Genomic DNA, 61207 nt, shown 5'->3' on the forward strand with positions numbered 1-61207 from the left:
TGATATCAAAACCAGTCGAATCCACCGCGGAATGTGTAATGAAATTGACATCTGTGATGATTATAAACACACAACGAAAATATGTACTATGTAGCTACTCAACTGGAACGTTATCGACACAACACAATAAATAAATGAATGAATCTATTTCCTTTTGTTATCGGTGTAAAATTAAACATTCACCAAATTAATACAATTCGTTGGTTTGCGCAAAATATGAATATTTTCTAAACATTCATTACCAATATGCCTTTACATGTTTTCAATCCAACTCCGGGAATTGTTTACAACTTTTTCACTATATACCTCAACAGCGCTGTATACTTTTGGATTATCGTGCCGCCGAGTAGATATCTAGATGAACTGTTATCCAAATAAATTCAAGTACGGACATATTCTCCGACAACTCTAAACTAATAAAAACCGTGGCACCAAAACTAGGTCATCTCTCTCTCTCTCTGAAGGCTCCATTTGTCACAGTGAACCGGACATACACCAAATTATCGTGATGGCTAATATCAGACAGTGACTTTGATTCCACGTTTATTAACTGCAAATATTGCTTTAGCATTTAAGCATCCACACAGAAAGGCAGTTATTCAGTTAATGAAATACTAAATATCTATATATATAAGGCGTACATTTATTTTCCCGCGTGCGTGCAACTATATTTTATTCTATTTAAATCGTTCAGGTGTGTAGTGACGTGTATATGAAATTGTGCAGTGACGTGTATTAGAAATGTCGTCAGTCTCAGTCAAACGTCATAATGAGTATGATGAAACAGAAAATGGAATGAATGAAATAAATGAACTGATGAATGACAAATCAACATTTAATTATACACATAAATACGACGGTGACATATGCAAAAAATTTAAACCTTCAATGAAAATTTTATGGCTAAATTGGGTCTCGAAGTTGAGAGCAAAATATGCTCTCAAAGTCCAACCAAAAATGGTGGCTTCAGGATTATGACGTCGCAGGAAGGCGTCAAAGCAAAAATTTAAAATAGCCTTCCAAGACGTCATAATTATTTTGACTAGGAATTTGATGTCCGACGACGGCAGCAGTGTCAGTGATAGCAATGATAATTTGAAGTCTTTGTTTCTACATATCCACATCATAATGGTTCCTTCAAAAACCTGTAATTTCTGTTTTTGATTTAGTACAACCTTCTACACTCATGCTAAAGATATGCTTTTGATTTATAAATGACGCAAATCATTGGGAATAAAATCTCCATTGACGCGTAGGTGAAGAGTGCTTTCTTTCACGTCCGCATTTCATCATGTATGGCATGCCAAGTTAACATTTAAGATAATTATTACGGATGGTGTAGATATATAACAGAACTGTGATCGATTGTAGTTCATACGGCATAAGAAGATACAGTGTGACAATTTTAAATATTCAATTGTGTAAGTGTAATGGCATAATGCACAGTCCGTCACAGTGGTTTAATTCAGTCAGAGAAGCTTTTCAATGATTTTTTAAAACTGAAATAACGACTTGTTCGTGACATTTATTGACAATACCCTGGCAGAACATTTTTTTTCAATAAAACAATAATAAAGATCAAGCGAAGCAGTCCGACAGTATGATATATCTTGGGTATCCGATATTCACGTGGGATGGGGTGCATAATAGTAAATATAAAGACAAGAAGATGTAGTATGTTTGCCAACGAGACAACCTCTTATCGGAGACCAAATGATGTTGTAGTTAACGAATATAGGTCACCGTTCTGCCTTCAACAACGAACAAAACCCATATCGAAGAATAAGCTTTAAAAGGTCTAGATATGACAAATCACGGTAAAACAATTCAAACGAGAAATCTAAAGGCCTTATTTATGTACAAAACTATGAACGTAAAACAATGATATATAGCAACAAACGACAACCACTGAATTACAGGCACATGCAAAAAGCCGATTGTATATATTAGTAGCAGATGCCGGTTTATTTTGTCCCTTTTGTGTGGTCTCTTTTACCATTGGATGAGATTGTACTACAACCGACCAACAAAGATGACAGCTTACTATGAATAAAATAACTATGGATTATGTTTATGTTTCTATTTTTTTCGACAAAAAAGTGCAGCTTCTTGTTTGAAATACATTCTATTCATTGCTCTCCGTTATATATATGCATAAAGTATTTGCCACTAGACGTTCAAAAAATTCATATCTCCTCTAAAATAACAATACTATAATGATTTTAAACATAATTAAAAAACTAATTATATATTCTTTTAAACCTTTCAGAAGTTATAAACAGCTCTCCTATTTATTCAATATGTTCAAATTTCAGAAGAAGAAAAAAATGAAAAAACAACGAAAAATGAATATCAAACACATACGATCACATAATGTTACTACATCAGTTGATTTGTCTCACGCTGATGATGATGGATGGCTGTTTAACTTCCCGCGCGGTAATTAGATGCATATTTAAAACAGAGAATGCTAGTGTGTTCTGAATAATAATCTTGCTTTGTACAAGACCGACTGGCTGAACTGGATTTTTAACATGTTACTTCACAAGATAACCGGAAAAAGGAATAAAGACCATTCACAGTTTGTCTAATGTTTTTTTTAATTCAATTAAAAAAAAACATAAACCTTTCAAATACAGAGTTCGTAAAATAAAAATATTCCCTGTGGAACCCCTCCTTTTGCTCCCTCCATTTTCTACCCTTGAATGAGGCTTTCCAGTCTACTTAAACTTAAAACCTTGCTTTCCAACCGATCTATTCATGTACATGACCGGCAACTCTCTTTATTTAAAAAGAAAATCTACAGTGTCGTTATACGCATGCATGTTGTCTGCTTGGAGTCGATCCCCAGCTGAAAAGAAAGAAATAGCCAAATTCCAAGATAATATATTCCTGCATCAAGTGATTTTTACCACGTTGGGCTTACATTAGAATAAATACCGAATATAGAAAGCGAAACTACAATTGAAAACATAAAATCCGAAGGCACATAGAAGAAAAAGTACCCTCTCTGTGTTCAAAATATTCATGAAATATTTTCCACTTAGTAAATTACATTTTTAATAAGATGTGCGATTTTTTAAACGCATACTCGTTTGCATGAAGTACACGAAAAATGCGAAAAATTAGTATTCATTTATAAGGGAGGCGTTGTTAATACTTCAATAATCTTGGGTTGATTTCACACGACATGGGTTGTTTTCATACGAAATGATTTATATGAATAATAGATCAGAATTAGTATGAATTGAACACCTACTCTTATATATAATTGCATTAAATGTATGTTTCAATAAAATCCGCAATTTTAATTGGCCTACAACAATCGCGAGCCACTCCAAATTCAAATTTTATTTCCGTATAGAATACAACATCTATGACTGCACATGCTATCCGTGGCAATGTTAAAATAATGCGATGTAAAATAAACGAAAAGCTTGGTATAACTCTCTTAATTTTATGGTTGTAGCATAAACATGTAATTATAAGAGAGCTTCTTCTTATGATTTTATAGGTTTGTAAAAGCGTTGATCGTGCGCACATTTTTGATATGAGCGCGTCATGCAAAATGTGCTTTAGTCAACGCTTTTACACTCCAAAAATATTATGAAAAGAAGCATTCAATTCTTAAATATAAAACAAAATGTCAATAAATATGCTCTGTTTCAATTGGTCACAGAGGTTATCGCAAATTTCAATCTAATTTTCAACTTTGCACATGATAAGGCAAAACGTATAAACAGTCCAAAATCAAAACATATATTAAGTTTCATAGAACAGAAAAGCAAGTGTACATAACAACAAGGTATATATAGAAAACGAGTGGCCATGGTAAAATCTCTTCATAGCTCTGGCTTTATTTGTATATGTTGTATGGTTATTCAAACTGTATTTGAACTACCCATGCATTAAAAGAGGGGCGAAAGATACCAAAGGGACATTCAAACTCATGAGTAGAAAATAAACTGACAACGCCATGGCTAAAAATGAAAAAGACCAACAGACAAACAATAGTACACAAAACACAACATAGAAAACTAAATGTTTCGACTCCGTAGTCCATGATGTCCAGTACGATTATGGCCAACTAACATACAGATAAACGATATTATTTCGGTATACTTATTTATTACTTGTATGAAATAGTAGGGATAGAAAACATTTAGTATTTTCGATAGTGAAGGGTTATATTCTCTACAAACATACAGATTAGTTGAGGAATAAGTAGATTTGCACGACAAAATTTTATATTGAGTGACCCTTAATCGAATTTATTTAATTTCTTATTAGATTGTGCATATTTAATAGAAAGGAACGTACGAAAGGAAATATATACACTTGGAGGTTGCAAGATTGGTCATTTATTGCACCCCATGTTTGAACAGATACAGATACTTTATTTTGCTAATCAAAGCGCCCACGAGGTGCAGAATAATTACAATGAATCATATATAAATAAATAAAATATATAATATATCAAATAAAGAGATTTTAATGATTTGTTCTAATTTTTTCTTGACTTTAATGATAATAATAATAGTTTTTTTGATATCCCCCTCCAAAAAAGAAATAAAGATAGAAATAATTAAAATAATGGAATACATAGTAGGTACCATTTTATTGGTCTTAGCTTGGACATACTATATTGACGGTTAGTATAATAGTCCCTGAACTGAGGATCTCCAGTTGTACATTTATATATATATATATATATGAGTATTTTATCTTCAAGTATTGTTGGTTTTTAACTTCTTTAAATGAGAACGGTTCTCAAACAATGAAGCTACCATTTTACATACTATAAAAGTAAAATTTTTATCCTCATGACTTATGAATCTATCCCATCGAACTAGAGATAAAGGATACTACAGATACAGTTAAGTCTGCCTCATATCTTGACTTACATCTAGAAATTGACAATGAGGGTCGGTTGAAAACAAAACTTTACGACAAAAGAGATGATTTCAGCTTCCCAATTGTGAACTTTCCATTTCTATGTAGCAACATTCCAGCAGCGCCTGCATACGGAGTATATATCTCCCAATTGATACGATATTCCCGGGTTTGTCTTTCCTGTCATGATTTCCTTGATAGAAGATTGCTGGTCACAAGGAAGATATTAAACCAATAGTTCCAAATGGTGAAGTTGAAATCATCCCTTCGTAAATTTTACGGACGCCATCACGAGTTGGTTGACCGTTAAGGAATAACCGTTTCACAGATGATATCGGATATGTTCCTTATGTCGTAACTACAATACCCTTCCGTTTTCACGAATGTGACCTACCGAATTAGACTATTTACCGGATTTGTAATAACATAAGCAACACGACGGGTGCCACATGTGGAGCAGGATCTGCTTACCCTTCCGGAGCACCTGAGATCACCCCCAGTTTTTGGTGGGGTTCGTGCTGCTTAGTCTTTAGTTTTTCTATGTTGTGTCATCTGTACTATTATTTGTCTGTTTGTCCTTTTATTTTTGTTCATGGCATTGTCAGTTTGTTTTCGATCTATGAGTTTGATTGTCCCTTTGGTATCTTTTGTGAGTGTCACTGATGAGTCTTATGAAGACGAAACGCGCGTCTGGCGTATTAAATTATAATCCTGGTACCTTTGATAACTATTTACACCACTGGGTCGATGCCACTGCTGGTGGAAGTTTCGTCCCCGAGGGTATCACCAACCCAGTAGTCAGCACTTCGGTGTTGACATGAATATCAATTGTATGGTCATTTTGGTAAATTTCCTGTTGACAAAACTTAAAATTTTTCGTAAAACTAAGGATTTTCTTATCCCAGGAATAGATTACCTTAGCCATATTTGACACAACTTTTTGGAATTTTGAGTCCTCAATGCTCTTCAACTTTGTACTTGTTTGGCTTTATAAGTATTTAGATCTGAGCGTCACTGATGAGTCTAAGGAGACGAAACGCGCGTCTGGCGTTTTAAATAATAATCCTGGTACCTTTGATAACTATTTACACCACTGGGTCGATGCCACTGGTGGTGGAAGTTTCGTCCCCGAGGGTATCACCAGCCCAGTAGTCAGCACTTCGGTGTTGACATGAATATCAATTGTATGGTCATTTTAGTAAATTTCCTGTTGACAAAACTTTAAATTTTTCGTAAAACTAAGGATGTTCTTATCCCAGGAATAGATTACCTTAGCCATATTTGGCACAACTTTTTGGAATTTTGAGTCCTCAATGCTCTTCAACTTTGTTCTTGTTTGGCTTTATAACTATTTAGATCTGAGCGTCACTGATGAGTCTTATGAAGACGAAACGCGCGTCTGGCGTATTAAATAATAATCCTGGTACCTTTTATAACTATTTACACCACTGGGTCGATGCCACTGCTGGTGGAAGTTTCATCCCCGAGGGTATCACCAGCCCAGTAGTCAGCACTTCGGTGTTGACATGAATATCAATTGTATGGTCATTTTAGTAAATTTCCTGTTGACAAAACTTTAAATTTTGCGTAAAACTAAGGATTTTCTTATCCCAGAATAGATTACCTTAGCCGTATTTGGCACAACTTTTTGGAACTTTGAGTCCTCAATGCTCTTCAACTTTGTACTTGTTTGGCTTTATAACTATTTAGATCTGAGCGTCACTGATGAGTCTTATGAAGACGAAACGCGCGTCTGGCGTATTAGATTATAATCCTGGTACCTTTGATAACTATCGTCCCTCTTTTATGATCCATATAAATTTATTTTCTGAACTGAGTGTTTTAAAATTATCACAGCTCTTACTAATTGATTTTATATATGGTTATCTGTACTGTTGAAGACAGGTGCAGTCCATAAGGAAATGTACCTCGTTTTCAACAGCATGATCACTAAGATTACATAATCGATCTTCAACATTTAGATTAATGTATCTACCTTTTTCAATGTTGAGATCATGAGAGCTTAACCTCAACGTTGATGGTATACTCCTCTGGTCCTGAGTGCAAATATTGAGATAAGGTTCAAGTTTGAAGCAATTTTTAAATATTCTATATGTTCTAAGCTTGATAGTCTATTTTTAACCTTATTTATTAGAGAAGTGTTTCTGTAATTATCAAAGTTTTTTAATAAATTTTCAAGATTTAAAATGTTTTAAAATGTGATGTACAAGTCCAACCCATGATTCTTTTTTATTTAGAAACATGGAGTATGATGTCCTGTAAGCTGATGATACAACACTGTTTTTGACATTATTTTTAAGATTTATTCCCTGGAGTCTCATCCTGTAATTAACTAACTGTAGAATGACAAAATAAAGCATTGGTTGACTCCCAAGTTTACCCCGTACTCCAATATTAGAAGTATTTGATTTTACACCCAAAGCAAATTTACAGAACTAAGTTGTATCTTCTCCATGACTAGTTTGTGTATTTCTTTTGACATCAATTTTATTGGTTCATTCTTAAACTTATTAACCGGAAAACTTTCCCAAATTTCTGAACCGTATAATAAGACTGGTTTTTACTGCATGATTGAATATATGCATAAGGGATGAGAATTTTGGTTAAGAGGGTGTAAAAGCTTTGCACAATTTAAATTATGCCTTTCAGCCCTTGTTATAGTGATTTTGTTTAACATAGGAATATGGACCTGAAGCTGAAAGGTTACACCTAGATAATTATACATTTGTACACATTCTAATTTCACATCGTTATTTTTAAAAGGTATTTTCTTTAATCTACCTGACTTGTTAAATATTAGACCCTTAGTTTTTTCAGTCTTTATATTTAAATCCCATTCCTCTGCAAACTTGTTTAGTTTATTAATGCAGTTTTGTAGACCAGATTTACTTGTTGATAACAAGACTAAATCGTCTGCATAGATAAGACAATCAACTTTAGCGCTATCAAGTGACACTGGATCTCATGATGAATCAATTTTTTCTAGTAGATCGCTTAAATATAAATTAAATAACAGAGAACTTAAATTTTCCCCTTATCTACCTCCAACATTAGATTTAAAAAACTCTGATTTCCTTTTTTCAATTTTTACACACACCTGTATATTTTGGTACGTTGATTTCATTATACTGTAAAATTTTGAGCCCACTCCTGTTTTGTTTTTAGTTTAGTTTATAGAATAAACCAAAGTGGGGTACAGAGTGAAAAGCACGTTTAAAATCTAAAAAACATGTATACAGTTCCTTTGATTCATTTTTTTACATATTTATTTCTAAGTGTATTTAAAACAAACATGTGGTCACCGGTAAAACATTTACTAATATTATCAATTTCAGTGATTCCCCTTTAATTAGAAGGATTAAGTATTGACCCTTTTTCGTGTATTGGTGCTATATATCCTAACTACCATAATTTAGAATATACAACCAGAAAAAAAAATCTCGTTGAAAATAATTTTAATAAACTAGTACAAAGAATGGTTTGACTAATTCTATCATTTCTCTCATTACCTTTTCTGAAACCACAAGCTTTATCATTTTTAAGAGTTTTAATAGCTGCAATAATTTCCTCTGTAGTAATTTTGTAATCAAGCTCACTAAAAAAATTGTTCTTTCTCTAGATCATGTAGTTTCTGTTTTAATAAATGATTTTTTGAAACCTTGCTTTTTCAACATTGTTTAAACTTTAAAAATGTTTTTCCAAATCTGAAATGTCAATATTTGTTTCTTTTGGTAATGAAACTATTTTATATTTAAGTTTACCAACCAACTTCCAATAATCCATAGGGTTATTTTTGTGTAAGGTATCTAATTTTTCTAATAGTTCTCTTTTATAGCTATTCATAGTTTTTTTTAAGAATTTTCCTATATATTTTCAACAATTTGAAAAATGACCCTTCTATAGATGGATCTGTACAAATTTTCTGCAGATATTTAATTTTGCTATCTAATTCCTTTTTCATTTTCTTTAAGTTATTGTCAAACAAAGGTTTAATTACCTGTTATAGTGTTATTTTATTTGTCTTTGTAATTATTAACCTTTACTGTTTAGTCTATTTTGGTAATATCCTTTTGGCGTGGCTCGGTACTTATGCATCAATGTGTTGTTGTGCTGTGGTCATTTTTTGTATTCTTGTCTTCATTTTTGTTTATGTGCCTTGTCTATATGCCATTTTGTTTTTCTTTGTTGGCATGCATTGTTTTTTGTATTCTAGTAATTAAAATCATCACAGAATGTTGACTGCTGTGCACCTATTTTTAACATTTTACCTATTATGTCTATTTGTTTTGTTAACACATTGTCGTCAATATAATGGAATTTTATGCGACTGTCATACAAGTGAGAGGTTTAGCTAGTTATAAAACCAGGTTTAATCCACCATTTTATACATAAGGACATGTCTGTACCAAGTCAGGAATATGACAGTTGTTTTCCATTCGTTTGGTGTGTTTGAGCTTTTGATTTTGCCATTTGATAAGGGACTTTCCGATTTGAATTTTCCTTGGAGTTTGGTATTTTTGTTATTTTACTTTTAATTGTTTTTCTTAATTGGTTTTTTAAACTTTAATATTTCTTTTTATCTCAATGAAATAACTGCAGTTTTCAAAAATATAGTATTTAAATCTCCCACAAGTTCTTCAATATTATGTGAATCACATGTATTAAGTTTTGATATCATTTTACTGATTTCTCGTGAGTTTATGTATCTAGAAATTTATTCTGAGAATTCTCTGACCAAATATATTTATCTTGGGCATTAAAACCGATGTGCCTTGTGCTTTTTCTGTTTTATAATTACATTGTAACATACATGAAATTTGACAATGATCAGTTAATTCAGGATTAAGCTCGTGTACTTTAAAATATGTTACACATGGTAATAAATCTTATGAAACTATAATATAATCTACTGTACTGCTGCCTAATGGTTGGTGGCATGTATAAAATCCATTCAAGTCACCAAGTGTTCTCCCGTTTAGCACTCCTAAATACACAGTGATATTAGTTGTCTCCCCCTCGAATATGTTGTTTTATCTTTATTAATTCTCTTTAGTAAAATTGATTCAAGACGATAACTTACAAATAAAGGAAGATGATCGTCCGAATCATGTTCTATGTGATCTATTTGATTGTGGTTTTTGTTTATTTAGTGCCTGATAAAAAAGCGTTACAATGTATAAACTCTTATACATTTATATAAAAGGGAAAGGGTGTACGTATATAATTAAACCGTGAAAATTTATGAAATTATCAGGTTAAACTAAAGAATTTTAAATGAATAGACAAACAATGAATACATTTGGTAAGTTCAGTAAGGAAGGTCGAAAGAAATGAAGGGCAGGACATTTAAACTTATTTTAAACAAACGAAAGCTTTGATAGATAGGGCATTATTGAACTCATCAGGCACTCACTGTATATGGGCTAGTAATAGTAGTGTTACATTTTAGGGGGTAGGCTGTAGGTTTGTACATACGACTTTTTCGGGTTACTCACTAAACATTCACTTCTATCTTCGCGATCGTCGTTTACTGTTAGCCAACGTGTATACAAAGACATTTGATGAATATTACATATGCTTTTATTGTTATTGTATGTAAATATTGTTAGCAAGGTCTCTGGGAGTAGTGATAGAGATTTGGTCTTCATTGTTGTCCCATGACGAACGACGGTTCCCAACTTCTGTTTATCCTTATTTCACACGCTCCCACTTTATTATCTTTCTATTTTATTTGCAAAAGACCTGAATATTGTAATCGGGGCCAATACATGCTCAGAGTAAGCTTAGTGAAGTCCCGTTTGTCCATTATCCAACTTGACAAAGTGCAAAACAATTCTAAGAAAGACGGCCGCCCGTTAGCAGGGCGTTCACTCCTGAAACCAAAGAAATTACCAGAGCAAACAAAATACGCCGAAGTAGTTGCAACCCGTTAAATACACGTACATCTGATATTGTATGCACTCATATAAATGGACCAAACCCTGATTGACTTATATGTTTTTCTACGTTTACTACGATGTTGACTACCGATTAAGGTACCAAAAAGGGGAGTCTCTGTGTATTTTATAACTAAAGTGCTTTGGTGTGTTTTTATTTGATTTATTCTTGGAAGAGTGTTGAATGTTTTGTATATGATAAATTGTAAAGCTAAAATCAATCTTGTTATCTGTTGTACATGTAATAAAAAGTAAAATAACAAAAATACCAAACTCCAAGGAAAACCGAAACGGAAAGTCAATTTCAATGAGTTTCTGGACTACCATATTTAAACCAGTGCCTTAGCTATTTTGCCTGTTACGCTACCATTGCCTTGACTATTTAGCCAGCTATGCTACCGGTATGCATAGTTTGTAACTCAATACAAGTGTTGACAGATCTATATTAGAATTTTCCGATAACATAGTCATCAGTGTGTTAACCTGCATAAAAACCTTTTACTCAACCTTTTACACACTCACCCGTCCTGTAACAGTATGTTTACGTCACTGTTGGCTCGAAAGAGATTACTGTGTTGTACTGAGAAGTCTTGTGTTCCTTTGTTAGAATATCTTTGTGCGATGCTAGTTGGAACCTACTCTTTGTTGATAACAAAGGTTATCAAATTGAACAGTTTTGCCTAACCTGTTACTCGGATAATCTTTCAGCCGATTAACCGGTTAACTGATTGTTAAGTTGATTGTTTAAAGGTCGTATCTGCAGTCCTCTACAAATGCTCGGTTTTATCATACGATAAATTTAAGTTTATTCAAGTCATTTTAAGGCTTGGCTTTGAGCATTTCTGGTGAGTTTTACTTTTGATAATCCCATATTACCATATCTACTATGGCGTTCCTAATAACTTTAGATTGAGCAGATGAACATTGATGAATTGACAATGTCTTAAACCGTTGATTATTTTACTTTTTCTGGTGTCTCTGAAAAAAATTCTGTGGATTGTTTAAAAATTTAAAGTATGACAAAGACTTGGACGATGGAGGTGGCATATTTACATGTAGGTCTACGCAATAATAAATCAAAGATAAAACAATGAAGTAAGTCGTACAATTTATTCGGCTAACAGCTGTTAAAATACATGTATGCTAATTATGTTTACTTAAGATCTAACCCCGAGCTGATAGAAAAAGAGTTAAAAGCGGGCTTTAAAATCATTAAGTTTTACTCAAACTATCCAATAATGTTAGATAATTATAGGAGCAAATCACCAATAGGAATCTTAACAAAATGAACCACTTGGATGGTCTCTTGCTAGGATGCGCGCTAGAAGTAAAGGAATTCAGGTCAAGTTCAAATGGGTTTGATGCCTCTTTGATAAGCATGTCTCATTTAGACGATATATAATAAAAGACACTCGAAGTCAGAAAGATGTGTCCAAATAGACTGACATGCGGACCGTTATTTGAATGCTTCCAATAGTAAACTTTATTCAAGTTCATGTACATTAAAGTCGGTCGCTCTGGCCAAAATGTGTTCAAGCAGGGTATATTCAAAGTTTCGAGGTATTTTTTTATATATGGATACATATTTCTTAAGCACACATAGTTTTTTGTCATTAATTTGAATAAAAAGATTGACTGATTGTTGGTTACTTAACGTTCAGTAGCAAATTGAATGAAAGAAGAAGTGGGGTATTCGTCAATGACACAGCAACCGAACGGCACTCAAAACACTAAAGTGCATTTGTAGGTACGCAAAAACGGGTAAGAAACATTCCATATTTAAAAAAAACTCGTCTTCCTGATACAGATTTAATCAAAGACTTGAAGTTCAGATGCATACACTATACAATATCTAAACGTTTTAGTATAGTGCGCTGAAAGTGAAATAAAATCTCCAGTTTAAGACTAACAACATGAGAGTGTCTACATTGGAAAACCGAATAAAGTACCAACTTTTTGAGAATACATAAAGAAAACATCTACACTTTATATCATGCAACCAGGAACTCCTCAACTAGTGGAGATTTTATTGGGCAGTAAATATTTCCCAAGAAATTTGAAGTCACAAGGGTTTTTTGGGTTGGGGTTTGCTCATCGTTTTGTTCGTTTGTTTTTTTGTTTGTTTGTTTTTTGCGGGTAAATTTAGGTTGGACGGTTTAAATATCCCATTTTAGGCGGATGAACTCAGATGCTCAGGAAAGATAAGTATCCTTAGCGCTTAGTGCTTAGTGCTTCGTATGAGTTTAAAGTAAGATATTTACGGCTTAAACCTTTCTAATTATTATTCTGTTACGGCCATTTTCGTAATTGAAACTGCGTTGGGTTTTGTTTTATAGCTTTTGGTATGTTCTATTCAATTTTGATGGAAGCCCTTAGTTATAGAGACCTTTGGTATTAAAATATAAGGTCCTTGTTCCCTCAAAAGGAAAATTAAGATCACGATCAAATGTCAAGGTCATGTTCTAACTTTTTACTTTTGTTATCTCTTCCACTAAAACTCCGTATAATATATCAACATCAACAAAATATTTTTACCATATTGTAAGTTTGAAATAAGCTGTATCTCATTTACCATATATAGTAGACACCTATGGTCTTTTGAATGGAGTTCATTTCTTTATAACAAGAAATTGAGGTCAAGATCAAAGTTTTACTTGACGATCTAGATATTGCCCTTTGCTATAAATGAAATTTTGTAAAGCGGAAGCAGCAATTTATCTTCTTTAAAGCAACAGTACATAGAAACCATATATTGTTGGACTCAGAGTAAAGTAAATAAAGGCAACAGTAGTATACCGCTGTTCGAAATTCATTCATCGATTGAGAAAAAAACAAATCCGGGTTACAAACTAAAACTGAGGGAAACACATCAAATATAAGAGGAGAACTACGACACAACAGAAACACAACATTAGAATGTAGCACACACAGAAACGAACTATAATATAACAATGGCCATTTTCCTGACTTTGTACAGGACATTTTAAGAAAAAAATTGTGGGTTGAACCTGGTTTTGTGGCTAGCCAAATCTCCCACTTTTATGGCAATGTTAAATATAACATTAAAATGACAACATTACATGACAGGACTACAATACAAATAAATGGGAGAACATATTGGACAGAGAAACATACGAATAATAGCTAACAAAAGGTACCAGGTTTAAAATTTAATACACAAGACGCGCGTTTCGTCCAAAGAAAATAGTAGCTAACTGTAGCTAATGAGAAACAAATGCAATACTTTCTATCATAATTTTATATTTAGATTGAATTTCGAATATAAGGAAGTAACAATTGGGATATGTCTCCATGTGGTTGGTAAGCATAGGATTTTTTCTTTTGTTGTCTAATTTAGAAATGAACTATTTTTATAGACACTTGTCTATTGTTGAAGACCACATAATGACCCGTTGATGACCTCTAGTATTCCTTTCATGCAAGTTGAAAGAAGACAGTCTTGCGTATGTAACCTTTATCTTTACTAGACCAAAATAAAATCATCGTAGACATGTAACATGCTTGCTTATTTATGAACTTCACGTCGATGTTTTATTCATTCGTGATTGCTTCTATATTTATTGCTATAACTCACGTAATATTGTGATATATTTTAATTTTTAAGAAATAACTTTTAAACATAACAAAGTCAGATAAGAAATGTCTAACAATGATTTCTCATCTTAAATATTCTGCAAATGTTAAAAGTAATTTGACTGATTCCGAATTCAAAATGTGTCAATCATGCTATATGAGATTCCATATCTTTGGCAAAACTAAAATATTTTAAAACCGTCTTATCATCATGCGGGCATACTTCATAGAATAGCTGCTACCCTTTATCAAATTCCAACTGACACCATCCCAGTGACTTGTTTGTTGCGTCTTGTAGATACCATTTAGATTTGAATGATGACAATTGTTATACCACCATCCTCCTTTAGCTTTCTCTGCACAGTTACTGGAAGACTTATCATTGTCATGATCTTTCGTTGAAAACTTCATTCCGTTATGATACGTCAAACCATCTTCTGTGATGAAATAGATTCAATTATAATTATCAATAATAGAGTAAACTTTAGTTCTTCATTTACTTAATCTATCTTTTTATTTTATTTGTAGTTTCATAAAGGTTTGTTTTACACTTTAAGTTCGTATAAGCCTACCATTTAATTTTTTATTTGAAATCCCGTTGATATATTAGCTATCAGTCGCTTTTCTCCAATCTTGTGTGTCTTCAACACATAAATGCAAAACACATAATACGATATAAAGCATATTTTGATAGATTGTATGTTTCTACACAAGGAAATTGAAAATAGGAACACAATTGTTTATAGATGCTAGTTCTGAGTTATCAATAGTGTTCATTACCAACAATAAAGATCTACACATGAATCAGACCTTCTTGTGTATGTACTACCTTTTTCAGCATGACTTAGATAAATCAAATGAAAGCTTAAAAACGAACAATGAACGTTAACATGTCAATCATAATCTTCCTTTTATTTTTACTATTTTTAAATAACAAATAACAATGAAATAAGCCTACACAAAAATGTGCATCCGGAATTTGAAAGAGTGTAAAATATGTTCTTGTTTTCTTGATAATATCTATGTCTCTAAGGCACACAATTTCCTCTGCATATTCGTGATATACATAGAGACAATCGTTTAATCTAGATTTAGTCTATCATTGATTAAAAAAATTATTATAATATGTACACCTATTAAATAAATATTATTACTCATGTACATTGATAATGTAAATATAAATATTTTAGCTTGAAACAATCGTTGTTAAGTCGAATAAATTTGCACTTTGTATGAAAATTTGAGCATAACTTTCCTCAAACAAGTTCAACTCAGCCTAAATCTTAAATTTATTTAAATCCTATTATAGATTTAAATATCATGTGCTTCTAAGAAATTTATCAAAGATACAAGCGCAAAGTACTAACATTTATGAGAGTATTCAAATATTGTGTCATTTTTTGTTCAATGTAAATAAACTTACTTGCATTCCCACTGTATCCTCCAACCTTCAAAATATACTTGTTTGCTTCGTTTCCAACTAGGAATGTCTTGTAGATGGCATACCATTTGTTCCCCGTCCAGTCACCTAAGTCTATCCTTAACTCATACTTTCCACTTGAAGTCAAAATATGTATATTATCGTTCCCTGTTTTTAAAAAAAAACAAGGATTGTACGATTAAAACTAAAAAATTGTATGTTGAAATAATTGAAATATTTATACTTTGTTTTCTTTAATCCATCAAGATTACATGTAACAGTTAGAAAATAAATTTCATATTTAATTGATAGAGTTTGATTTTGTCAGTTTTTATGGACTTTAGCTTTTTGAATTTGTCTTGGAGTTCGGTATTTTTGTTACAATATTTTTCTTACATCATGTTGAATATTGATGAGAGTGTTCAACATTTACCAAAATGTTTTCACTATTTCTATTTTATCTGCAGGGAATGCAAGATGAATAATAATTGCACTCATACAACAATCACCTAGCCAAAAACTCTTTTCGACATTCCCAAATCCTTTTCTGTACTCTGTCCATGTTCTGTAAAAATTTGTAATATCCTGTCGTCTTTGCAATACCTTTACAAAATAAAGAACAAATAGGCATAATGTATGTTTTAATTTATAACGATCAATAACAAAAGAAAACATTTCCCTATATCATCATATATATATAAATGGAAATAGAATAATTCCATTGGAATTTCAAAAGGGGCAATGTGTAAAGCAGCATCTGTTTCACATTTTTAACCACGTATGTAAAGTAATTTTTAGTGTACTGCTTTCTGTTGCGAAATAGTTTTATCAAATAGTCCAAGAACAGCGTTTTATCATTAGAAATAATGACATTTTGAAAACTAAGGATTTTCTTATCCCAGGAATAGAATACCTTAGCCGTATTTGGCACATTTTTTTTGGAATTTTGGGTCCTCAATGCTCTTCAACTTTGTACTTGTTTGGCTTTATAACTATTTTGATCTGAGCGTCACTGATAAGTCTTATGTAGACGAAACGCGCGTCTGGCGTATTCGATTATAATCCTGGTACCTTTGATAACTATTGAAATCCACCCATACTTTTTCTGGGCGAAGATGCATTGTGCAAAACTAAAAGCTTGTTAAACATAAATTTAGGGTACAGGTATTGAAAAGGTGTACATTACTAGTAACTCAAATTACATTTTCTACCTTATAGGAAAATTCAATTAATACATGATAAAAACGAAATCACAAGTTGAAATCACAATAATTTGTCGATAATGGCAAAGAAAATCATGTCGAGAATAAAAGTGAAAAAGATAAAAAAAAAACCAAAAAAAGTTAAAAATAAATAATTTACAACGCTAAAGAGCATGGATCTAGTAAAACAAAATCAACCAAAAACAGGAGATAATCTTCGGAAAAAATTTTAATATGAAAATCACAAATAATTGTTACGGGAGAAAAACATCGTATGTGTTGTTTGTTTTATATGATTGAAAAGTCACACATGTCTACTGTCGTCAATGTCTTCCTTAAATGTTAATGACAGTAATACTTGACTCGTTTATTTGTCATTCTTATTCAGTTTACCGTCTATTGGAATTAATTCTAATATGACGTGCTTCTTTCGCTTTGTAAACAACACCGTGATAAAATTCGCGATATATCTATACTTAGCGCAGACTCAGAGATGTGCATAGTAGTTGCTGTTACTATTTACCTCCCACGTAAATCCACATGTATCGTAACCTATGTGCAAACACTATGTCGATTTCGTTGTGTCCAAATTGAAATTGAAAAAGAAGCTACAGAACCGTTATTCCTATAATATTGCATAACAAAAAGAATTAATGAACAAGAGCTTAAAAAATGTATAAAATCAAAATAAAATAAAATTCCGCCAAATTTCATGAATGATCTTGGCGCATTAACGTCATGTCATAACATGACGTCATACGAATGAAAACTCTAAAGCTGAATGTTTTTCGTTACGTATACGCCCTAAGTTTGGATAATATTGCATTAAAATGGAGTTTTGAGGTAGGCGTTGTTTCATTTTCTATTCCATTGCATTATTCGCACATTTGTGGATTTCAGCAAGTCAACATGGCGGCTCACTCCTTAGTTACGACATGTCAACTCTGGATTTGTTAGTAAATAGTAGTCAACGAAAAATGAATGTTTGGGTTAAGAATTATGAGAATTGAACACATTTTTTATACTGCTTATTTGAGAAATAATTCATGTAAGACTTAGATTTATATGACATTTGTAGCTTTTATCTTACAGGGGGTAAAATAGAACAGCCATACACACGGCAATCTTACGTTCGCTTCAGTTTTTAAATTACCGTATTTGTCCTATTAGAATTGAAATAATTCATGGAAGCCATATATTTGTTGGACATTTACACATGGCCTGAGCCGTTATATTTGTTAATTTTATCCCTTGCTAACGCTCAGGAGAAAATTCGAATATCACGGTCCAGGCCATGTGTAAATGTCCAACAAATCTATGGCTTCCATGAATTTTTTCTTAATTCAATATGGAAACGTATTCATTCATAATGTAACACTTACCGTCCAACCTCCACCGTAGTCATTCATGTTACAGTAGACTGTCATAGCTGTAGAATTGTCTGGGTATATAGTGTAGACACCGCTCTTCTTATGTACCTTCTTCAATTCAGTACAGTCCTGTGGTGTATTTAAACCCAAAGGCTTGCACAGACCTACAATTATTAGTCAAATATTCTTTCATGTCATAAGCCTAACCTTGGATTGGCAACATCCCCTACAAAAACTGCCATGTATAGCTTCACAAAGACGACAAAAAAACATAAAACATGCAAACGTCTACTAGACTGAATCATGTAAATCTAAGAACACTTGGCATAAAACAATGAAACAGTAAGTACTTGTTTTAATGAGGCGTGAAAATTGATACAAAAATAAGAACTACCACCAACATGGGAAGATATTTGTTGGACGGGAATTTAAAAAAAAGCATGTGTGTAAACCTAATACATAGATAAAATTCTAATTTCTAATACTTAAGGTGTTTGATGTTTCTTTCTTTCAGCTAACGAATAGACAGAAAAGATCGTACGAACGCGAGATCTCAGGGGAAGACAATAAATATTCTGTGCACGGTTTATTTTGATAACTCTTTTTCATATATCATAAACAATATGCACATTTATACTTATTCATTATTTTTTGAATTCTGTTTCATTTAACTTTTGCAGCATTCAGAAATAGTATTGCAAACATGTGTCAGTTTGGTTCAACTCTTAAAGTTCGATAAAGGCAAAGTTTGAAAAAAAGATACAGCGAAAATTTGACATCTTTAGGACGAAAAAGCAACATGGCCACATTTTACGTTCAACATTTACAATAATCAGCTGTTTGCGAGTGTGACAATCTTATACAAAATAGATTTGCTTACCCTGAACGTCATTTTTCAACATCCTTATTACACTCGATTCTTCTTTCGGGCCTTTGCTTGCTGAAATATTTTGTAAACTTATTAAGTTTTCCATTTGCTGGTAATTTATTGATTTTTTTTCATTTTCTAGATTATTCAATTCGTTTACTTAAATATCAAATAAATATAATGATTCAATGTTATTTTTCAAGTAATACTTGCCTTCCACTATCCATTTCAACTTATTTCTCAACTGTGTGTTAAGTTTAACTACATCACTGTATACATCAATATCTACAATAAAAGCTGTTTTCAATAAAACGAATTTTGGTAGATTTAATATCTTGGGAATAACTCTACAATATTACTTTTCTATCAGCAGTTTTCAGTCTACCTTTAAAAAAACCAGATGAACATGTGACTCTTTCTGAACGAATCAAACCAGTTAAAATATTCAAAATAAAAATATTATTTGATATTGCAAATTTGATACGATAAGTTAATAGAAAAAAATGAAATCTTTACTAAAAAATAGGTTTAAGACAGTCCTTGTCGTAATTTTCTAAGATAAGAACAAATGCTGTAGTTATCACTAAACATTTAACAGAACCAATTGAAGTACATGTAAGTGAAGTAAATACATTTTGTTGCTTTAATTTTTACTTTTAAGAATAATGAAATAACATAACACTTACTGTTCAGTATGGATTGAGTGTCTTTTAACAGTTGCTTCGCTGTGTTTTTGGGTTTATCGTGAAAACATATCCCTAAAGTATTTTAGACATTGTAAACTATCTTTTCATAACAACGTAAAGTGGAATATATATAAGTATAAACACAGGGAATACAATAAAAACTGTATAAAGTTACTTTAATTGAATTTGACTATATTTGTGTATGTCCCTTTTGTCATATGGCTCCTAAAGTTTTTACTAGTTTATATATCTATGGCTTTGACATGTTTGGGTTTATGCATTCCGGATGAGGTAAATCCAAAATAAAGCGCTTCGTTTATAAGTGTTATTTTCATACACGAGCACTGTGTAGATAACTCTGCTGGTGAACTATTAGTCCCCGAGGGTTTTCATGAGGTAAGTAGTCATTGCTTTGGTTCTGACATGATTTATAAATATAACTTGATTAATAAGGAAATTATTTAGAAACGTAGGTCCCAACTTTCTAAAGAAAAGCTGACGTTTGATGAATTGGTCTGTGCATTTTATATCCCTTTTCTTGACATAGCTCCTAACATGTTTATACGACCCTGGCTTTCAAATCTTTAAGTTGGAAGGTAAATCCAGTTTTATTTTTATGATACAAACGTGGAAAAGCTGATATATCAAATGCATTGGATATATACACTGCAAATATAACCAAAATAAAAACCGAAGTTTCATAAAAGAACCGCTGGACTTTACCGGGAGATAGCAGTCTTCGGATATATTGTTGTCCTTTTTGCTTTAAAAGCCATTGATTTTTTTCAAAAATTTCGGATTTTCATAATATTTTGACCTCGAGCATCACTAAAAAGACATGCATTGTCATAATGCACATCTGTATGGTAAAAATGGTATCGTAAATATTATTAGTATTCAAACGGAAAATAACACCCATATTGCTTTGGGAATGTATAATAAAATTCAGAAGTTAAAATACTTTAATATAAAAATTAGAAGATGTTGAAGGATTGCCAATGAGACGAATATCCACCAAAATTCAAATGAAGTGGATGTTAGCAATCATAGTCAACCGTGCGGCCTTCAATAATGAGAAAAAACCCATACCCTATAGTCGGCTATAAAAGGCCCAGACAGGAAAAATATGAAACATGCAATTTATTTGAGAAAACCAAAAAGCCTGTTTTATAACAATTTACGAAAAAAAAAATTATAGAAGTTGTTTCATTTTCTCTTTTTTCAAAATTCGGGGGAAAACAAATTAATATTACCTTGTAATGAGTGCATTATATCATCAACCTTCGCGTCCACGTCTGAGGATTCTCGCTTATAATTTGTCAAATCTTCTACAGTTTTTCTTGTATCTGTCAAGTCGTCGGATATGTCTCTCCGAATGGCCGCTGCATGTGAAGTTTCCTGTTGTTCTATCGAATCTAAAATTTAATATTAATCGACATTACTTTCTATGTTGTGCAACCGATTACATATATGACTTACTTATATATGATTGCTAATGGTTCTGCATGACTAAAGTTAAACGTTCAAACAAATTTGCATGCCCTAAACACATTGCTAAAAAGAAGATCGCCTGTAATTGTCCACATCCTCGTTCCTTCGTCTTTTTTTATTTTGTCGTATTGGCAATCAACCTGCATTTTCTTTTACGCTGTATTTATATTTTTAACAAAAAAATATGAAAATAATGAAATAGGAGAAAAATACAAGTAAATTTCGAATTGCATATACGGTGCCCCAAATATATTAAAGTATCTTGTAATTTCACTTTCCTTACGGACTGTATTAAGTTGTGACTTCCTGGAAACAAATACAATTAGATAAATCTCCCGATGCTTAAGTAATACTTACCTTGTTCTTGTTCTTGCTTGCTCAAAATGTAGTTTATTGTTCTACAGAGTTTGATACTTTCCGAGTTTCTATGTTAGGTGTCAATCATCAAGTAAGAAAACAAGGAATAGTGATCGCAGCAATCACAGAGGGCCCGAAGGACTAAACAAGTAATATTCAAACGTAGCTAACACCCTTGGAAAGCAAAACAATGTTTGATGCACCACTAATTCATCCCCAAACTTTAAGGGATTTTAAAGTTACAGAGCTGAAACAATGTTTAGTATTTGTACAATGGGGTTGCACTTAAAGTTGAACAAATATTTGGCCATGATTTCCATTGAATTGTTTTCCTTCTTGTACCCGACACACATTCCAGATATGATGAATAATCTGCCATGTTACATTGTCATACTCCAATGGGTTTGAAAATTAGGAAGCGGAAACGATTTGTGTATGTGTACACATGGATGGCTAAATTAAAGTTGTTGACAATGACCTCCACTGATGGGTTTTCTTCCTTGTTCGCGACTCACCTTCTAGAATTGACAAGAATAAGATAAAGTTACAATAATCTACAAGAGTGGACACGATATGTGATTGATGGCCTCAAAGCTGCACGGACGGACAGACTGATATACAGACGGACACGCTAATTACTACAGACGTTTAATTTATTATCAATCGGCGATTTCGTTATAACATTATTTTTTTGCAATGCACATGTGCTGCATATTAACCACACATGATTGAAAGCTAGCAACAAAATCATGAAAAAAAAACAAGTCTTATAGTATCATGGCGCATTTTTGAAGAAGTACGTGCAATCTTTTTGCGCGGTTAAAAAAATCTTTACACATTCAAAGCATATATTTTGTTGTTTCATTTGATAGTGAAATATTTGAGTATTATAAGCTTTCCTACCGTCATTGTTTTCAATGTTAGCGCCTTCTACACGCAACAACATTACCAGGTAAAAGAAACTGACCAACATCGGCATCATGATGGGTGCTATTGACATTCTGCTGTAAATCATCGTGAATACATAGGCATGACATTTACTAGCAGTAAACTATCAATTGCTTCGTAGCGTGACTTAAATTGTTTATTTGCATATTATGTTTCTCCTTTCAATTAGGAAATGCTATAAAAGTATGAAAAATAAGTTATGTCTTGTTTTCCGAAGACCACACCTAGATCCAAAAATACAATATGAAATGATTTCTTCGAATGCACACACTTTGCAAACTTTATTATTTTTTTTGTAAATTATTTATGTCCTTCAAGCAAAGTGCGGAATTCAAAGATTTTCTCTATGATGATTTTCCAAAAATAGAACTGAAATTTATGTTTTATACTGATATTTTTTTTTACAGTATCAATAATATATTCATTGGAAATTGCTCATGTTAGAACGTTCGTTCATTTATATATATCTATGGTCTTTTTCCAATTTCGGTTATAAAAGTATTTCTTATGGATATTTGATTAATAAAAATACAAGTAATAATGCTTATCTGATGACCAACTTTTGTTATTCTCTTTATGGGAAAATTCCGATTGATGAATAAAATCTAATAATTCATTTCGAAGCTTTAAAGTATACTGTGTATCAAATAAAACCAAGGTAAACATATTGAAATATTGACTGTATAGTTTTCGTCGTACTGTTTACATTATTCTGTATATTGATTTAGCTTATATTTTTAGATAAGTTTTGGCTATCTAAGTGTGTCAGCAGAGCTGATTACTCTCTTTTTATCCTATTCTTGTTGATCTCCCCTTTCCGTGTAGTCTGTATGTGAATTCAACATAGATACGTTTTTCTAGCGTACCATTCTTATCATAACAGACTAGTGTTTGATAATCTTAGTGGATAGTCTTTACACATAACAATTAACCGTCTTAGCTTCTAAATGTCTGGTGTACCAAATCATAAGACTGGTATCTTTGAGGAGTTTTTAAAACCACTTGGTTGATGGCACTTCTGGTCGACGGTTGATTCCCGATGGTATCACAGCTCAGAAATCACCAAGAAAATATCCTTGAAATGATCATTTTCTGTAAATTTACTGTTGATAAAATCTTGAATTATTCAAACATAAAGATTTTTCGGGTCCAAGGTATATAAATTGCTTTAGCCGTATTTGCACACTTTTTTGAAAATTTCGTTTCTCATGTTTTTTTACTTCGTATATGATTTGGCCTTGCAAATGTTTTAATTCGAGCTCCTTTGGTAAGTCTTAAGAAGACGAAACGCTCCTTGAAATAGCGTAAGCATGATAGCTGTTGGCATATCCTTCTAAAAAGTATATAATGGGGTATATATTTTTGCTATTCAAAATATATGAAAAGGGTCGGGTACTCAATGTCTCAGCTACTCAACCTACCACAAAAAGGTCGAAAAGCACCACCCCTTTCCCAAGATCAGGCATTGCCAAAGCCAAAAATTAGAAAGCCAAACATGTAAATGAATCGAAAAACATGCTCATGGTATATGACCAGAATGGACCTTAAATTCATATGAAATCAAGTTTTCCTGAAGAAGTTGGAACCTTAGTTTCTAAAAAATCCTTAAATAAGGAACATTTACAAACAGAATACAAATGAGGGGTAGATCGACAAGGATAGGATATAAAGAGAGGAATCAGCTCTACTGACACACTTAACAAATAACCAAAATTTATCTAAAAATAAAAGCTAAATCAATGTACACAATGAATTAGATCAGTACAACAAAAACTATAGTCAATATTTCGATATGTTTACCATGGTTTTATATGATACACAGTGCACTTAAAAACCTTTAAAATGTATTTATAGAATTTTATTAAAAAATCGGATAATTTCCTGATCGCAAGTATAACAAAAAAATTGTCACAAAATAAGTTTTATTATTTGTATTGTTTTATTGATCAAATATCTAAATTTTAAATATTCTCATAACTAGCTGAAATTGGAAAAAGGACCAAAGACTTAAGACAAAATGAAAAGGGTGTCTTAAAATTAATTCTTTACTATGAATGCATTTGTGATACTGTAAACATATAATTAGTGTAAAAAGATAAATTCAACTCTACTTTTTTTAATAGAAAATCCTTGAATACCAAACTTCGCTTGCAGCAGATGAAAAAAAATACATTTTAATAAATCGTGAAAATGTGTGCATTCGAAGAAATCATTTCATATTGTATTCTTGGATCTAGGTGTGGTCTTCGGAAAACAAGACATTGAAAGGAGAAACATGATATGCAAATAAACAATTCAAGTCACGCTACGAAGCAATTGATAGTTTACTGCTAGTAAATGTCATGCCTATGTATACACGATGATTTACAGCAGCTTGTCAATAGCACCCATCATGATGCCGATGTTGGTCAGTTTCCTTTACCTTGTAATTTTGTTGCTTGTAGAAGGCGCTACAATTGAAAACTATGAAGGTAGGAAAGCTTATTATTATACTCAAATATTAAATTATCAATCAGGAGATATAAGATTTAGATCAATGAATCTATACAACTGATGCTTTGAATGTCTAAATAAATTTTTAACCACAGCATTGGACGATGTTGTAAATAATTACAGGTTTTCGTTCTACATTACAGTGTTCTTTTTTGGGTAAGGTTTGTAAGTGGGTTTGAACGTATAAATTTTAGTCATAAAAACCAGTAGGCTTTATATATTAGTCATTGGATTCTTAGGCTCATGTACCAAAGTAATATATATGTAAACGTGTTTCCCAATAGAAAATATTTCTTCTTATTAGCCTCGATCAAAAAACAGAAAACCTCACAAGCAGGGGCCAATCGGAGAGAAATATCCGACGACCTGACTGATAAATGGCAGACAAATTATAAGCGAGAATCTTCGGACGTGGACACAAAGGTTGATGATATAATGTACTCATTACAAGGTATTTTTAATTTGTTTTTTCCCCTGAATTTTCAAAAAGAGGAATAAATATTTTTTTAGGTTTATTTTTATTCCTAATGTTAATTGTGTCTTCCGAGATCCAAATTGATATTATTAATGCAAACTCACTCACATATTTTCCATTAGAAAGCTTCCGGTAAAGAGTAAATTCACACCCAATCATGCTCCTAACTGGTGTCCCGTTAGTATATCCACATATTTAAAAGCTTTAAAACAAATGACCAGATTTTAGTAAATAATTGAATAATCCTATTAACTCATATCATTGTCATAATTAGTTTTCAATTAGTAAGTCGGTATTTCCCTTAGCACTTTTGTCTTTTTTTAAAAGTATTGGCTGAATTTGAAATCAATAAAAAAAAGATATTCTGCAAAATTCGTCGCTTTTCTGGATTTACCTTCACCAGGAATGTTCAAACGTATTTTTACGTTATGAAGCGAGGGACGTAACATTTACCCTGAGGAAGGTGGAATCTAAGTTTCTTAATAATTTCCTTATTTATCAAGTTATATGTATAAATCATATCAGTACCAAAGCACATACTACTGGGCTGGTGAAATCCTCGGGGACTAATAGCAGAGTTATCTACACAGTGTTCGTATATGAAAATAACACTTATAAACGAAGCGCATTTTTGGATTTACTTCAACCGTAATGCATAAACCGAAACATTTCAAAGCCATTGATATATAAACTAGTTTGTTTTGCTCACACATCGTTGACAATATAATGGAATTTTATGCAACTGTCATACAAGTGAGAGGTTTAGCTAGCTATAAAACCAGGTTTAATCCACCATTTTCTACATAAGAAAATGCCTGTACCAAGTCAGGAATATGACAGTTGTTATCCATGCGTTTGATGTGTTTGCGCTTTTGATTTTGCCATTTGATAAGGGAATTTCCGTTTTGAATTTTCTTCGGAGTTCGGTATTTTTGTTATTTTACTTTTTTCTAGTAGAAACGTTCGGAGCTACATGACACTGAGACATACACAAACATAGTCAAATTCAATTAAAGTAATTCTAGCCTATTATGTTGAAGATGTTCAAATATTTTGACCTAGAGTATCAGTGAAGAATCGATATTCGTCAGGTACAATAAGAATAAAATGTTAATATAGATCCCCAACATCCACATCTGTGATAATACAGGTTTTCCTGCCAGATGACGTCGGAATCATATGATACATTCTTACCATGTTGCTTAACCTGGTTTAAATTGTTTTTACATTTGTTTATACTTATGTATATTCTACATTACTTTTTTATGAAAAGATAGTTTACCATGTCTTAAATATTTTAGGGATATGTTTTCACGATAAACCCAAAAAAACGGCGAAGCAACTGTTAAAAGACACTCAATCCATACTGAACAGTGAGTTTTAGGTTATTTCAGAATTCTTAAGAGTAAAAATAAAAACAAAATAATGTAAAATGATAACGAGTAAAGTGATAAATAGAGCATTTGTTCTTATTTAAAAAAAATACGACAAGGACTGTCTTAACCCTATTTTTAGTAAAGATTTTATTTTTTTCTATTTACTTATAATATCAAATTTGCGATATAAAATAATATCTTTATTTTGAATATTTAAACTGGTTTGATTCGTTCAGAAAGAGTCACCTGTTCATCTGGTTTTTTTAAAGGTAAACTGAAAACGGCTGATAGAAAAGTGATATTGTAGAGTTATTCCCAAGATATAAAATCTACCAAAATTCGTTTTATTGAAATTAACTTTTATTGTAGATATTGATGTATACAAAGATGTAGTAAAACTTAACACACAGTTGAGAAATAAGCTGAAATGGATAGTGGAAGGCAAGTATTACTTAACAAATAACATTGAATCATTATATTTATTTGATATTTAAGTAATATGATTTGAATAATCTAGAAAATGAAAAAAAATCAAGAAAATTACCAGCAAATGGAAAACTTAATAAGTTTATGAAATATTTCAGCGAGCAAAGGCCCGAAAGAAGAATCGAGTGTAATAAGGATGTTGAAAAATGACGTTCAGGGTAAGCACATCTATTTTGTATAAGGTTATATCTTTCTCAAAAAGTTGATTATTGTAAATGTTGAACGGAAATGTGGCCATGTTGCTTTCCCGTCTTAAAGACATTAAATTTTCGCTGTATCCTTTTTTTCAATCTATGCCGGAATAAAAATTTAAGGGTAGAATCAAACTGACAAATGTTTTTAATAATTATTGAATTGAATTTTGTACATTTTGTTTTCTTACATAATATTTCTGAATGCTACAAAGGTAAAATGAAACACAGAATTAAAAAAATATCTCTTTTGATATAAGAAAAAGTACAATAAACATGCACCGGTCAAAGGATATTTTTTGTTTTCCCCTGAAATCTCTCTTTCGTATGACCTTAACTGTGCATTCGTTAGCTGAAAAAAAGAAACATAAAACACCTTTAATTTAAGGAATTACAAATGTTAGTTATGTATTAAGTATACACATATGTTTTATTATTTTTATTTTGAAATTCCCGTTCAACAAATATCTTCACAAGCGTGTTTTTACATTTAGATGATTTGTCCAGTCGACGTTTGCATGTTGTATGTTTTTTTTTCCGTCTTTGTGAAGCTATGCATGACAGTTTTTATAGGGGATGTTGCCAATCTATGGTAAGGCTTATGACAATAATAAATATTTGATTATTAATTGTAGGTCTATGCAAACCTTTGGGTTTAAATAAACCACAGGACTGTTCTGAATTGAAGAAGGTACATAAGAAGAGCGGTGTCTACACTATATACCCAGACAAATCTACAGCTATGACTGTTTACTGTAACATGGATGAATACGATGGAGGTTGGACGGTAGGTGTATCATTACCTTTCAGTATTAAATTAATTTTACTAGACGGTAAACTGAATAAGAAAGACAATAACCGAGTAAAGTATTACTGTCATTATCATTAAGGAAGACATTGACGACAGTAGACATGTGTGACTTTTCAATCGAATAAAAAAACTACATACGGTGCTTTTCTCCAGCAACATTTATTTGTGATTTTCATATTCAAATTTCTCCCGAAGATTACCTTCTATTTTTTGTTGCTTTTTAATTTACTGAATCTTTGCTCTTTAGTGTAATAAACTATTTATATATTTTTTTAATCAGTTTGGGCTGTTTATTCTGGGCATGATTTTCTTGCCATTTATCGAAAAGGTATTAAGTTTCAATCTGTGATTTCATTTTTGTCAAATATTTATTGAATTTTTCTATAAGGTAGAATATGAAATTGGAGTTTTTAATAAAGTACACCTTTTCAATACCTGTACCTTTAAATGTTTGTTAAGAAGCTTTTAGTTTTGCACTATGCTTCTTCGACAAGAAAACTATGGGTTGATTTCAAAATGTCCTTATTTCTAATGACAAAACGCTGTTCTTGGACTATTTGATAAAACCATTTTGCAACAGAAAACTTAACGTACGTGGTAAATAATGTGAAACAGATTCTGCATTACGTATTACCCCTTTTGAAATACCAATGGAGTTTATGTATTTTCTATTATAATTATGATGATACTGGGAAAGTTTTATTTTGTTATGCATTGATATAAATTAAAACATAAATAATGCCTTTTTGTTCTTTATTTTGTAAAGGTATTACAGAGACGACAGGATATAACAAATTTTTACAGAACATGGGCAGAGTACAGAAAAGGATTTGGGAATGTCAAAAAGAGTTTTTGGCTAGGTAATTGTTGTATGAGTGCAATTAGGTTTTGATTTATTATTTCATCTTGCATTCGCTGCTGATGAAATAGAAATAATAGAAACAATTTCATTTCTGGTAAATGTTATACACTCACATTAATATTCAACATGTTGTACAAAAACCAGTAAAACAAAAATACAGAACTCCAAGGCAAATTCAAATAGGGGGAAGTCCATAAAAACTGTTAAAATCAAACGCTATCAATTAAATAAGAAATTTATTCTGACTGTTTCATGTAATATTAATGTATTAAAGAAAGCAAATGATAAATATTTCAAACGGTTTAACATACATTTTGTTAATTTCAATCGTATACTCCTTGCTTTTTTAAAACAGGGAATGATAATATACATATATTGACTTCAAGTGGAAAGTATGAGTTAAGGATAGATTTAGGTGACTGGATTGGGAACAAATGGTATGCCATCTACAAGACATTCGCAGTTGGAAATGAAGCAACCAAGTATATTTTGACGGTTGGAGGATACAGTGGGAATGCAAGTAAGTTTATTTAATCAAACCAAAAATGCAATTATAAACTTTTGCATTAATCTAATGAATGAATTCGTTGTGTTTCTTCTCTTATAAGTATCTTTGAATGACAAGATATCTAACAATTTCACAGATTTCAACTTAAACAAAAGATTTTCAATATTGATTAAGAAATTGATCTTAATTTTTCAAGACCTAAACGAAAGTTGTACCATTTCACTATAGAATTCAGACTACCATGTGACAATATTGTTTTGATCTTATTAATTTCAAATACAAATGAATGCACAACCTTTACAGAGATTAAAAGGTCATAGAGATTTACATGCGGAACACCGTTTAAATTAAGTTAAATGATAATAAAACTATTGTTAACCAGTGTCTAATATATAATTAGAAGAATATTTAATTTAAAGTATTGAATGTTTAAGTAGAGCCTGTAAACAAAAAATATTCAGGATAATTTTCACCCCTACAACATAAAAGATATCTGAAGAAGACTATGTCCGCCCGTTTAAGGAATACAAATATAATCGATTTATTAATTCAAAACCTCCTATGGTTCAAAATTGAAATATTCACTTTGCAGAGAAAATCTTTACACCTTCCAATTGCTTTTATAAGTTTTCAATCTTTTTTTCTGAAATTGACCACCACAACCGACATTTCAAAACATTTATTACAAACGCGATGATTTCAGTTTTCATATTGGTAAATTTGGGTAGTAAAATATAATCGATCATAACAATTTCCGTTTCCGTATCTCATTCAACTTCGTCCTTTATTTTGCCTTTTTAACTTTTATTCGATCGACACTGATCAGTCTTATGTTGACGAAACGTGCTTCTAGCATTCAAAAATTTAAGCCTGGTAACTACATGTAAGATGCACTGATTTGATAAGGAAAACGAAAATATTTTCAAGTATGGCGATTTCGTTAACAGCTGTAGACCTATCACTAACAAATTTCTTGTTACATTATTTAGATTAAACAGACTATTTTGAATTTTCAATAAATATGTAAATATATACTGGTATCTTTTTCAAGAATATCACATAAAACCTTTGGTATTTATAAATCATGAATATTAAATGGCAGTATTAAAGATATTTTTAAATGTAAAAAAAATTCAAAAGGTTCAAAAATTGAAACTAAAAATAGAATGTTTATTGAATTTTATTTTTAATATGTTATTGGTATCATCATTTTATGTCATTACAGAAGATGGATTGAAGTATCATAATGGATCGAAGTTTTCAACAAAGGATCAAGACAATGAAAAAGACTCAAGAGACTGTGCAAAAACAGCTAAAGGAGGATGGTGGTACAAGGGCTGTCATCATGTTAATCTCAACGGTGTCTACAAGAAAGGAAAAACAAGTCACTGGGATGTTGTCAGTTGGAATTTGATAAAAACACAAAGCTATTCTATGAAGTTTGCACGCATGATGATCAGACGGGTTTAGGATTATCTTTGAATTGCGAAATATATCGAAACTTATAAAGCATACTAACAATTTTGATAATTCTATCTCAGTCATATTCAATTTAAATAAGCAGAAAGTTTTGTATCATAAATTATTTCTAAGTCAGAAACTGACTAGGCTATCTATGTTAAAATTTACTACTCGAAATTAAAATGTATCAAAACAACATACCTGTTGTGTTATAACTTTCAATGTAGAATTTCAAACATAATATAAGCAGTTCATATGTAAAATGTTTGATGTTTTTCATGATTTATGCTTGATCCAGTACGTACAGCGGTACTATATACAGGACTGTCTATTTAAGTTAGTACATGCTGTCAATTCGTTGCATTTCCATTGTCAGAGATTTGTTAACAAATTAATCAAGTAATTTGGCTACAATGACATCAACAAATTACAGATTAATGCGGTCTTATTATTTTACATTTGAGTACATATAAAGTTATGGTCTACAAAATATATCTGTAATGCAATTGATGATTTTGGTAGCCAGTATCACTAAATAAATGTACATAAAATTTTACAAATGAATGAAAGGAACGCCAAAAGACATATAAAAGTCAAATGACCAATTGATGTGATATTATTTTGCAATATTTTTCGAACAAACATTGGTACTGGGATTTAAAAAAGGTTAATATATTGTGAACGAAAAGTGTCACTATACTTAATAATGTAATAACACCCAACGTACGGTACCTTCATGAAGTGAAGGTTGCTTAATACTCCCGTAGAAGTAATTGTGATAACAGGTTGACAACAAACATTATCATGACATAGCTTAAATCTTTGGTTTGCACATTTTTTTTTGGTTTGTAGAAGTGTGTTGTCTTTAGATGCACTTCATAATTTGGAAAAGTTTTTTCCATTTATTAGAGTCAATTGTGGTTCCTCTCTTAACCTTCTGACATATTGTTTGAACACGGTAATAACTGTTCACAGCTACTACAATAAATAAAAAAAATATAAAAAAAAAATAAAAAAAAATAAAGGGCTTGGAGGAACAATTGAGGGTCTTTCCATCTACTTATTCACACTTGGTGATCATTTAAGTTCAAATGAATTTGTTTTAAAGATAAAAGAGGTTAAGAGATTTTTTTTTGTATAAAATATAAGAAAACTATAGTACTTTGCAGTTTAAAAAGTCACTTTAAGCATACGAAAAAAGCTTGGGTAACAATAATTTCATAATAAATTGATATTTGAAAATTTGTATTTGGAAAGTAGATAATCAGCATCTTTCGATTAAATGAAACGATAGCTTACTTAACACCGACTAAAATTAGAATTATTGTATATTAGTAGTCTGTTGTTATTTATGTATTATTGTCATTTTGTTTATTTTCTTTTGTTTCCTATTCTGTCATCGGACTCAGACTTCTCTTAAACTGAGTTTTACTGTGCCTACTGTTGTACGTTTGTTTTTTCTACATTGGCTAGAGGTATAGGGGAGGGTTGAGATCTCAAAAATCATGTTTAATCCCGCCGCATTTTTGCGCCTGTCCCAAGTCAGGAGCCTCTGGCCTTTGTTAGTCTTGTATCATTTTTAATTTTAGTTTCTTGTGTATAATTTGGAGTTTAGTATGACGTCCATTATCACTTAACTAGTATACATATTTGTTTAGGGGCCAGCTGAAGGACGCTTCCGGGTGCGGGAGTTTCTCGCTGCATTGAAGACCCATTGGTGGCCTTCGGCTGTTGTCTGCTCTATGGTCGGGTTGTTGTCTCTTCGACACATTCCCCATTTCCATTCTCAATTTTATTTTGATGTTTTAGGTTATAAAAAGTCACTTCACGTGTGTCAGATGATAACTTACATAACACTGATTCCAAAAAATTATGGTTTCTATGATATTTTGCTTAAAATAAAGGAAAGAAATTGCTACTTCACGTTTACACTATTTTATTTCTGATGTCGTATGATTGTTTACTTTATAGTGATTCCGAAAATATATGGTTTTCAAGTGATATTGCATGAAACTAATGCAAAAATGGCTAATTCGAGTTTACATCAGGTCACTTTCTGTTGACCTTTTTCTCTGAACCTTAGGCAAAAGACCCCATGGAGGTATCATTTATCAGTATGAAGCTAACAAATAAATCATCACTTTAAGTAGCAAAAGCGCATTAACTCCTACAAAATGTTCTCAAATAGGTTTAAACTACTAATAATAGTAAAAGTACCAATTCTTCGCCCTACTGTTCTTTACATTTAGTTCCATTTTGTTTTTTGTCTTACTCTTTTTAAATGTGGAATAACAATAAGAACCATGGTCATATTCTTGAACGTCAAATTGGCTATTGAACTTTACCTCAATAACAAGGTCAAGGATCTCATTTCAAAACATCCGAGTCTCTAATGTGAATGGTTAAGACCTTATCCTTCAAAGCAGCTTATTTTAAATATTTAAGTGACGAAAACTTCTGAAGAGAGTCATCAAAGCGCTTCAACGCAACGGATTGGCGTTATGTTTATAGTAACATACATTTTGACAAAAACCTTATGTCGGTTACTTTTGCGGTTTCTGAGGAGTTTTTAAACAAAGTTCAAAATTAGGAACATGACCTTGGCCTCAGTTTCCTGTCTATAGACCAGGAATCAACTCTTGGTCACTTAAGATTTATGGTTTATGATTTACACATTGGTTCGATATGCGTTTGCTTGAAATAATTGAGACATGGTCACTTCCGGTTGACATTAATGACGGTCATATGTCGACCAGCTTAATGCTAAACAAACTTTATCATGTACCAGAATAAAGTTATAGAAAAGGTTAAATCTATAACTTCAAATTGACCTTTAACCTGCACCTCAATTCCAAGATCAAAGGGTATCGATCTCAAATCAAAAGACCAAGGTTTTTAATATAAAATTGAGAATGGAAATGGGGAATGTGCCAAAGAGACAACAACCCGACCATCTGTAATAACCTGACAACAGTATCGTAACTATGTTCCTTCTGGATAAGCCTGTTTAAAGGTTTGGTTAGCTTTTGAGGTGAATGACGACATTCATGAATTACACAAACAAATACAACAAAAAGGAAGTAACGCTATTACATGTAGCTGGACCGCCTCGGTCAAATTCAACCGATCATCATGAGTGCCATTTAAACAATTTCTTTCACTTTTTTATAATACAAATCAAAAGACCCAGGTTTATAAAATGTATGATTAAGAAGTTATCCTACCATTCAGCTTATTTAGATATTTAAGGGGGAGGGACACTTCTATAAAAAAATCACTTAAGTACTCCGATCCAAATGTACTGGCGTTGCGTTTACTTTTACGGTTTGTGAGGAGTTGTGATATTTAGAACATGACCTTGACCTTTGACCTTGGTCTCATTATCCTGCTTTTGGGACCAAGGACCTCACATCAAAAGACTCTATGATTTACCGTTTATGAATGAAACCAACAAATACAAAAAAGGGAAATAACTCTAATACATGTAACTAGACCGCTTCGGTCCACTTCAACCGATCATCATGAGTGCCATTAAAACATACTTTTTTAATTATTTTGAAAAAGTTCTTGAAAATATAAAAGATAGGTAGAAACTGTAGAAAGCAAAAATTGTCAGCTGTGCAAGAGCGACAAAAATGCACAATGGCTGTAACATTTAAAAATTCATAAAGGAGATATTACCCTTAAGTGACATTTGATGGCTTTTTTTTTTAGTTCTGCCAATTATCTTAGAAATTATAAAAATTAGTGTAATCCAAGATCTACGAAAATAGCATAACTGATTGCAATAAAGGTAAAAAAAAACGATTGAAAATAAATTATATGTTCCAATCCGGAGGGAAATACACGAATGTGGGTAATTATATGTCCCAGTCCGGAGGGAAATACTCAATCTAAACAAACCAAAGTTCGGAATCCTGAAATAAGGCATGAATTGAATAAGTCATAGTTCAGAATCAAGGACGCATTTATTAACAAAACAATTCTAACTCAGAACCCCGAGGAAACTCACGAGGAAACTCACGAAAAAAAAAATTATTATTCAGAATCCAAATAGCAACTACAAACAAATACGTTATGTCAACTTAATATCCAGATTTTTACAAATTATATGCCCAATTGAAGCGTATACGAAGCCTAATTTTAATAAGAATAATAAGAATTCTTCATTTTCGTTGAATTTACACAAAACATATATTTCTATAGTATTACATGGTTGAAATTTATATACTTTACTGATATACTTTACTTTGTTACCGGTCTGGGATAAATTTCACATCAAAATTTACATTGGATGGCCAGTGTTTTTAAACAGGAATATTATAGTGTATGAATGAATGAATTTTCTATTCTCATAAACAAGTACATAGCTACAGAGACATACCAGTGCATATATGATACGTTTTTGTTTTTCATATGTAAAAATAGTTTAATGTTGGTTGTAACACGTCTTCTTATTGGCTGAAAGTGTTTTGTCTGTCAGCTCATAGACATAATTTTGTCAAGTGACCGTGACCGTGACGTCATCAACGTTTTGTTTTATGTTTTTCTCCTTAAAAATGGAATTTAGAATTAAGTTATCAGGAATGACTGTTTCATTTTTTTTTCATATTCGAAATAACCTAATAAATGTGGTACACGGTTTTAAATAACCCGCTACGCAAGTTATTCAGTGTACACCATATTTTTTATGTTATTTTTACATAGACAGAAAAAAATATTACAGTCATTCCTAAAATAAATAACAATATAAAAGTATGGAACTCTAACAAGGAAGACAGACTTTCACTGATATATATCATATAAATCTACACAGTGACTTCTAGTTCAACAACATTTTCAGAAAAATAATACAATTGTCATTATAATAATGTTAGCATTTTTGGACGGTAAAATAACATGAATAATGTGGTATTATTTTTCTCTATCTTTGATGCAAAAATTGCATGATATAATGTAATGAAATCCATCGCTAATTCCTAAAGATCCATAGTGGTGACATAACCTTTTCAATCTCGGTATAGGTTGTCCAATTCCCGTCTGCGCTGGCAAACGATGATTTTCACATCTAAATTTACACAAAGTATAAAAAAGGCAGAAGCGGTAAATACTTTTGAAATTTGAATTCAGTCTAAAAGTCTTGTAAATTTTGAAAGACAGACTTTTCAAGGATCCTCTCTTGTAAAAAATGATCTTTTCTTCAATACTTAATTTTATTCATTTTTAAATAAAATAATAATGGCCATGCCATACATTTGACATGCCACAATCATCGAATAATTTCTAAATAAATAACATCCATGTATTTGCTATGGCATTATTGTAATAATAAATATATAATAATTTATAAAGTATACTGAATACTTTACCCTCATTTGTGTTTTTAAGAAGGCGACAACTTAACAAATCCTAGTTTAGCATATAACGCAATGGAGTGTCTCCCATGTTCTCCATAAACCATAAAATAACATAGATGTCCTTTATTTATCAATTCAAATCAGACGTGGTTGCATGTTCATATTGTGCGAAACGCCAAAAGGACGTCGCTCTTATCATTGGATTTTACTGTCAGACAAAAAGGAATCCAGATTGTCACATTCAAATAGTCTACTCTTTTTTCTCAACTTATACATAATTGTATTAAACAGTAATTTTTCAATTAAATGACATGGTATTGTCACAAATCTGAGTTCAACTTTTGCGATTGTTGTCGTTATAAATCCCCTTTTAGGTAATCGAATCACAATCATAATTGTTTTGGCGTTGGAGATAAAGTATATGGCCAAGTGAGTGATATTCAAACGGGGGTTTAAATGTAGCCCTTTGCTCTTTATTGTCATTAATTATAGTATATTTTTAAACATGATGAAATTCCCAAATGAAACCGTCAACAATACCTACTTAGATATTCTATATAAACTGTTGTAAACGTTGATAAACGCGGTATTACCTTTGTGTTAACGTAACGTCGTTCCCGGCAAAATTGACTGTTGTCGATTTAGCGTTACGAAATGTCGCCAACATGTGGCATTCGAATAACATCTTTTTTTCTAGCTAGTTATTAATCCTACATTTCTTTAGTTACTGATATTTACATGCTTTATATTGCTAAATCGGTGTCAAGACGTATGAAATCGTGCTTGCTTTCTATATAATCCAATAGGTATGTACTTACTGACAGTAATGTACATGATTAACCTTGAACTTTAACGAACTATTTTCTTGCACGCAACGTTATTGTGTGATTCGGCTTATAAATAGGGTATTTCCCATTGTAAACATGATTATGATTTTAATTTGGACTGAGCTTGACAGATACTTATAAGGTAAATACTTCATGCACAAAAATTACAAAAAACCGTTAAATATATTGTACTTTTATTCATTGTATTCATTTAATTATAATATAATTTCTATTTCTTGAAGATAGTAGTTTAGTTATTGTTAGTAAGAAAATACTGACAAAGCCAAATGTAGTATTCATTGATTCAATTAAAGGCAACAATTATAACATTGGTAGCAGCGTAACTAATTTTTTTTTAAGAAAGTTTTAAGAATCTACATGACAATTTACTTGGCACACACTTACATAAGTAAAAATATTTTGAAATTGTTACTTTCCATATTTTATAATATTTGGTTACACATAAAAAAAACTCAACATATAAACATAGGACACTTCAACAAAACCTGAAAGGAAAGAAAAGTACAGTTGGTGAGATTACTTTAGCTTATAGTATATATTTAAGTAGTTAAGGATAATCTTTAATCCAAGTTGGAGAAAAAAAATATAGTAAATTAAAAATATACATCAACAATGATAAATATAAATCCAAGTTGATTATTAAATAGTAAATAAGTATACGTCAACAAGGATAAATTTTAGCCAAATTGAGTTTTAAACTAGAAAATTTGATAAGTCAAATATTCAATAAGGATAAAATATAATCCAAGTTGATATATAATAAAAGATAATACCTTATTCAACCAGGATAAATTTCAATCCAAATTGAGTTTTAAGTTTGGGAGTCTACTTTCAGCAAGGATAAATTTTAATCCAAGTTGAGTTTTAAAATTAGGAGTCTATTTTCAGCAAGGATAAAAATGAATCCAGGTTGATTATTAAATTAAATAGTAATTTGTCAATAGGGTCAAAGTTGAAAAATGTATAGTCCATTTCAAAGTTGTAAACTATATAGTTCATTTCACAAACTAACTTTGACAGTAATCTTAGTCATAGTTAAATGTTAAATAGTATTTTTCAACAAGGTCAAAGTTGAACATCTATAGTCTATTTCACAAAGTTTTATCTAACAATAAGGATAACTTTACTGTCCAAGTTTAGATAATTTGAGCCCTTTATAAGTGCATTCAACAAGGATTAATATAAATCCACGTTGATTTAATAGTAAGGCTAAGGAAAGTTCTACATTTTAACAAGGATAGATATAAATCAAAGTTGAATCATTCTGAAATAAGTACAAAATCAACAAGGATAAAATTCAATCCAAGTTGAATTTTCCATTGAAAATCTTCACCCTAGTATATATTTAAACAGTAAAATGTATAATTTAAGAGATAGATCTCGTATACCACACAGGGGTCCAATTCACTTGGTAACTTGGTAGGGGAATTACTACATTAACAAGTTCAATCATTCCCTCTTGGTCTGGTGTATCTACACATATTGATACCTGCTCATTTGGGGATTCCACTTCTCATAATTATTTGACTCAAATCAAGCTAATAGATTAAATCAAGGGGCGATATTTACAAGCTCCAAGCCGTTTCTTAGTACTGGGAATAATACAGAAAGGGAGATTACTCAACAGTTTGAACAAAATGCTAGTTCTTTGGGCAATTTCAGTCTGAATTTACAAGGGGATAATATTCAAAATGGAAGTAAGCACAAACCCATTCCCTTTCCAAACTCAAAATAGGAGTGATAAGGCTATAGCGACTATGGCAAGAGCAAAATCATGTGAGAGTGAGGAAATGAAAAAGTTGAGACAAGAATTAGAGGCATAAAGAAATGAAAACCTTCAGATGAAGAACAATGCTTAATATTTCCCTCAAATTGGACCTGACTATGAAATCAGTAGTCAAAATCGTCATGCAAGTGTTCCGCAACCAACTGCATTATTACACCAGAATGTCTACACAGGTACAACATTCCCAGAGACCCAGCAACGTCCAACATACTCCCACACTAATTCAACAATGCCTGAGATACAGCAACGTCCAAACTAGTTGCAGTATCCAAACAACTCAACAGTACTAAACTTGTTTGCCTAGGCAACAGTATAGCAGATCACAGCACCAGCATAGTGGCCTACATAATTTTGAAAACTCGAAACAAGATAATGGGAGAAGAACCAGAGTGCCATTTTAAAACGACAGGGATCCTTGGAATGCCTATTTTATGCAATTCGAGTTGATTACAGAGATCAATAGATGGGATACTGATACCAAAGCCATTGAACTAGTAACAGCACTTAAAGAGAAGGCAATTGTTTATGCCTCCTACCTCTCACCGGAGACCAAAAGATCCTTCTTTGGGTTGTGTGCAGCTATGTCGAATGGATTTGGTGACCAGAGATATCCCGAGACGTATAGGAGTTGCACACATTAAGAAAACAAGGCAAAGAGAGCATTCATGAGTAGAAATGCTGGTCAGACGGTCATTTCCTACTATCGATGCAGCCACTCACAGTACATTGAGTGTCGAGTACATGCTAAAAGGTCTAACTGACCAGAGCATTGCAATATAATTATTGACAAAGAGGATAACTAATAAACTGAGGCTATTCACCAGTTGATCCTATATGAAACATACAAAAGAGGGAATAGGGACAGAAACATACGTCAGCTTATTACAGAAGATACTATTGATTCAGATGAATTTGAAGACGATGTAGAAATCAGGTAAGTTGGCGGGAAGAAATATGTCACCGAGGAGAGACTTACTCAATTTGAAAGAGGGATGAAAGATTCCATCACCCAGTCAATCACCCATTCAGATAATTCAGAAAGAGATATCAAAATATTACAAACCTGATGTAAACCAACAGTATAGTAGAGACAACAGAACCAAAACAAGAACAACTAGATGTTTTAATTGCAACGAAGAAGGCCATTATATAAAATACTGTAGAAAACCAAAACAAATCCAAAGAAGTACAGAAAACAGAGCGTTTACCACTAAAAATGATATTCAAGAGGGTACTAATTCTTTAAACTGTTAAGGGTTGAGACTGATGGCCAAGTGGCAGCCCCTGACAGACATGAAAAATTGATATCCGGTAACGCAGAGATAATTTACTAATAAATTTGTTTAAAGGTTCGATGAGTTTACACGGATCACATAGTGATTTCCGCGCTTTTAGTACAATATTACCGTAAAATTTAGGATGTGATATACCGTTTTTAATAAGTTTTCTAAAGGTACAGCCAAATTTTTGTAGCTATGAAAGAATTTAGTGAAAGGTTTAAGTAATTTATAGTAACGAAATCCCTGACTTAATAATTTACCAGTGATGCATTGATTACGTTCGTTAAAATTTATGACACACACTACACACACGGGCATAAAGAACGAGTTGGGATATATAAACACCCTATGATGGAGCCAAAGGAACATCGCCGTCTAAAAAAGGAAAATTAACAATAGGGAATGAAAAATCGTCTCTTTTGTCGTAAATTTTAGTATGGAATTTTCCTTTAGAAATTGAAATGTCTAAATCTAGAAAAGGACAACTACTGCTGTTTATGTAAGATTTATTTAAAGTAAGTTCCTTTGGGTAGCATATTGAGAGAACTCTGGATTATTTAACGAAAAAGTATCATCAAGATAACGGTAGGTATTGTTGAATGTATCAACCAAATGTAACAATGGCGTGTCTTTACTGAGTTTGGTCATAAACTGAGATTCATAGCAATACAGGAATAAATCTGCTATTAAAGGGGTGCAGTTAGTGCCCATAGGAATGCCTACTACTTGTCGATACACTTTACGTACACATATGTTTTCCAGGAGAAAATTTAAAGCTTCAATTATATCTTTACATTTCCAGTAAGTGTATCTAGCATACTTTCCTTTTTCGTTACAGAAAAAGGCTTTAAACGAGTTACAGCAAATAAATCTGCAAAGAGATTTTTTTAAAAGATCATTTTATTAAATATGAAAACTTTTTCTTGATAAGATTGTGTGGAAGTGTAGTGTAGAAAAATCATTACTGTCAACAGAATTAAAAGGATCACCAAAAGCATGTATTTTATCTAAAACCTCTAAAGAATTTTAAACACTCCAAAAATAATTGATACCATTACTTTCATAAACTTTGTTACAAAAGTTAACAACAAGTTCTTTGATAGTAGTAAGGGAGGTAGTTAGAAGCACTGATAGATTAGTAGTAGAACACTTACTAGATGCGGAGAGGAAACGGAATTTAAATGGTTGTTTGTGTAATTTAGGTAACCAGTACCTAGGGACTTTCAAATGTTCGGAAGAGGCTTTAAGCTGGGTAGTGGCAGTGATATGCTTGTTTACAATTTGACTCTCTGTGGAGCGTACGGACCTGAATGTAGAAGAATTGATAATTTCGTTTTGGAGGACTTCCTTGTAGTATATGCGTCACACCACCACTACATTATTGGCTGCTTTGTCTGCCGGTACGAACACAAACCGCTTTGCGAGTCCTTGGAGTTTATTTTTTATTCTAGAAATGGGTATATCATGGACCCTATTATTAATTTCAGAACTGTTTTCAAAATGAGATATACGAATATCAACAGTATTCATAATTCTATTCAAATAACTGTCGAGAGATTTTTTATCAGATTTTTCACGTTTACACCAATTTTTATAGTAGGCAGACAGAGCGTCTTTAATGACCTGACGACACTGTTTCCAATCTATTATAGATGAAGGACGATATTTAGGTCCTTTTTTAAGAAAAGTTTTGACCTCACGGTCTTCGACGATGTTAAGGTCTCCTGTAATGACATGACCATAGGAAACATATCTAAAACTAGATGTTTCACAGTCTCAAGTGGAAGGAACATTATTTTCTATATTGACGTCTGATGTAACTGACGTATAATTAAAAATCAAACTTCTGCTGTTTTTTTTTTATAAGAATACGAAATAATAGGTGGTTCTATATTATCAAAATATGGAGGTATTTGGCTATTGATGATAAAGTCATTGAATATATAAAGTTAATAAAATCAATACCTCAATTTATATATTTTAAATTAAGAAAATGCCGTTTATGATTTTCAGGTTTATCGATACTACATGTAGGAAACAGCCTGTGATGACAAAAGGCTGTAATAATACGGGTGTATTCATACAACGGGCTAAAAAGGGAAATTTTATCACACTCCAGAAATATAGCATATAATTTACTTACTGCTATATGACCCAGTTTGCATAATACTTGATGTCTACCATTATTTTTTATTATAGATAACAGATCAGCAAGTGTATAATTTATACGATGTTTAATACGTTGATTACGGTTTTTGCGTTTACCACGAGACCTATTATTCACAGGAAAAATTGCAACATATGTTTTTCATATGTTTTCAAAACATATGAAAAACATATGATTTTCATATGTTTTTCATATGTTTGTCCCAAACATATGAAAAACATATGTTTACAAACATATGTTTACATATGATTTGAAACATATGAAAACATATGGAAGCAAACATATGTTTTCATATGTTTTATAAAATATGTTTACATATGTTTGTAAACATATGAAAAACATATGATTTTCATATGTTTTCATATGTTTTAAAGGACATTAAAAAAAATGTTTTGAGAAAATGTCAAAATTTGTCATTTAATTATCACATACATTTTTCATTTATTATCTATATAGCGTATTTCTCAAACAGGAAAGTTCACTTTCTACTCTTCCCACGAAATCCCACATGATCATGATGATGAAAGCAGGTCAGTCCTGTCAGTGTCACCCCCACAGCAGAGCTATCTAATTTTGAATTGAACAGAATGTAAAATAAGTGAATGAGTTATAAATATTAAATAATAATATGAATAAATATTCTTTATTTAGATTGTTCTTTATTCTCAATTCTTTTTTTTTATTAATAATCCCATTATTCTCTATTATTCTTTATTCTATATTTCTGCTTTTTTTTTGCTATCTGTTCTTTATTTTTTACACTTTATGTCATTATTTTCTATTCTTAAACCCCCATCTTGATTCCAGACCCTCAAATATACGTAAATGTACGAAAGCTTGCATGGTACGTCGAAAACGAAAACCCGGAAATCTTTTCACCGTTACCGTTTTTTATACTATGACGCAAAATCCATGGACGCTCACGCGATCATCTGCTGCTGTCTTTTTAAAAGTTTTTAAGAATGGACAGAGATAGATGATACAAGGAACTTTGGTTTTTCGAACTGGCGAATCAAAAATTTATTATAAACAGATAAATTGAAATGGGTAACTTGTCGATTAACTAGAAGAAACCGGGGAACGAAACATAGAAAATTTATGAAACGAAAGTCAACGCAACGAAAGTCAAACATGCAAAGTGTTTTTGTTTTGATGGATAATTTTACTTACCCTAAAAGCGCAACGAAAGGTAAATATTATTATGCACATTTTGTTTAATTATTGGATTAAAGCAGGAAGATGTGTGTGCTTTCACTAAGTTTATTTTTCACGAAAAACTATTTGACTGTAGATATTGTGAACCTGAGAACGATATTGTAATATAAATATAATTGCATTGGGTAATCCGTTTCATTATCTATTTATATGTCATAATGAGGATATTACAAGATTTAGACACAAATACATCCCATATAACCATATAATTTGTAAACCCTTTAGACAATAAGACAAACTTGGAAAAAGGTGGGGGGGGGGGGGGGGCATCATATAAACCATGAAACTGTGTAGACGACTTTATTATCTCTCTAGCAATTATGAATTAATAGCTATTTTACACTTAATAGATAGGGGTGCCCCTGGGGAGCAATTACTCCCCCCTTTTCATATAATTTAGATTTAAAAAATGTATATACCTTTTCAAACATCGCGTAGGTAATATTGTACATGTAACCTTTTCCCAATTTTAATTATGAGTGCACATGATTCCAGGACATACAGGAGCGGACAAGAATCACATTCCGGCATTACTGAGAAAATCATCACATTTGATTAAAGCTCAAATCTGAGGCTCAAATTCCTTATTTTATGTTAACTTAAGGCAAAACGAGACTTGCAACTAAGAAAATTACAGGGCTTTGCATATGACAAGTACAATAAGCCTTAATTATCCTGAGTCTGAGACTACTATTACTGAGTACTATAACCAGTCAGGGGACTTACTTAAATAGGTGATTTTCTAAATCACTGATTCAAGTAACATTATGTCCATAAAGGATGGAAGTAAGAGTTGTCTTTCTTTAATAATCACCTATTTAAGTAGTACAAATTAATCACTAGACTAAGTGATTTAATTTTATTGTTACTTTAAATATAGAATACTAATGATCCAAGGACTAATTATGTTGCTAAAATTATCAGAACCAACATCTGTGTTGATAGGATGACCGGGTCATGTCAGCTAGGTGATGACCTTGTACTAAATCTAGGATAATGACATAAAAATCACTTGTTTAAGTATCATACCTCAATTTCCTTCCAAAAAATCACTTCTTTAAGTATCATTATTTTAATAACCCCCACTAATTTCAACACCCCCGAACAGTGAAATTTTGATCGCGAACAGTAGAATTTTGTTACATAATCTATAAGATGAAGCCTTGAATTTTACAGGAAAAATACTTCCACTGCTGGGAAAAATCTGTTAAGAAAGTATCAGTTCATTATGTAAAGCCATTTTTATAGTATTTTTTCAGCTAAAATAGAATTTGCAGCTAAATGATTACATCAAAGTCATAAACCTTTCTGCTTAAAACAAGCAAAAAGTTCATTTTTTTCAATTTTACTAATGAAAAGATATTATCTAAACCTATGTGTTTAAAATTTTGGTAAAACTACAAAATCACAATTTGTGACAAAACTTCGATTTTGCTACTTAAATAAGTGATTTAAAAATCACTTATTTCAATAAGTCCCCTGACTGATAACAATAAACATCTAGTAATTCTCAGCCTTATCATACATGTACTATACTTCTGATAGTTTTCCACACCTATTCACATATTTTTAAGCTGAAAAATATGACCCAGGCTATTACAGCGGCAGGTCTTATCACCTTGTACATTATATTATAAGATGTGGACCCTAGTCGAGTGCATGAACATGATGAATGGTCTACTTTACATCTACTTAAATGTGAATATAAAAATAAGAAGATGTGGTAAGATTGCCAATGAGAATTAAGGGTCCAATTCTCCACCAGAGATCAAATGACATAGAAGTTAACAAGTATAAGTTATGATACAAGATGACTTCAACAATGAACAAAGCCTATACCACAAAGTCAGCTATAAAAGACATTTAATGGAAATGACAAATGTAAAACCATGCAAATGAGGAAACTAACAGACTGATAATGATTTATAAACAAAACAAGGAACAAATAAACAAATATGATATACAGCAACAAAGTGAATAAACGACAACTTGAACCGCTGAATTACAGGCTCCTGACTTGGGACAGGCACATACAGGATGTGGTGGAGTCAGACTAGTTTGTTGGTGCCAAACCCTCCCCTTAAGGGAGCTATAATTTGTTTTTTATGTGGGGGGAGGTGGGGCTAGGATGAAATTTGAAAAAAAGACAGGATGAGACACTTTGCCAAAAAAAAAAGCAGGATGACAATTGATGTAAAAAAATTGTCAGGATAAACTATAAATAAAAAAAAAAACAGGACTGAATAGAGTGGAAAAATAAAAATGCAGGACAAAATTTTTCATCCTACCCCCTCCCCCCTATAAAATCAAATGGTAGCTCCCTAACCTGGGATAGTGGTGTGAAACTGCTCAACTCATCTGACATCAGATCTGTACAAAAGCAGATTTAACCACTTTGATTCATCACTTCATACAACGGTCATGACTATGGATTTAATAAACATAACATGCATAAGATGGATTAGAACATTCAAATAATTTAATACTTTTGATATAGTTAATTTTTTTTCAGGGCAAGTCTACATTTTTGTAGATCTGTTGCTCTTGTTTTAAAAGATCAAAATAAGCCAATTTTGCCATATAAAAATATTTAAAGCAATTTGGCAGATATATTGTAACTTCATTTTATTATACATTTGAACATGTTATACATTATTTCTTTTAGCATTTTCAATGAAAGTACATTTTGTACATGTACATGTACTTCAAGAAGTAGAAGAATCTAAGCAACAGAACAGAATTCATTTGAGGCATTGCTTTCTAGATTATATAATGGATTCATAGATTGTCATATTGATTTTTGTGCATAAAAGGAGCAGTAGTCAATTAATAATTTTGTGATGAGAGGTATGTAATGAAGAGGATAACTTTGTTTAAATATTTTGTTGTTGTCAGACTCTGTATACATGTTGCAAGTTTTGAGGTCATAGACATGATAGAGTTGAAAGTTTTGATTCTTGTTGTGGGCTATTTCTATAAGCAGTGACAAATTATTTTTTTTTACAGGTCAATTTTATAGAAAATAGCGTTGGAAGCTCTATTAACACTTCATTGCTTGTTCTTTTTTTGTCTTGCAACAACAGTCATGAAAGTGAGTCTTGGGCATGCTGTTTTTAACAGAGGCGAAGTCATAAACAATTTGTTAAAAATTGAGATTAGGTCAGTTTAAGAGGAACCAAACAATAACTTATGGCCGAGTTATGGTTAAATAAGTCAATAATATTTTTTACAGTAGAAGTAGGATATCCACTTCTCATTTCCATTGAGATTATATGGTCCAAATCCCTCAGTCATGGTTGATTGACTTTGATATTTTTACTAAACTTAAATGTGAAAAGTTTCTGATTAGGTCAGTTTGAGTGAACCAATAATGATAAATCTTTGATATTTGGTATGCATTTGTATATGTCAGAGTACTAGCACATTTCATATCCCTTGTTTTTTTTTTGCCCAGCCCCTCAGTCATGGTCTATTGATTTTGAAACTTTGTCAAGTCATGGATGGTGTGTGACTTTGGATGTTTAAGCATTGTCATTATAATATCAACATTTGAAATCAACTAACAGGATTTCATACAGAGAAGACATACTTCTATGTCTAAAGTTCATTCATATAATATTAATGTATACCAAAGGTTTATTATATACCAGTAATGTCTTGGATAAATTAGTATAGTATGAATTTTTTCTAATATAAAATCATCTATTCTGCTGTCTACAGTTTAAAAAAAAAACATTTAGGCATTAACTCTTGATGTCTATTAAATCTTGATTTCCTGTTACATAGGCAAAATTGTTTAAATACACAATTTGTAGGCATGTTGTGGAATCTCAATAAATACTTATGATTGCAATGTACGTTTAATCGTCGTTGTAGCTATGAAATCTATACAATAACATTATTCACTACAGCATTTGGGTTACAACGTTACCATAGTTCAATGTTAGTACTTCACGTATACTATTTTCAGACAAGGCAATATTAACTCATGAACATAAAATGTTGTCATTTGTGTTACCATCCATACTTCATGCATTTAATAAAAGATAGCGCTTCAATGTACCTCGCCAATTGATGGATATATAAAATTTGCTGTCAAAAAGCAAAAAATATGTATGTTCTTTTAACCTTTTTCATAAATTATAAATAATCTAAAAGAAATGAAGACATGTGTGGGATTGCTTGCAATGCAATTTTTCTTACAATATCTATTTCCAAGAGGTATAACTACTGTAAACATATTTGATCAGCAGTTATTTTCTAACTCATAAAACTAAAAGACCATGCTGATATAGACCTATGGTATGAATTACATAAGAAGGCTATACATATATTATTAATATGCTGTTGATCTTTTTGTTGTTTGCTTACACATTTTTTCCATTCAATCAAAAGTAATAATAGAATCATGTGCAAAACAGTGTAGCCGAGACCATTGATTGGCGCGCTAAAATATCCCATTGACTGGGTCAGATTAGGTGAACGTTCGTCTGTAACGCCCACAACTCACGACGTATTTATTATAGACATTTAAACTGTGGGGTCACCAAAGGGTTTCAACGCCTAAATAAAATAATTCGAAAAACTAATCAGGAATAACCTTTGTGTTTTGATTTATATTGAATACTTAAACGTTCTTTACTTGTGTTTTTGTTATGTTTTGATAATGAATTTTTATGATATCGGACGTTCTTACAAAAAGGATTTAACTGGCTTTAAAAGTTACAATGGATGTGTTGATTATTATCTTTTTTTCGGACGTCAAAGCGATTTAATAATTGCGGTTGTCCAATTATGTCATCTTTTAACTTTTATCTGGTCAAAATTTTATTATAGAACGAATGCATGATCAACTTTAAAAAGTGTGCAAACACAAAACATATAGACAAAATATACTTCTTTCCTGTCTTTTTCGTACTTGCAAGTTATTAGACAGTAAAAAGGCTATTTGGATCAAGCCTTGTGAAATTTGCATTTACGTTTTTGAATAGGTACACTGAAATGCAGTCAAGTTTAGCGATTGATAATTCATTGATAACATTCTGGCGTATCACAAACAAACAACTTGTAACGTCTCATTTCATTGGCCGAAAGATTTAAATACAACAACAATTGTAGTGTGCACGTGAATTGACACAGGTGACCGACAATGGAATGTACTACGTTACTACGAACGTAAAAAACAATGATTTTTGGTCGAAATAATTAAATAAGTATTTTGTGAATTTCAAATAGTGGGGTCGAAATATTATACTAATAATTTGTGTTAAGTAATATTCTTTATGCATGCAGCACTTGTACCGCACTATGAAAAATATAAGGATAAAATAAAATACATGTGCCGCTTTTATACGGATGAATGTATGAACCACTTTAATTTCTTTCATATTGACACTAGGTTATTATCCTGACAATGTCGTAGTTACTTATAATAAGGATCTCATAATACTGATCCATTTCAAATTTATGATGGGTTGCACATTCCTCTTTTATTGTTTTCATTCTATAAAACGAAAATAAAGTAGCTAAGCGTTTGGTCATTCAGAAATGACGTGTCATAAACGAGCAAATTGTCCCCGAAAGATCGTATCATGTGTGCACGTGAATATAGATGTACTATGCAATGTACTATCATGGTCACCACGAAATTCAAATGAATTCAGTGAAGGCATGTTGGTGTAAAAAGGTTTGAAATGTTTCATCGGCGAAGATTTTATTTTTGCATGTGTGGAACTAAAAAATAAATAAATACTTGTGAGAAATGTCGTAGTTTATAAGGAACTATATAAATGTACTGTTTTCGATTTTAATTGGTTGAAAATTTATCCTTTAATTTCATACCGTAAGAATAGAGCTTTGCATAACATTGTTTAACTATCCGCCAAAGTAACGTGTGGCATGCGTGCGTATTAAAATGAAATACATGTATGATAAGCTTATAAACGAAATATTAAGAAATTAAGGATGACTACCGTAAAAGTATGTACAAAAATGGAGTCACCTTTTATCAATACATTAAGTGAATAACCACACTGTTTAAAACTGATTGTTTTCTATGCAACTATTTAAATATTTACAATATATAATTTTCAACCGAGGATAGCAAAACAGTTAATTATAAATTAAGAAAGTATATCGCTGGAGTTTATAAAGTACATTTCCTTCCACTGTGCCATGGTTTGCCATCTCCATTTTTTCTCTAAACAAAGCATGGCTGGTTACATGTTCTGAATTTACTTAGAATTTCGGGATTTTTTTTTCAAAATCAAGTTAACTAAATCAGAAAAAAAATAACACTATCCTAAAACTTATGAAAGAATATGAATAATGAACATGACAGTTTATAACACCGAAACCCATTTACTATAAATATCGAGCAATATCTTTAGTATATAAGTTGGTTATTTTTGTAGTTAAGTACGGTTTCATTTCAAGTACAACTTTAATTCATCAAGTCCATTGAATAAAAGATAAGACAGGGTGAGCAACTAGACAAAAAAAAGGCAGGACGACGATTTATGTAAAAAAAATCAGGATAAACTAATAAATATAGTCAGGACCTAACAGACTGAAAAATAGAAAGACAGGACAGAGATAACAACTAAAAAAAATGCCGGACAAAATGTTTCATCCAAGTCCCCCACCCCAAATCAAAATAAAATGGTAGCTCCCTTAATCCAGAACCAATTGAGAGGAGACAGTTGAATTAAATATTTCGACGTGACTGTAATTTAGATTAAAGTTTAAAATTTTACATGCACATGTATAAAAGCTAGAATTGCCATGGGATAATCAAGAACACAGTCATGTACGTGAATATGACGATGGAAGTTTTTAACGACCTTGACCGGCTACGTGAATACTGATCAGTCCATTCAGCTTTATAGTACGCGTGTTCTATTTTCGCAGGTGTGAGGTCGAAGGTTTGAATTGACCAATGAAAACGATCGTTCCTTAACGAGTTAATCTAATAAAGTTTGTTTGACTGATTATGTTGCACGACCTTTCGCTAAGCTTGGCCGCAGTTCAGTATAAAATGTATAGTTTGATGATCTGCTAACTACTATAATTGTGAAAAACCCTTGGCAACAGAAACATATTCAGCTTTTTTTTTAATCGACCCAATTAACATAGTAATGGACGACTTCGTACATTTTATGATCGCAAATAAAATATGTATATAATATACTGTGCACTTTAGTTCGTATATATACTGAGACCCTTTGGCAACCCCCCAGTTTAAATGTTTATAATAAATACGTCGATAGTTGTGGGCGTTACAGACGAATAATCACCTAATCTGACCCAGTCAATGGGATATTTCAGCGCGCCAATCAATGGTGTCGGCTACACTGTTTTGCACATGATTCTATAAATTAGTGACTCTGAGCATCAGTTCATACTTCATCTACAAAAATGATCTAGTTTTGGTCTGGAGTTCTGGATTAAATTAAGATTTACAATTTTAGCTTATTACCATGGTTACCAAATGAAAGGAAAGTGCAGTATTAGAATCACTGGTGTACATGTAGATGCGGATGTCCGGCAAAAAGAACTGGTATCAAAGTAAGTTCATCTGTAGAATTGCAGTTAATTTAAATAATTTAATGTTATCTATTTAAAACTTTTTCAAGTGTAATTGTACATGTTATGGCATGTATACTGTTGTTTATTTATGTCTTTCTGATGTCAAGTATGCATCATGAAATCCTTATCCTGCTCTCCTTCTTCTGCTCCACACACACGTGCATGAGATGTCAGAAGTTCAAATAATTATAGCATTTGCTTATATTATGAATTGTATATTTAAAAGTTGTTCTCGTCTTGAATATACATAAAATATTTGCCACTGAACATTAAAATAAGCAAGAAAATTCAATCAATTATTGTTTTTGCATTATAGGAATGTATAACAATTTAATAATTTCCCTTTAAGTTTTTTTTATGAACCAGCATATAGATATAACATGTATAAGGAGATGAGGTACATGTATGATTCTCAATGTGACAACTATCAATTAAAAAACCAAAGGACGAAGATGTTAACATTTGCTGGTCACTGTACAGCCATAAACAATTATCAAAATCCATACCATAAAGTAACCTATTATGGCTATAACTTGTATAAGGATGAAAAAATGTGAACCAATGAAAAAAATAAAACTACACACAGTATGGCAGACAACACCCAACATAAGAACCAAATGTCAGAATCAGCCAGAAAGGGCTGGACTCATCAACAAGCACTTAAAAAGAAATAACAAAATAATAAAAGATGCAAAAATTATGTTTTCCCAAACTAAAATATCTATCAATTCACATTCAACAGATTTAATCAATTAATGTAACAACAAAACATTTGTCATTTCAAACAGTCTAAGAAAGCATGACTGTGTAATGCCAAAATATTGAACACACAAGAATGTGTAGGACCATAACAGTATATAAGTATTTATAATTGCTTAGAATTTCAATATCTGAAATACATGTTCTGCTTTTTGTCAAGCATGCAAATTTATTTCACGAAAGCGAGACAGTGATCCTAGATTCTGCCAGAGGCGGCGTAGCTGTCCTAAAATTTAGGTTCAGTCTGTGGTTAAATTTTTTTTTAACATTGATAACTTTGTCAAACAGACATGGGATTTTGTGAAATTGAGACAGAATATTCGAAGCCTCTTAATGACCAATCTACAGTATCCAAGGCAAAATTTTGAAAATATTCTTTTTCATTTTTCCGTATTTCAACTAATAAATGGGCTTAGTTTTTTTGATGAGCTTGCGACTTCCGTTGCAGAAAGCTCGACATAGGGATGGTGGAAGACACGGATGCTTCATACTATGTACAATGTATATAGATGCATATGTATGTTATGAAGTTTCTGTCAGTCAACTGTCCATTGTCCTTGAACTCATTTTCATGGTTCAGTGATTACTTGAAAAAATAAAGGTTTTTTGTAATGTTAATTTCTCTCATAATTTCTCTCTTATTAATATTATTTATAGTATTCATGGTAATAGGATATTTATATTTACTTAGTATGTGGGTACCTTGCAAGGTCCTAGTGTCTGTCTACTCTGTCAGAAAGTTTTCGTGGTCAATTCAATATCTCAGGTATTATAAGCAATAAGTCTACTATATTTGGTGTATGGAATTATTGTAAGGTGTAGATGTCCAACTGGTAGTTGTAATCTGGCCTTGACCTCATTTTAATGGTTCAGTAATAAGTTTTTATATTTTGGTCTAATTTTTGGATACTATAAGCATTCAGTCAATTATATTTGGTGTATGGAATTATTGTAAGGTGTAGATGTCCAACTGGTAGTTGTAATCTGGCCTTGACCTCATTTTAATGGTTCAGTAATAAGTCTTTATGTTTTGGTCTAATTTTTGGATACTATAAGCATTCAGTCAATTATATTTGGTGTATGGAATGTTTGTAAGGTGTACTGATCTAAAATTGAGAATGGAAATGGGGAATGTGTCAAAGAGACAACAACCCTACCAAAGAGCAGAAAACAGCCAAAGGCCACCAATGGGTCTGACAGTAATCACCTGAACTTGACCTCATCTTCATGGTTCATTGGATATTTTTTTCTTGCTTAGTCTGTTTTCCAGATACTATAAGGTAAAGGTGAACTATATTTGGTTTCTGGAATGATTGTAGATTGAAATTGTAAGGTGTTTATGTTTAACTTTACATTTACCTTGCAGGCTTCATCTGACCTTAACCTTATTTTCATGGTTCATTGGTAAGTATTAAATTTCTCTTGATTTGGTCTTTTTTTTAGATATTAAAAGTATAGGTGAACTACTTTATGTTTATGGAATGATTGTAAGGTGTTTATATATGTCTTGCAGGTACAATTCTTGCCAGATTTTTTAAAACTTATTCTATAGGTTAATATCAGCATAATCCTAGTCAAGTTTTATAAATTTGGCCGATCAACTTTTTTCAAGAGTCATGCCCCTTGGAAATAATAAATTTATGGAAAATGGCCTCGTAAATGCTCTCATTTTTTTTATTAAACTTATACATGTAGTATACTATTATAGTAATGCCCTTGAAGGTCGGTTTGAAATATTTAGTATACAAGAAAAAGAATTTTTTTTCTCCCAAGCAAATTTTTTATTTATAAATATTTTTGAGAACAAAAAAACATGTTTTTTTTTTTTAATATTGGCCCTTGATAGATAAAAAAATGTACGACTAGGTGGACATTGAAACTCTGTTCTTTTATTTTTACTTGCAGGAACTGAAAAGTAAAGAAACAGAACCAAAGAATATTAATTTTAGATTAATACAATATTGAACTGAAAGTCAATTTAGTTGTCTTTCTTAATCATACAGGATATTTCCAAAAAAGTAGCTGCGTACACATGCACCAGTAACAGCCAGCAGTGAAGACAATTAAATATCTGTGTATGGTGATATAGCAATAGAAATATCACATACATCATAGGGAAATAGAAATGGAGTATGTCAAAGAGACACACATAATGACATATGAAAATAGAATATAGACAATAGAAATGGAGTATGTCAAAGAGACACACATATGAAAATAGAATATAGACAATAGAAATGGAGTATGTCAAAGAGACACACATATAAAAATAGAATATAGACAATAGAAATGGAGTATGTCAAAGAGACACACATATGAAAATAGAATATAGACAATAAAATTGGGGTATGTGAAAGAGACTAACATGAAAATAGAATATAGACATTAGAAATAGGGTATATCAAAGAGACAAACATATGAAAATAGAATAGAGACAATAGAATTTGGGTATGACAAAGAGACAAAAATATTAAAAATAGAATACAGACAAAAGAAATGGGGTATGCCAAAGAGACAAACATATGAAAATAGAATATAGACAATAGAAATGGGGTATGTCAAAGAGACTAACATATGAAAATAGAATATAGACAATAGAAATGGGGTATGTCAAAGAGACAAACAAACCAAAATAGAATATACTAGACAATAGAAATGTGGTATGCAAAAGAGAAAAAAATATGAAAATAGAAGAGACAACAAGTTAATAAAAAAAGAATTCTGCTTGATATAAAAATTATGGAGCACTGTTATTTTTCTGCATAAAAGAATGCCTGTATACAGTTGTTTTTTTATTTGTTTGAGCTTTTGATTTTGCCATGTATTTTCTGTGGAGTTTGTTATTTTGGGTTATTTATTTTTTAAAGCAGCAACTCATCACAATGAAGTATTTACACTCAAAATGAGTTCCTGACAGAAAAAAAAAGATAACAAAGAAAAACATATTAAAACATCAAAACATAACCCTAAAAAACCTACCTCAAAAAAAAAATACATATATATATACAAACCATGTTTAGAATCTATGAGAAAATAAATGCATTTGAACAATTAAAAACATATAAAAAATATATATTTAGGACCAAGATAAAATCATATGAAAACATATGTTTGGGCCAAACATATGAAAACATATGTTTAGGACAAACATATGAAAACATATGTTTAGGCCAGGTATGAAAACATATGAAAAACATATGTTTTCCATATGTTTACATGTATGAAAAACATATGTTTTTCATATGATTTTAAAAACATATGTTTTTCATATGTTTTCAATATGTTTTTCATATGTTCGAAAACATATGTTTTCATGTTGGGCCTAAACATATGAAAACATATGTTGCAATTTTTCCTATGTAAGATAAAGGATTTCAGATATTCTATGAAGTTTGCCCGTATGATGATCAGAAGGTTTTAAAAAAATGGTTGTTTGTTTCAAAATAAGTGGAAACTAACTAGACATTAAGATATCGGAAATTAGATGTAAAAAAACTGGTTATGTAAAAAGTAACTTCTTCAAAATTAAATATATGAATAATCTTAGAGTTGTTATATTACTATGCTCAGAGAATTTGAAATTTATTAATAAAGCATCTTGCAGGGAGTTAAATAATAAACATTTTGAAAAAAAAAGGAAAATGTGGTAATATTGTCGTTGAGACAACCTTCCGCAAGCGACCAACTGGCGTAGAATATAGCAACTATAGGTCACATTACGGCCTTCAACAACGAAAAGAACCCATACTGCATATCAAGCTATAAAAGGCTCTCACATGACAAGTTGAAAATAATTCAAACTAGAAAACTAACGACCTAATTTATGAACAAAAAACTAAACAAAAAAACAAATACTATATACAGCAACAAACGGCAACCACTGGACTACAAGCTACCGACTTGGAACAGGCACGTTGCAGACGTTGCAGACATGAACAAGGATCAATCAAATTGGTATCGAGATAAGAAACACAACACATAGTTTCAATTTATCTCATCAATCTTTTATTTTCACGTTTTCAAGCGCATTTGTTGCAGTAGAATTGATACCATTTATGATGTCCTTTGGTGGTCAATTTACGTTCTTTGTTTTGAAAACTGCACAAAATTAAAAAAAATCCTGAAAATTGTTTTTAAACTTTCAATTAAAATTACAGTAACGTTAAAGGACATGATATTGAAATTTAGAAAAACCATTCTTTGTTCTTTTGATGACCTTTCCAAAACGCGTTTGAATTATGTGCCAACGTTTCACGTTTAAAATTCGGCTGGTAGTATTGCATAACTATTTGTATGTTCTTTATTGTCATAAAGCTCTTCAACCGTAAAGGTTCTGATAAATATTAGTTTAAGTTTTGTAAGATTGATATATACAAAATTGAAAAAAAAACATCGGAAATTATAAAGTTATTATGAAGATCGATATCTTTTTGATTAGATTCTAATCTTTTATCACATTTATAAAACATGTTTTTGAATTTCGATATTCATTTCATAACATGTTTGTCCATACTAAGAGCATACTTATATTCAACACAATATCCTTGAACAAAAAGACAAAATGGACTCTGGTTATGGGGGCCGCATTCTATTTTGATATATTTTTCTATCTTTCGTTAATGTCCCATCCAATGAAGTTTGCAAGCCATATAAAAATGACAAAACAGTGATAAGCCCATGATAAATACCTCTACTGTGAGGTATCGAAAAACTGAAATAACTCAAATAAATATAAACGGTTTGAATAATTATTAGATCATAAAAATAAAAATGAAAAAACTTAACATTCTATAGTTTAAACAATTCAATGTATACAAAGGGTGTGTGGAGCAGTAGATGATGGCCTTTCCGTAACAACGGACATAAAACACCAACCCCAATAAACATTAAGAAAAAAGCATTTACAGAAGTCTGAACCCAAATGGTCATATATTTAGTCTTCTATACACTCTAAAACTGTTTGTGTATAGTTGATGTTTGTAACAGTGCTTGAATTTTAAACAGAATGATGCATAAAAGCAATAACTTGCCTTGTCAATCTATCTGGTCTCACACGTTTCAGCAAAAAAATCATCTAAAACACTTGTCTTGCGCAATGACGTCAATTTCTCCCACAATAAGTTAGCTTTCTAAACGTTTGTCATCGAGGGTACTAACCTACTTCTAGCCACTTTTTAATGCTACACGAAAACGTTTCGGTACCACATAGTAATAGCTTTGTACGTCCATCCTTTCTTCAACGTGTCATAAACAAACGATTCCCTGTTGATAACTTGAGTATTCTCTATTTTGATTTAAATGAAGGATAGGACAGACCACCCATTGATTTATGGGTAAACGTTATTAAGGTCAAGGTCAATGCTACTAAACTAGAACAAATTTGGTAAAATGATTTCAAGATGGCATCTTCAGTTTCCTTTGCTTTAATGGAATGGAACTTATAGAGATAGATCATATAGGGAGAGAGATGAAATCTTTTGATTTTGGGGTCAGATTTCATGGTCACTGTTACTATAAAGCCAAAATATTGAAAAACATGGTTTCTGAGTTGTAGCTTCACGTTCCATTACTTGTTTGGAATGCAACTTGTATAGATCGACGACATAGGTCATATGAAGTTCGTTTTTACCATAATTGCAATCAATTATGCCTTTTTTATAGACCTTGTATTTGTGATCACTTTTGCAGTGCACAGTTTGTACCTTTCTACAACAATGACCTGTAAACTAGTTTTGTAGATAATTAACAAAACACAAAAATTAGTCAAATATGTCACTTGTGAACAATGACTCAATAAGGAGTCATTAAATAGTACAGTACAATGCATGCTTTTAGAAGCATCTTGTTCGGAAACCTGAAGGAAAACACGAACAAAACAAAACTAATCATCATTCAGAACACTGCGAAAATCCAAAAGGACGTCGCTCTTAAACATGGATTTTACTGCCAGATAAAAGAGGTCCAAATTGTCACATTCCTATACTCAAGTCCAGATGAGGACCACCTCCGGGTGCGGGATTTTCTCGCTGCGTTGAAGACCCATTGGTGGCCTTCGGCTGTTGTCTGCTCTTTGGTCGGGTTGTTGTCTCTTTGGTCAATTTTATTATTGAGCTTACCAGTAACAATTTCTCTACTTTGTATACTACACTTAAAATAAATATATAAAACGATAAAAATATTTGCTATGGTATATGAATAAAATGAGATTAGTGGTATATATGTAGGACTCTAAAGTGCGATTGGGACGCTAAAACGCGATGGTCACGCTAAAGTTCGATGGCCCATGCTAATATGCGATGGTTTGATAAGCTAAAGTGCGATGGTCTGTGTTAATTCATTTGAACACGTTTAAGTGCGTTTTCCCGCAAAAATATCGACGTTAGCAACGTTAAACAGCATTATAACGAGAAAGTTTGTCCAGATTATGGGTTTTTATTATACAAGAAAAGAAAGGAGAGAGAAACAAATGATCACAATCTGGATCATTTTTGGTCGCTTAAGGAAGAGGTTAATTTAATTTGTAAAATTGTAAAAAAAAAAAATGTAATCAAAACAGCTGGGGTGCCAAAAAAAGTCTTCTCTTTTATTTTCTAATTGAATAATTCTATAAAATAATTACAATATGGTTTGTTTTTTCTGTTAAATAATGAATATACGTCAACTAGACGGAACCTAACGAACATATGTGTAGTATCATCATATGATTGCCAATATAAAGACAACTCTCTATCCAAGACCTAATGCCACTAATGTATGCAACTTTAGGCTATAGTATGACCTTTAACGCGGAGCATTGGCTTACACCGCACAGTATTCTATTAAAACCAAAGGGCCTCAAAACAACCAGTGTAAAACAATTCAAACAAGAAAAATCAACCTGATTTAGATACAAAACCATAAACAAACAGCAAATATGAAATATACCAACAAACGACTTCCACTAAGTTCCGGATATAGTAACTACTGCAATGTAACCATTACACTTCACTTTTTGGACAACTATCGTACTTTAAATAAAAATAAGAAGATGTAGTATGAACTATCCATCCAACCCCAAATGTCGGTCATGTATGCAACTAATAATCATACGGCCTTCAACGTAAAGCCTTGGCTCATGCCGCATAATAAGCTATATAGGGTTATACAATGACCAGTGTACAACAATTAAAAAAAAAAAAATGCGGCTTGATAAATAAATAAAACAATAAACGAAAAAGTAATAGGAACACAGCAGCAAACGAAAACCATTGCCTGAACCACAGTCCCGTTACATCATCGGACTTTAGCATGTCATACCAACGCACTTTAGCGTGTTATTTGATCGCACTTAAAAAAAACACACAACCATTGCATTTTAGCGTCTGCCACCTTCGCACTTTAGCGTAGACCATCAGACTTTATCGTGACCATCGCACTTGTAGAGTACCATCGCTCTCTAGAGTCCTACACATATATACGTAAATATGACAACCGGAAAACTTCTTTTTGGTTGTTTGGTCAGTTTGACTATTGATTTGTAAGACCTAAAATGAGCTTATTTGGTGTCCGTCAAGATTTCTTCCTGAAAAACGAAGACAACTAAACAAAATAGACGCTGTTATTTTGCTAAGTCTTAGAACATAGAAAGATTATGAATAAAATGAGGTGTTGACTTAAGAAGAATCTATTTGCATCTTTTAGAACAAGGAGTCTGCTCTGATAAGTTGCTAATGTTTGTTAAACATAAGCTAAAATAATAATTTTGATATCTGCCTAACATTCTTAATTGAACTGGTTATTTACACAATAATCAGACTTTTGCAAGTAAAACACATACGCCAATCATCTACTCTCTGCACAATGAATTGACCCATCAGATAGCATTGCTACCAAACATTTCTTAGGGTTCAGCAGGCTGTCAATCTTCAGGAACACATTCTGCTTTCACATATTGTATATAACTGTGATGTTTAGAGAGCCTGATATTCGTTGGAGTGGAGTTTGTAACTATTGTCCTTTTGTAGTTTTACAATCGTTCATTTAGATATAAGAATAAGGAGATTTGCATTTTAACTTTTCAGTCCGGGTATATAGCAACAAAACTTCTTCCTTTTACAGTGATGTAATTATCTGGTTTCAAGGGGGGAACTTTTGCAATTAAGTTTCTTCTGTCATTAATTCATTATTTTCTTTTACTGGGTTTTATCCCTTTATTTTCAGAAACTTTTGAATTTCAGAAATATCTTTAGTTTTGAAATTTGAGTCCATTTTCTGGGGTCATCGTTAACGTAAACAAATAGTTTCTCCGACGACACACGACTTCAAGAGTTCTTGACGTTTGCTAATCTGAAACTTACGTAAAGAAAGGGGCCCAACCTCGCCCAATTTATATCATTTTCGAGCTTCAATTGCATTATAATTCTAATATTTTTTTTACGGATGTATTTGATTATCATAACGATTTAAAAGTGAACTAAGCAATGTTGTAATTAGATCTTTGAATATAGTTTACATTGGCACTAATATCGATTTTGTCATCAGCAAATTAAAACATAACTAAATTTGTATTTTTTTCAAGTGGGATGTATAAAGACACACCCACGTTCGTTTAAATCTATAAAGAGGTTTAACTCCTAACTATCCTACTGTCTGTCGATACATTTATTTTTGGCATTGCACTAGTCATGTCTTCTTTGACTGTCCATGACGTTAAAATACTAAATCCCTGGGATGTGTTTTAGTTGATTTTAGTCTCTGATGCATGATTTTTTATTATTAAT

At 31.7% G+C, this 61207-nt stretch overlaps 2 protein-coding genes and 2 long non-coding RNA genes across 5 annotated transcripts; 2 read left to right on the forward strand and 2 right to left on the reverse strand.

Moving 5' to 3' along the window:
* Window positions 1-14449: 14449 nt before the first annotated feature.
* On the reverse strand, window positions 14450-19404 carry LOC127700268 (ryncolin-1-like). Its single transcript, XM_052203689.1, has 5 exons — window positions 19317-19404; window positions 18449-18600; window positions 16374-16467; window positions 15868-16032; window positions 14450-14881 (listed from the first exon to the last, which is right to left on the reverse strand). Exons 1-5 carry the CDS (start codon window positions 19336-19338, stop codon window positions 14637-14639), a joined length of 678 nt encoding a protein of 225 aa, XP_052059649.1. The 5' UTR covers window positions 19339-19404; the 3' UTR covers window positions 14450-14636.
* A 78-nt stretch (window positions 19405-19482) lies between these two features.
* Window positions 19483-22874, reverse strand: LOC127700271 (uncharacterized). Its single transcript, XR_007981516.1, has 4 exons — window positions 22742-22874; window positions 21244-21405; window positions 19991-20062; window positions 19483-19589 (listed from the first exon to the last, which is right to left on the reverse strand). It is a non-coding gene; the product is annotated as an uncharacterized LOC127700271 (long non-coding RNA).
* A 4752-nt stretch (window positions 22875-27626) lies between these two features.
* Window positions 27627-31647, forward strand: LOC127700269 (ryncolin-1-like). The gene is made up of 5 exons (XM_052203690.1): window positions 27627-27774; window positions 28443-28594; window positions 29385-29478; window positions 29836-30000; window positions 31214-31647. Exons 1-5 carry the CDS (start codon window positions 27753-27755, stop codon window positions 31456-31458), a joined length of 678 nt encoding a protein of 225 aa, XP_052059650.1. The 5' UTR covers window positions 27627-27752; the 3' UTR covers window positions 31459-31647.
* A 6098-nt stretch (window positions 31648-37745) lies between these two features.
* Window positions 37746-55067, forward strand: LOC127700273 (uncharacterized). Of its 2 annotated transcripts, none has more exons than XR_007981518.1 (4): window positions 37746-37775; window positions 46768-46949; window positions 51572-51668; window positions 54354-55067. It is a non-coding gene; the product is annotated as an uncharacterized LOC127700273 (long non-coding RNA). The 2 variants fall into 2 exon arrangements; XR_007981517.1 differs by lacking the exon at window positions 37746-37775 and adding an exon at window positions 43653-44076.
* The last annotated feature ends 6140 nt before the right edge of the window (window positions 55068-61207 follow it).

This window comes from Mytilus californianus, unplaced genomic scaffold, assembly GCF_021869535.1.
Source record: "Mytilus californianus isolate M0D057914Y unplaced genomic scaffold, xbMytCali1.0.p SCAF_5, whole genome shotgun sequence".
In the NCBI taxonomy this organism is placed as follows: domain Eukaryota; kingdom Metazoa; phylum Mollusca; class Bivalvia; order Mytilida; family Mytilidae; genus Mytilus; species Mytilus californianus.

What these genes read in the sequence shown, in the direction of transcription:
- LOC127700269 (XM_052203690.1), top strand. Translation starts at nt 27,753, where the DNA reads ATGTTGAAAAATGACGTTCAGG. An exon ending in GTTGAAAAATGACGTTCAGG is followed by an intron (nt 27,775 to 28,442) that starts GTAAGCACATCT and finishes TATTAATTGTAG; the next exon opens with GTCTATGCAAACCTTTGGGT. An exon ending in AATACGATGGAGGTTGGACG is followed by an intron (nt 28,595 to 29,384) that starts GTAGGTGTATCA and finishes TATTTTGTAAAG; the next exon opens with GTATTACAGAGACGACAGGA.
- LOC127700268 (XM_052203689.1), bottom strand. Translation starts at nt 19,338, where the DNA reads ATGTTGAAAAATGACGTTCAGG. An exon ending in ACTACGGTGGAGGTTGGACG is followed by an intron (nt 16,468 to 18,448) that starts GTAAGTGTTACA and finishes TATTTTGTAAAG; the next exon opens with GTATTGCAAAGACGACAGGA. An exon ending in CGAAAAGAGTTTTTGGCTAG is followed by an intron (nt 16,033 to 16,373) that starts GTGATTGTTGTA and finishes TTTTAAAAACAG; the next exon opens with GGAACGATAATATACATATT.